This window comes from Lactuca sativa, chromosome 4 (assembly GCF_002870075.4).
Source record: "Lactuca sativa cultivar Salinas chromosome 4, Lsat_Salinas_v11, whole genome shotgun sequence".
Classification (NCBI taxonomy): domain Eukaryota; kingdom Viridiplantae; phylum Streptophyta; class Magnoliopsida; order Asterales; family Asteraceae; genus Lactuca; species Lactuca sativa.
The window spans coordinates 250,448,614-250,520,702 of NC_056626.2; the positions used below are offsets into that span (position 1 = coordinate 250,448,614).

Sequence of the window (72,089 nt, forward strand, 5' to 3'; positions counted from 1 at the left end):
TCCCTAACCCAACCCTTTTATTATAAATTGTTTTTCAAAAACGTTTTGTGAAAATTCCCGGATCCTAGTTTAATTTTGGATTTACACAAGTGTTCCTCTAATTTGCTCAAACTAGGGCTCTGATACCAACTTGTAACGTCCCATTTTCACAACCAAAATTTTTCCTTTTTATTAATGTAAAATTCCCAATTATAAAACCATTTCAATAAAAAAACCATTTATTCCCAATTACATTTATTGAAAATCAGAGTATTATAACAATCATGGAATTCTCAATGTTGTTGAAAAGTGTGTACAGTCTCGCCTTCGCCTTCCTACAATCACCGATAGTACCTGAAACATAAACAACTAGGTAAACACAAAGCTTAGTGAGTCTTCCCCAAATACCCCATACAATAAAAATACTAGCATGCATAATGGGTCCACAATCATCGGATTGGATTACCGTGGCCTAATCAGTCATCGAACTGAAATGCTAACATGCAGCGGGTCCAATCAGCCATCGAGTTGGAATACCCATGGTTTGTTGGCCTGCCGCCTGAACCCAACTTCTCTTCCTGAGCCTCCGTGCCTACGGCTTACAATCGGTCTGCACTAGGTATATTTGCCTACAGCACACAGTAGGACCAACTCAACCTCAACCAGTACCATATGTCGACATGTAAATAAACAATGATCAAACATGCAATATCAATCATATAGTTCGCTACCGCCTACTAGATCTCTCAAAACACACTGCTCCGTTATCAGCCAACCTCCATGGAATGAATAACCATAAGTAACCAAAGGTGAAATAGCCACCTGAGCAGATGTTCCTACTCTAAAACCTCAACTAAACAAGGAACATGAAAGAAAGCCTAGATCAGGAGTTCTCAGGCTATCCTACATGAATACATATAGTCCCTAGGACACTCCACTAAACGATAACCTAACTACTGGTACTCTGCCAAGAATATAGTCTGTATGAAAGAGTTATGATTTTTATAGGGGCTTTAACAGTATAATCCCTTTAAAAAAATAAAATTAAAAATAAGGTGAGAATTTGCCGACGGAGACTAAACGAAAGTTGTAGTACTCGTCGATAGGTACGTGTGGATATGAAGAACAAAAAAACAGATCTTGTATAAAAAAGATATGTTTTTTTGAAAAATTAGGAAATCGTACATGCGTGCAAGGGGACGGTGTGCCCTTCTACAAGCTGGTGACGCTGACCACCCATTAGGCGACACGTGGTACGCCAAGCTCCACCCAGCCCATCTATGAAAAGGCACGGTGCACTTGTTAGATGGCGATGAGCGCCCTTCCAGAAATTGCATTATAAATACCCCTATTAAGCCTCTTCACTTCTCACACATATCTCTATTTCTCTCTGAAGTCTTATGAAATTATAAGTTGAGTTATTAAGAGCATTTAGCAAGGATCAGAGGAACCTGAGGGTCTGGAGAAATAGAAGTGCTCGGTATCAAAGTGCTCCCAGCGTAAATCCTAGTTTTCGCTAGAAACTCTCTATAAGTTAGGGTACACTTACTACGCTTTAAGTGTAATGTATGTTTATATTCATAGTCATTATTATGAATGTGTAAATAAGTTTTATCAATAACTCTGGTTATAATATTGACTGATCTACTCGGGGCCAAGGACTGGTGGAGATTGACGACTGGGTTGTACACTAATGATCAGAGAGTTGTTGTTACTTGGGAGCAGTTCAGGGATATGTTCCACACTCGTTACATTCCACGGGTCGAGCGGGAATGTTTGGCTCGGGAGTTTTTGAGTTTGAGACAGGATGGGGAGACAGTGACAGAGATCACCTGTATGTTCACTAAGAGGGCGTTCTGCCTAGAGTTTGCTTCTGATCAGGCCCAGATGACACGTTATTTGAGCATGCTCAAGACTGACATTCATCAGATTGTTGCCACACAGCGATGTGATACTTTACTGGATTTATAGGAGGCTTCTAGGTGGCATGAGTTGGAGATTAAGTTGCAGTTGAGGGAGCAGCGACAGGCCCTAGCACAGTCACATCCGGAACCGAAGCAGTCTAAGACCGTTGATTCTAAGACTGGGGGTCAGTAGAGCCACACTTATGGAAAGTGTGGCAAGGGTCATTCTGAGGTTATCCAAGCTGGTAGTGGGTGCCACAGGTGTGGCAAGGAGGGGAATTATGCGAATGATTACCGCCAGCCCGCCTCGGTCCCAAGTATGAGGTTATGTTATCACTATGATCAGGTTAGCCACTTGAAGGCCAACTGTTTGGTGCTTGCCACTAAGCCGGCATAGGTTCCTACGCCAGCTACATTAAGGATTACGGACAAGAGGCCAGGTAGAGCAGAGCCCCCAAAGGCTCAGGGGCGTTCCTTCCAGCTCACCGCAGAGGAGGCCAGGGCAACACCAGATGTGGTTGTTGGTATGTTTTTATCCCTTATCTTACTGGTTTTATATGTTTGATGCTTATCTATCTATACCTGTATTTAGGTATGTTTTTAGTGAACTCCTTGCCTACATTGATTTTATTTGACTCGGGAGTGAGTCAGTGTTTTGAATCCCAGACATTTAGTAGGTAGTTCAGTGTGCCAGTTGGTGACCTAGAGTGTCTATTGCGTTTCTCTATCGCCAACGATCACGGGGTTTCTGCTTCTTCGTTCTACAAAGGATGTGAGTTGGAGATCTTCAGGGTGTCCTTCCGGATAGACTTGATCAGCCGAACCTGAACATGAGATAGCGCAGGTGGCTAGATGTAGTTAAGGACTACGAATGCGAGATCCTTTACCACTCGGTAAAGCGAACATGGTAGCGGAAGCTCTAAGCCGCAAGTCAGTTGGGTCTTCCACCCCATATATGAGGATAGCGGTGGATTCTCCACTCGTGAGTTTGATTAGAGATGCTCGGGTTGAGGGCATGTGACCAGAGAACTAGAAATTGGAGAGGATCAGGGGCGAGAACGATGGGTTTGTGCAGGATAGACAAGGATTATTGACCCGATGCGGTCGGGTATGAGTTCCGATGTCTGGTGGGGTCAGACAGATAGTTATGGAGGAGGCTCACAAGTCTCACTTCTCTATTCACCCAGGGGCCACCAAGATGTACCGGGTGTAACACCCTGTTTATTTATTAGATAAATAAATAAATTAATGAGCGAATGGTAGCTCTAAAATAAATAATTATATATGGAGGGTGTTGGTTTCGAGGAGTTAATTGGCAATTTTAGAAGTTGGGGATTAAAAGTGTAAGTTCTGGACCCCGTTTATAAATATTTAAGAAATTAGGGGCCCCGTGGTAATTATTTAGGATTTAATTTAAAAAAGGAAAAGAGGTGGAGGGGCTGAATATGTCATAATTAAGATATCAGGGGTTGTTTGGTAATTTATGGGTCGAATTTGAAAGGAATTTATGAGATCAAGGGCTAATGGGTAAATATTAGATTTAAAGTGTAGAAGATATTGTGGGGAGGGACTAAAAATGGTAAATGAGTGAAAGTTTCAAGAATACGGGACTTATACCCGGCGACTCTTCCTTCCCTCTCATTTTAATGGAACAAGACCCCTAACCCTAATTGATGCTCAACTGTCACCACAAGAAACTACCCCTAGCCGCCATCTTCGGTGTCGAGTCTGACCGTCGTCTCCTTGACGTTGAAGCTGGAGTCCACTTCACCCAAGATCGTCGGCGAAGCTGCTTCCAGCAACGAAGAGCAGCACAAGGATGCCAGCAGCGGGCTGTCGCTGCCCTCCTCCGGTGAAACGAGCTATGTTCGCCACTGTGCAAGTCGTGTGTGTGGATACGAAGTTCTCGGTAATGATTGTAACCACCCATCTACTCCTTTCTCTTCGTTCTTTCTATGATTTGCAGTAGTTTATGTCGACAGGGGTTGCCGGTGGTTTTAGATCACCGTTTTTGGTGTTTCCGATCGGCACCTGCCACCGTAGTGGTTGGGTTGGGAGTAATTCGGTGTCCAGCTCTTTCTTACGAGTGCGTGTGTATGTTTGCTCGACTGGGGACAAAGAAAAACCACCACCACCACCGTGAGGTGGTGGCTATTGTCGTAACCGCTGCTGCTACTGCCATTTTGGTGTAGCAGCCGCCGCCTTGAGCCACCAGGTGGGTGGCTGGAGTGTTGGATACAATCTGAAGTTTATGTACATGTGTTTTGTCTAGTTGGAATACCAAGAACAGCCACCACCATCACCGTGAGGTGGTGGCTGCCGCCATGTGCCGCCTATGTGTGCTTATTTTGTTTAGTGTATGTGTGTGTGTCATCTTGAGATTTAGCCTTGTAAAATGTAATCGGAAATGGAATAATCAGAAAGAAACCCTAACCACCACCGTAGGGTGGTGCTGCCGCCACCGGCCGTCGTGTCGGGTGGTGGTGTGCTTGCCTTGTTGAGTTTGATTCGTTTAGGGTGCTTGAAACCCTAATGGACCCTAATTGACCCAATAAATCCCTAATGGGCTCAATGATATTCTAGTGGGCCTAATAGGCCCAATAAAGCCCTAATTGACCTAGAAGCCCAACAAATTGATAAATGGGCTAGTATTTGGGTTGGAAACCCTAATTAGGGTTTAGAAAACCCTAATGCCAATAAAACCCTAATTTTGAGAATTAATCTGGACACACACGAGAATTATTGGCAGAAATTAATCTAATCAATATTGGACTTAGTGGATTAAGTCCTTAATGGGTTAAGTGAGAAACACTTAACCCCAATCGTCATTTTATGTGAAACCCTAATTTCACTTGGCTTTATTGTTGGGCCTTTTATTGGGCCTTGATGATTGGATTATTAATGGGCTATCCAAGATCAAGCAAATGGATTAGAATAATTAATGGGCTTTGAGGTAAGGCCCATATGAGGAGTTGGGCCCAATTTGGAAAATTGGGCCATAGATGGGCCATAGTTTGGTCCTTTATGATTATGTGATATTGGGTCATTAGAATGTTGAATGTTGGACTAGACTAAATGGTTGGGCCTTATGGTAAGACCTTGTAAAGGTTTGGGCCCAATTTGGAAAATTGGGCCATATGTTGGGCTTTGATTCATAGTTGACTTTTGGGCCTTGCGCTTCAATAAAGATAATTTAGGGGTAAAATAGTATTTAACCCCAAGTATGTATTTATGGTTATGTGTTGGAAGCCAGTTATTAATTGGGTGATGTTTGGATGTTGAAAGATCGGGAATCTGTCATCCAGCAGCTGGGGGTTATGTCTACAGGACTTTAGCAGTGTGAGGTGAGTTACCTTACAGTAGGTGTGGGTCTAAGGTACCAATGTCGGCCCACCAGTAGGTGATTACGTCTGAGATGATTGTCTTTGTGATAATTATCCGGTTGCCATTATTTGATATGCTTATTGTGCTGGGATGATATAGGATATGTGTTAGTAGTAGCAGGGGTGCAATAGTCCCCAGTTACCGGTTGAAAGATACCGAAGGGGGTGGACAAAACCCATGCATGTCTAGCAATATGTTTATGATATCTTATTATGTGACATGTCTGGTTATGATATGCCATTATGTGAGCAGTATGCTTATGATATGATATTATGTGACCAGTATGGTTATGATATGCCATTATGTGATTCAGTATGTTTATGTTATGTTATAATGGAACCAATATGTTTATGACATGTTATTATGTGATAGTGATAGGGGGTGAAATAGTCCCCAGATATCGGTTGAAAGATATTGAAGGGGAGGTTAGCTCCCGGTTATGCCAGACAGATATCGATTTAAAGATACCGAGGGATAGGCATTATGTGGTATGATGGGGGAACTCACTAAGCTTCGTGCTTACGGTTTTCAGTTTTGGTTTCAGGTACTTCGTTTTCAAAGGATGGGAGCCGGCTCGATCGCAGCACATCACACCATGTTTTCTGCACACGAGATCCTTCGGATTACACTCTGATATGGTTTTATGATACTATGATTTGATTATTGACACTTTGGGTTTGACATGAGATATTATTATGAATGTTTTTATACTAATGGTTTTATGTAATAACTTAATTAAAACGAAATTTTTGGCCTGTATTTTTGGGATGTTACACCGGGACTTGAGTTTGAGTTACTGGTGGGCATGCATGAAGCAAGAAATCGCATGGTACGTCGAGAGGTGCTTGACCTGTAGGATGGTCAAGGCCGAACATCAGAGGTCGTATGGAACGTTGCAGCCCCTGGAGTTTCCCATGTGGAAATGGGAACAGATCACGATGGACTTCATTACCAAGTTGCCAAGGACGACGAAGGGGTTTGATGTTATATGGGTCATCGTGGATCGATTTACCAATAGTGCCCATTTCTTGGCCACATGGGAGAGTTCATCGGCCGAGAAGTTGGCCGACATGTATGTCCGCGAGATCGTCTCTCGCCATGGGGTTCTGGTCTCTATTATATCTGACCGAGATATTATATTTACTTCCATTTTTGGCAGAAGTTCCACGAGGAACTGGGCATGCGGCTACATTTTAGCACAACATATCATCCGCAGACCAACGATTAGAGCGAGCAGACCATTCAGGCCCTCGAGGACATGTTGAGGTCGTGTGTCATTGACTTCGGTGGGAGCTGGGATTCCCACCTACCCCTTGTAGAGTTCGCCTACAACAACAACTATCATTCCAGCATTGGCACCCTGCCTTTCGAGCTATTGTATAGGCGGAGATGTCGCACCCCGGTTTGTTGGGTTGAGGTTGGACATAGGGTGATGGGACGGACGGAGGTAGTCTTGAAGACTACCAAGAAGATTCAGCAGATTAGACAATGACTGCAGACCGCTCAGAGTCGGCAGAAGAGTTACGCTGACAGACGCTGATTTGAGTTAGAGTTCCAGGTCGGTAACATGGTACTCCTAAAGGTCTCGCCCTAGAAGGGAGTGATCCGCTTCATGAAGAGAGAGAAATGGGGTCCCCGATACCTTGGACCGTTCAGGATCGTTGTCAGGGTTGGCAAGGTGCCATACAGCCTAGAGCTACCGGAGGAGCTTAGTCGGATCCACAACACTTTTCACGTTTCGCAATTACAAAAGTGTATTATGGATCTAGAGGCAGTAGTATCGTTGGATGATATCCAGGTCGATGAGCGTTGAATTACATGGAGAGGCTCATGGCCATACTGGAGATGAAGATGAAGGTTCTAAGGAACAAGGAGATACCTTTGGTAAAGGTACAGTGGGAGCATCGGAGGGGATCCAAGTGGACATGGGAGCCCGAGTCCGAGATGCGGGAGCATTACTCGAATCTATTTACCATAGCAGACTTCAAGGACGAAGTCTAGGTCAAGTAGGGGAGAATTATAACATCCTGAGATTTTGCAAGTATTTTCGAACCCTCTCTACTATCATTATTTGATCATTTGTAGTCCTTGGGGTTGGAAGTGTAGAACCAAGATAAGTATAAGGGCCAAGGTTGCAACCTTGGATCAAGAAGGAGTACGCTGAGCGCACATAAGATTACGCTTAGCGTACTTAGGTCCGCCTTAGTACTCCGGGCGTAAACTTGTGTACACCGGGCATACTTATGTCAGGATGAAACCCTAATATTTAAGGTTTGGGGGCTATATAAGCAACCTTATGAGCTCATAACCCTCCCTTACCTCAGCCTCCACTGTTTAGAGCCGTTTTCTCCAAACCCTAGCCATTTCCTTAAGTATGTGAGCTTATAGAGTGTATTTTGAGTTTTTTGAGAAGAAGGTGTTGCATCAAAGAGTTAGAGAAGAAGATCAATCTTGTAGATCTGAAGTTGGTTGGTGCCCTAGAAGCTTCAGAAGGTAAAAAAGCTTCAAACTTTATGCATGCATTTTATAGATCTTGCTTTTTTGGCTTTAAGGGACCATTTCTTGTCCCAAAAGTCCCAAGATGGTGCATGATGTGATTTGGACAAAATAAATGGTCCTTCTAGAATCTTGAAGAGGTTTTGAGTGATAAAACTAAGGTCCCACTGGCTTAAGATGTCCCATGCATGGAGTAGGAAGGTCTTAATGGATTAAGACCAAGTATTAAGAGCTTTTTGGACGTCCAAAGTGATAAATTTCATGACTTTATGGGTCCTAGGCACATTTGGTCACTGGATCTGAAGTTTGGGCTAAAGTGCTTAAGCCATTAAGCACTTATTAGGGTTTTAGCAAATCACCGCGTACACCCAGTGTAAATCTAGTATGGTCAGCGTACTGAGTCAACCACCCCAATGGTGCTCAACGTCAGGAGAAGTACGCCCAACGCACCAGAGGAGTACGCCCCACGTATATCCTCTGTTGGGCTTTTGTTGAATTGGGCTTCAGAATTGGTCTACCTTTGGACTAGTTGGACTTGGGCCTTAATGGGCTTTCTGAATAAGGGAGTTTTGGACCAGTTTTGAATATGGATCTTAGAATAAGGCCCGAATAGGGAGTTGGGCCCAATTTGGTAAATTGGGCCAATAATGGGCTTTACATGAGGAATTTCAATATTATGGATTTGGCATTGGGCCTTGGCCCAATAAAGAGAAAGGATGTGATGAATTGTGTGGACCCTTAGTCAAGACTAATATCTTGTGTATTGACTTGGTATTTATTATGTGATAGTTCGGGATTCCCGGTGAGAAAGCGATCAGAGGTTTTCAGTACTTTCAGCACTAGTTGTGAGGTGAGTTATCCTCACTATACTAAGGGGTCTAAGACACCAAGGTCGTCCCACTGGATATGATATCCTAGAAGTTGGTAGTATGTTAAGTATAAGTTAGTAGTGCATGCTAGTTACTATGCCAGTTAGGTAGATTTGTAGGACTACCTGTATTATTATGTGATTATTTGTATGTGCATTAGTTGTGTTATATGTCAACATATTACATAGGATGGGTTGAGGTGATGCTACTCCGTGCAGTAACCAACAAACCCGGGAGCATTCCAGATATAAGTTGAGGGTCGAGTGGGGCATGCCAGACTCGTACTATGGGCTCGGGAGCATTCCAGATACGAGCTGAGGGTCGGGTGGGTCATACCAGACTCGTACTGTGGGCTTGATGTCAATCCAGATGTGAACTGTGGGCCAGGAAGGCAATCCAGACTCACACTGTGGGCCCAGGGTTAATTCAGTCTGTAATGTTATAGACCCAGTACATGTTGTTATTTGTATATGTGTTATGTGTAGTGTATCGGTATTTTTGCGGAATTCACTAAGCCTTGAGCTTACAGTTTCAGTTTATTGTTTCCGATACATCAGGGGATTGCGGAAAGGCAAAGGCGTGATCGTACAGCTCATCATATTTATGTTTATGTTTCTGGGATACTCTGACATTATAAATTTTGAAAACAAGTTTGTAATGATTAATGGTTTTAAAATGTTTTTAAAAGTTTAAATTTGGCATGATTTTTATGAGTGTTACATAGGCTAGCTTAGTTAGATGCCTATCGTGTGGAACTGTTTTTCTGCTATATAAGTGATAATATATCTATATAGGAGTTGAGGGCAGGCCAATCTCGTGCTGAAGGCCAATATACTTGGGCGGTCCAGTATTACGTTGAAGGCTAAAGAGCATAGTAGCTTTACGCTAAAGGCACAAGGGGTATACCAGCTTTATGTTGAAGGCTATTATGTGTATGCATTGTATATGTATTGTGGTATATGGAATTTTGGGGAACTCACTAAGGCTTGGCTTAAAGTTGTTGATGTAACATCAGAAAAATTTCAGCAAATTTAAACCTTTCAAAACAACCCATTTATTAGCAAAAGTGTTTACAAATACATTGTCTCCAAAACATTATTTAAAATCAGAGTCTCCTAAGATCCAATCCGTTGTAAAACCGAGGATGTGTACGGTCATTCCTTCTCCTTGCCACGAATCATCTGAAGAACCTGAAACCATAAATAAACTGTAAGCATGAAGCTTAGTGAGTTTCCTCAAAATACCACCACACAATCAAATAACACATAAATAGCAACAATGTGTATTGGGTCTATAGCTAAAAGACTCGATTACCCCTGAGCCCACAGTATGAGTCTGGCATACCTATCAGGCCCACAGCTCATATTTGGCTTGTTGTTGAGCCCACAACATAAGTCTGGCTTGCCCCCAGGGCCCACATCTTATGTATGGCTTGCTCCCAACTCAATCATTCATCGGACTATAATACCAATGTTCAGCCCTCAGTACGAGTCTGGCATACCAACCGGTTCATAGCTCGTATCTGGAATGCTACTAGGCCCTCAGTATGAGTCTGGCATGCCATACCCATCCCTTAGCTCATATATTGATTGCTCCAATACTCTTAAGCCCTCAGTACGAGTCTGTCATACCAACCGAATCCTCAACTTGTATCTGGAATGCTACTGAGCCCTCAGTATGAATCTGGCAGGCCCTACTCGGCCCTCATCTCATATCTAGAATGCTCCAGGGTTTGTTGGCTACATCACGAAGAATTACAACCTCATCCCAACACAATATGCTGACAGATAACCAACATATACAGATAATCATGCAGACATAATCATAGGTAGTCCTACAGATCTACCATACTAACACATTGGCAACTAGCATAATCATGCAGATCTATTCCATATCCAACATATCAACAATATCGGGTTATCAAATCAATGGGCCAGCCTTGGTGCCTTTGACCCGAGAATATAGTGCTGAACACTCACCTCGCACTACAGAACATAAAGACGATCCCCGACTGCTGGTTGCCAGATCCCCGAACCGCCAATATCATGACAACACCTCGTCACATTTGGTCCCACGAATAATCTCTGACTGGAGATCTGCTATGATCCATATGCTATCGAATACCACAAAGACAACCCATCAACATCTAGCCCCTGACTCACATTATGAGTCCAAATTAGGGTAAAAGACCATTTTACCCTTCTCAAGATTCTCCCGAAGCTAAGGCCCAAACTAGATGACCAAATGCCCAAAATCCAAGACAAACATCTAAGGCCCAAATATGGCCAAATTTTCCAAATTAGGCCCAATTCCTTTCGTGAGCCTCCACCCAAGAAAGTCCATCAAACGAAAAATCCAAACCAAAAAATCCATGTGGCCCAACATGGCCCCAAGACAATCTGAGTCCAAAAACCGAAGCCCAAATCGAAAAGGCCCAAAATTATCACGTACGCAGGGCGTACTCCGGAGGTACGCTCAGCATACACGAGGCTATGCAGAATCCATCATCGGGGAGCAAATTCGGTACAAAGGGTGTACACCTCCCTACGCGGTGTGTAACCTCGCAAGACTTAATTTCTTCCTAAGTGCTTAATGGCTTAAGCGCTTAAGCACTTAAGCCCAAACTTCAGATCCATGATCCAAATGCACTCCAGAGTCATAAATTCTCCAACTTCATGACTTTAGACGTCCAAAAAGTCCTTAATACATGATCTTAATCCATTAAGACCTTCTACAAGAAGCATGGAGCGAAACTAGCTAAACTGACCTCATTTTTATGGCTTAGAACCCTTCCTAGGGTCTGAAAGGACAGCCCAAATCACCAAAACCATACATGTATAACAATGGGACTTTTGGGAGAAAAAGAACATCATAAAGCTACCAAAATGAGATCCAAGCAAACAAAGCATAAAGGTAGCAAATTTTAACCTTCTGGAGCTTCCCAAGAAGGTGATTGTCTAATATCCAAAAGCTTGCTTCAACTAATAATCTCCTTGATGCAACTCCTTCTTCATTAAGTACACAAAGAACACACTTTTAGCTCAATACACTCTCTTATGGGGTTAGGTTACTAAAAACGACTCAAGGGCTTGGAGGCTGAAATGATGAGGCTAAATGATCTATAAAGGTGCTTAAATATCCCCACAAACCCTAAAACTTAGGGTTTATTTCAGACAAGAGTACCGCCTGTATACATATGTGTACACGCAGCATACTAGAGCACACCCTAGTATGCTTAGCATACTCACATGTACGCTTAGCATACCACACCTTTTCCTAAAATTACGAGTTTTCCATTAGGGCTTCTTGCGACCACTTCCTTCCAAAACAAGGACCAAGATGACACACTTTAAAACCAATAGATGACTTTGAAAATTCCTGAAAACCGGGGGGTTACAAATCTCCCCCACTTAAATTCGATTTCATCCTCGAAATCATTTCTTATCATCCGCAGCAAGCCCGACAAATTGAGGGGCACAACCACAACCTTGATCATATAATTACATTTCCAAGGCAACTGAACCTAGCTAAATACTCCACTCGAAGAAGGCGATTCCACAATCCTTTAAAGAAACCCAATCTACTTATTTGAAGCCTAAAGTCTTTAACTGGTCTGACTCCCTGACAGACTTCCCATACTGAACCAATGGTAAAACCATAACACTCATCCATCGAACTATCTACTCGACTCCTGCTCACCTATGATTCCTAGTAGAAAACATAATCATAGACCAAGTGTTGTTGCCGACAACCCTCCGTTTGACCAGAATGGATTAGATATTCCTTCGAGAGAAGTCTCATCCTGAAGATAACAATTTCCATGGACACAATAGGCTATGAATACTATTTCCTTAACTGATGAACTGACATGTTGCTGCTAAAAAAATATTGAAACCACATCACTTACCTGAGCCCTACATAGGTAGAACCACACATTAACTAAAACCTGAACCCTCCAGCTGAGGTCTTCGACATCCAAATTTCTTGATCCACATCTTTCTAAGTACAGCCTTGCACGAATACACTCATGATTCCCAGCGCGAGCTTTCACCAACCACCCACTTGAATATGGTCACTCATATTCTTCGAGAAGACCCTTCCCTACAACTGATGAGCATCCAATTATGAATATGCCCCCAGTCCCTGGCTGGAGACACTAACAGAAACAAGCATAACTGATCCTCGAAACATACTAACTGCAATCTTCACCCAAAACCAAACCATATAATGTATCAAAATCTTATTAACCCTTGACTCTCTGCTATGCCATCACTTCTCCTCAAGTTATGGAAAATCAAAAGTCTTTCTTGTTAATGAGTCTTTAAAAGTCATGAGTTATGTATTTGAAGAGTTTTTTTTTCATAAATTGTTTTGTGACATCCATAACTTGTCCTCAAGTTATGGGTTTTCAAGAGTCTTGCCATTAAAAGCCATATTAAGCTCATATGTTATAGATTCCAAAATTTTTGAATTGTTCAAAACTTTCCCTCAAGTTTTGGAATTTGTAAAGGTACCCCCCCCCCCATGTATACTTTAATTCGAACCCTTAGAATTTTAAATCGTTTAAAGTTCAACCCTTATACTATTATAATATTATAGGTTTAATATTTATATATATGTATAAGAGTAAAAGTCAATCTTACCGTTAGTAGGCCTCATTCACGAAGCCGGTCTATAAGGGGGGTATAAAGTTACTGCCTATAAAATGGCAGTTTAAGGGGTGTCCACTCTCACCTACTGCTTCCTTGACTGGTGGGGGGTCGTTAGCCGAATGGGTAGGATAGGACTCTAATTCTCCCTTCATTAAAAGTATAATGATAAATATAAAGTAACTAAACCCCTTGTAAATTCCCAATCTTAGTTACTTTAGGAGAATGTAAATATGGTGCTAACCCATGAAATTACACTTTGTACCTTACCAAGTCGTTGGTGGAGAGTGTGTGTTTAACCGGCACACTAACATGGACCAATAAGAGTGGCAAAGGGTAACTTAATGTTTATCATAGATTGGTGGAGCGTGTGTGGTTAACCGGCACATCTATTAGGTGATAAAGTTAAGGGTATCAAGTTAATTTACATGGTTATTCACACCTTGTTTATGATCCTCGACATCCCAATCACAAAATTGAGAGGGCACAACCAAGATTTAAACATGTCATTGAAAAGTTCAATGAATCTCAAAAATCTAGGAGTTTCAATCCAATTAAAACCTAATGCCCTATTAGGTTTTCATGGTGGAAATTGGTGAATCGTCATTCGCCTACCTTCAAATATTTTATAGCTTGGATTACGACATCCCTCTTCCAAGTTATAAAATATTGTGCTGGGTCCTAGCTTTAATATTTCATATTGGGTGTTATATTAAAGACTTAAATCAACTAACTTGAATTTCTCCCATTTTAGATGTCTGGTTCAGACAACTATGGTCTTCCCAAATCCCTTGGAACAAGCTTTCCTAATAAAGATGATGTCCCATGATTGGATCATGGAAATTATACTTCTCTTCCTCCACCTCCTCTAATTATTCTCCTTAACCCACAAGTTCTTGAAAAGTTCAAGGTCACCCAATCCCTATTGGCAAGCAAGTCTATATGTGCTTACATCTTGGAGATGAAGTTACATATTGACAGGCTGGGAGAGTTGGGTGTCAAAGTCTCGAGGTAGCTGGTTGTTGACTTGGTTCTTCAGTCACTCCCTGATGACAGGTCACGACATGACCCTTATTGATCTTACATATTTGCTTGTTGCTGCTGAATCAGCAATGTTTTAGGGCACTGTTAAAGCAAATTTGATTGGAAGATCTACTTCCCAAACTTTCATGGACATTGACAATGGAAACATTGGAAGTCTAGAAAAGTCTTCTCTTCCCAATGGAAAGGGATCGGTCATAGTCAACCCGGTTGACCAAATGGTAAAGAGAAAGGCTAAGTCTAAGATAGTCTCATGTACCATTACCAAAGAGTCTGTATGTTTCTATTGCCAAAAGAAGGGGCATTGATTGCGAAGCTGTCCAATTTACCTGAAAGTCCATAAGGATGGTAAAAGTCAACAAATTTGACTATGCTTCAGGTAAAGTCCATTATCTGACTCTATTAAGTTCTTATTTGGAGATTCTTATTACATAATGTGACTAGGTCACATTTTGATGTTTTGTAGAATTGAAGAAAGGAGGCTTAAAGGAAGAGTAAGCTAATTCTGATCGTAAAGAGATGGATTTCAATCGCATGATTTGAAGATCAGAATTTTGAGCTACTACTTAAGAGTTATGATATATTTCTTAGTAATAGATAACAACATGTTTTTCATATGCATTTGCATTGTAAGGATAAGTTTTTTCTGCAAGTTTTAAATAAAAGAAAAGTTTTGATTTTATTCATTTTCAATTTCCTTACAATGGAATTTGTGAAAGATTCGCATCACCCAAGTTTTAGTTGGATAGAAACTTGGAATCATGCAACTTGTATTGTATGTTGAACGAGAATTTTCATCTTTGGGAAATTAAGACTAATGCCTTGTTCACATGTATATGTGATTCAAGTGAAAGACTAGGAAATCAGATACACTTGGTTGTGCGCTGATCAGGTCCACCACAAAGAACGATAAGGTATTCGTCATGATTTACTAAAGTTTAGTAAATATGGTTGTGCTTACAAGTTTAAGTATAATTCTAAAACATTGGAAAAGTTTCAATGTATGGCAGGACGAATGAGAAGAATCAAATTAGGCAGAAAGATAAAAATTTCTCCACTCTGAAAAGATGGGAGAGTACTTTAGTATCGTGTTTTATGATTATCTTAGTGATTATAAAACCATATCATATTGATCCTCTAAGGACATCTTAGTGCATTCGTATGACTAAGAAGAGGAATCGTGAATTGTTGAAACGGTTAAATCAAAAGAAGAATCATACTTCGTTCGAAAATTGAGTCTTAGAGTAATACTCCAAGATTGTAACTTGAGTGACATAATCTTAAGAAGGTTTACTCTTGTACATTTGAAATTGGTAAGTTGTTGGATAAAACAAAGACCAACTAAGGCCAATTGTGTGAAGTGTTTGTCTTGATAAGAATCCACACTAACTCTTGAATATTTGCTTTGTCAAGGAATGGTTCTTGACAAGAAAATCTTATATATCAAGAGGTCAGTGGGAGTCTTAAAGATCTTGAAAATTTTCAAGAATTAATCAAGAATAAAACTTGTTGTTTCTCACTAGCACACGACTTGAGTTTTGTAACTTATCATGTTGACATATTCTTGTTTCTGTGCCCATTCCAGTTAAAGTTGACTATGCATATGAGTTCTATGAGTTCTCAGTTGTTTGCATAACTACTTTGATGCAATGGTAGGCCCTTGTGCTGCTAGGTGGCAAGAAGTTAAAATTGAACAAGTTCAGTCCATATGAGTTTGGATTTGTCACTAACCTCCTGTTGTGGTTATGACAAATTCACATGGATAGGAACACATACACCATAAAATCTAAGTGTCATAAGGTTTCTCCTCTATTCATGAAAATGATGGTGAGGAAACGCTTTCACTAAATAGATTTTAATCAGATAGCAATTGTGATATTTTCATTCTCTAAGTCATTAGTGGAGCGTGTGTGGTTAACCGGCACACTAACATGGACTTGTGAGAAATGGAAAAGGTCTAAACAATTGAGACTATGATTACGACATCCCTTTTCATAGTTTCAAAATTTTTTAAACACACATGTGAGCTATCTAAGGAAAGGTGTATGATTTTGATAAAGTTTTATCAAAGCATCTCGTATCAGAAATCTGAGCTTTGGTAAGAAAGTCATAGAGGTATTGATTTCTAGAAGTCCAGTTGATTTTAGGATACATGTCAAAGCTAGCATAAGTGTTATACTAATAATTATCATGTTAGTGGGAGCGTGATTATTATGTTAGGTGTTGCAAGTTAGCAATGTTAATTATAGAAAACACAAGTTTCAATTTGCAAACTGTACTTTGCAGGGTTTGAAAAGTTGTTTTGTTATAATTAAAGGAGACGAAATTATAATTCATTCCAATTCTAAAAGCTTAGATTGAGATTTTTAATCAAATTTAGTCAAATATATATATATATATATATATATATATATATATATATATATATATATATATAAGGAAATTCTATATATGGAAATGTTTATTGCATTCTCAAAATTTGATTATGATTACGACATCCCTCTTCATAGTCTGAATTGTGAGAACATGGAAAATAAAAAAATTATAGCAAAAGTCTGGTTAAGTATCATGTCTTTATGTGAGACATTATGAATCGTATCCCATATGCTTCGGGTATAGGATCGATTACATGTGCTATAATATTTCTATGTGTTCTGAATTTTCCAAATGCCTAATGCATTAAGAGGGAAAAAGGACCAGAGATGTATATGACTAAAATGATTAATCAATTATGGAGGAAAATTTGAGGTTTACCAAAGATTGGTTGCTCATAGACAATTGGAAGTATAATGTTAATTTTGGAAGTACCATATTGATATATTCTGAAAGGAGGCAACTCTTGTTTAGAAGTAAGAGTCAAAATGGGAATATGGAAATGGTTCCATAGGAGGAAGTTATTCTTCAAAATCTATGTAAGATTAGAAAAACTTAATGCAAGAAGGATGTTCAAAGGAATGTACTTTGAATTTGAGACTTCGTTTCCATGGAATTGCTCTCCATTGGAATACCTTGTAAATGTTTGTTGCCAAGTCTTTGTGACTTTTATGCATGGTCACTACAAGAGGATCAATGCATGTAAGTTTAGAATCTAACAGATTTCAGTAAATGACAAAGAATCTTGTATTCTTACATTTGCGGTAAGGATTTGGGATTGTGAAATGAGCATCATTGGAATGATGTTCAATTGGTCTACTTCACAAAGTAAGGATCATAGACAAACATAGTGTGCATACTTCGAGTATGACATAACTATTGTTTGGACAAACAAAGTGTGCATGCTTGGAGCATGGCATGACTATTGTTTCAGTTCAAGTATTAAGTTGATTATTTCAAACATCATGCAATGAATAATGTGTAATCAATATGGTGATTAAATAAAAGGTGTTTTATTCATATTCATAAGCTCTGAGACCATATCGGATTCGATTATTCTTGTGTTTCACTTTGCATGTTTTGACTTCCCGAATAACTAGGTTATTCAAACTCTCCACAGTCAATCATACTTTGGAAGTAGATATGAATCAAGACTGTCATGAATTGGGCTTGTACATGTCTAAAGTGTTTAGACATAGCAAAAGTTGCTGCAACATTCATGAGTGCTCCTGGAATGAGATTCGAGTACTGGATTCAACCCACGCTCATTTGAATCACTTCATGGATTTTATCACGAGTGATCATGAGACGATAATATCTTATATTCTTCAAACGGAGGCATGTGAGTTGTAGTTACGAGTTGGTTGCACATTGACATATGTAAACGCAACCAGTAACTTGGTTGTTATAAAAAATATCGTTGTGTGTGATTTGATGAGTAAGTACAAGCGAACATTTGGGTCAAAGTTTATCCATTCCTTTTACCCTTGGAGGGATTAACGCGATAATTGTGGGCCCTTAGATGATTTGGTGATGACAAACGTAAGTGCTCGGCCGGGCTTGGATTGTTTTGATTTTTTCAATTAGTCAGTTGTCATAAATTGGAAATCAGGAAACAAAAAATGGACAGAGAGAATGATTATAATCCATATATCATTCCATATGATATCTAGAATGGAGGAATATATGATCTCTTATCTAATGGATGCATCATTGACTAGGTCAGAGTTCGAAAACGGCTTTTAAGAGCTACGATTGCTAGTCGGGTTTTGGAGTCGTACTTAAAATAATAGTTTTAGACTTATCCAAGTGGGAGACTATTGGATTAGATGTCTAAGCTCATAACTATTATTGGTATGTACATGACCCGAGAGTAGCATGGTCCATTTGGGTTGCATATCATCAGGACAATTTGTTAGGATGGATTCTTGAGAGAAGGTTATATATATGATTTATTAATATATTATAAGTTATAATATATTAATATGAAATCATATGTTTTAATTAGTATTAATCAAGAATTAATTTTGAATTAATTTAGTGATCAAAAGAGACTAATCTATGGGGACTAGTTATGGTAAATAGTTATATTTATATGTGTTGGGCTTATGATCCATGATGGACCAAGTTTATGTATAGATACATAAAGATTTGGGTCACATGAACCATGGATCATAGCACCCATGGGTATGGATTTGGGTTATACCCATGACCCATAGAATCCTACATATAAATATGTCCATTCATAGCCAAAAGTGCCTAGACTTGTACTTAGAGTTCATGGAGGTGTTTTTAGTGTGGAAGGAATTCTCTCTCAAGTTCCACCCATGTTCATGATGTGTTGTCACTTTATTTGAGGCTTCCATACTATTGGGGCTAAGCTCTTAAGGCCAAATACATCAAGACTTCAAGCTACACAAAAGGTATGTTACCCTAACTAGTATCTTGTATTGTATATGAAAATTGCATGCTAGTTGTAGGCTTAATACCTTGGAAACATCATTGCATGTATAATTAGTGAAAACATAGATCCAAGGTTTTTAGGGTTGTATGTGCACCATAGGATGTTGTAGTATACTAAACCCATCATGGGCCTGGTTCATCCATAATATCCCATTTAAGGGATGACCTAATTTCCAAGCAATCACGGAGTGTCATGAAGACGCTTCTGGAACCTTCAAACTCATGAGCATCAACCAAACACATGATGGACCATCATGGGCCATGATGATGCATCATTAGCCACCACGACGCATCATGATGGCGCACCTACCATCAAGATGGTGCATCGATGTGACATCCCCAAAATCACGGCCAGAAAAGACCGGTTTGTTTATGCTTTGTTTAAAAATCAGAGTTACATTTTAAATGAAAGTGTTGCGGAATTTGTCCCAAAACAAAAATATGATAAAGATTTATCAAAAGCATTTCCATAGAAATGTATTTCATTAAAAGACTCGGGATGTCATGTTCGTACAGATCAAAAGCATAAACAGTACAATATAAGCCTTACTACATTATTTCATATCTACAGGCCTATATCCGTAATCCCTCGTCCAAAACATCACACCTATGCTCATGCGCCACTACCTGTAATACATAAAACTGAGTGGGTCAGGCTTGGGAGCCTGGTGAGCACATAGGGTTTTCAACCCACAATAAATAAGTTTATTAATTCAATCAACAATAACCCGATTACCCGTTCCCGTTATCCTCACTTTACGTCCCTAAACACCTATCATAAGGGACCTAGCCTAAGGATCATCATCGGGACGGACACTACTGCTAAGGGGATTCCTTAGCAATAAATGTCCTAAAGGCAACCATGTGGGGGATGGAGTACACCGGTGAACACATCGTTCACAAACACCTACAGGTTGCGAGCCTGCTAGTGTTCCACTGGACTGTCTAGAAGAGTCCGTGGTCGTCATCCATACTCCGCTAGATGACCGAAACAACAACATCAACATCGAGGCCTCTCATCATTTTATCACACATCAGCTATTACATCTACCCATGTTTTACCCCAACATTTTCGTAGATATAAAATACATATACAGTTTAAATCATTGAAAACATGTATAACAATGTTCATCCAGCATAGATAGCAAGTATTCAGATAATATGCACACATAGCACGTAATTTATATAAAATACTTCATATCTATGTGTAAGCTGAAAGTAACTATGCACTCACCTGAGTAGGTGGTGACTCAGCACTCGGACAGCGCTTCGATACTCTCAAAACGATATTCCTTCGATAAAACCTAGTACCGATACCACTAGGGTTTAGTTTAACGATAACCGCGACAAATTAATTAGTCCGAGTATTACTAAGCGTTAATAATACTCGATATAACTCATAATTATAGCCCAAATAATTATTTTAAGGACCTAATGACATTCCTATAATTATTTGAAAGCTATATTAAAAATTGCGTAAGCGTAGCACACTTACAGCGAATTTTATCGAGAACCGGGACTTGATTGGAGCAACGTTTCGAAACAGAAAAACTCCTTTTTCTCGGGACTCCGGGAGCCTCAGGGCTTCCCTAGGGTGCTAAGGGTTCAACTAGGGCTTAGGGGACTCCAAAAGGGTTAGAGAGAGAAAGTAGTTTAGAGAGAGAAGTGAAAATGTGTGAAAAATCCGGAAGAATTCGCATGGTATTTATAGGGACCGAAGCTCGAAATTACGTTGGGCGTACCGAGGGTACGCTGGGCGTACTCCTCGGATAAGATCACCAGCTCGGACCCAGCTGTCTCGCATTCGTCGGATGGATCAGACCGAGGTTACGCGGGGCGTTCCGGATCTCGTACGCGGGGCGTAGGGCGAGGCTTCGTGGCATGATCCGAAGCGAGATCTGAGACTTCATCGGACGGCCCACAACGCGCCACGTCACTAGTTTCGCATCAGATTTTGCAAATTGCATGCTCATCTTTAAAAATTCATAACTTTCGCGTACGACCTCCGTTTTCGACGTTCTTTATATCCACGCGAAGGTGGGAACGTACTCTACAACTTTCGTTTAGACTCCGTCGGCTAATTTTGGATTGATTTTAAATTTTATATTATTAACGGGCCGGGACACGATTGGTCCGTTAAATCCTCATAACTTCTTCATCCGACATCCGTTTTCACCCATCTTTTTCTCATTACGCTACCCTTAACGAGATCTTCGATTCTCGTTCAGTTCGTGTGGGCTAAAAACCGCTCGATCTAATATTCGAATTTCGCGCTGTACACTGCTATTCCGAAACTTCGAAAAATCATAACTTCTTCATACGAAGTCAGATTTGGGCGTTCTTTTTATTGATGTTCTTATTTTAACATATTCTACGTCTTTCGTTTAGATCGCTAAGGCTAAATCTCGCTCTATCGTAAATTCACTATTTACGCTTCCCGGTGCCGTGCCGGTTTTACCGTAAAACTTCGACGGGTCATAACTTCTTCGTTATAACTCGAATTTCGGCATTCTTTATATGTACGGAAACCTTGAGACATATTCTACAACTTTATGTAGAGATATCGGGTTTATCTCACACTTTAATTTTGACGCTTATTTTTATTATTTATTAATTATACACTTATAATTAAATAATATACACATAAACACACATAATTCACATAATACTCAAATATATCATCTTTATTACTTCAAAAAGAGTTACAAGAGTTGACCTAGACTATTACATTGACAGAAATGCTTAGCCCTGAAACCCGGGCGTTATAATTCTCTCCCCCTTAGGATGATTCCGTCCCGGAATCATGCATCAGCAAACAGATGTGGATAGCGACTCATCATGTCATCCTCTGTTTCCCAAGTGAGATTCGGCCCATTCGAATGTTTCCATCGGACTAGCACCAAGTCGACCATCTTGCGTCGTAACTTCTTAGTCTTATGGTCAACAATTGCCTCAGGCTCTTCGATCAGCCTTTTATTCTCATCCATCCTTAACTCTGAGATTGGAATTATGTCGGGAACATCTCCCGTGAATTTCCTCAAATAACACACATGGAAAGTGTTATGAATACCATTGAGTTCTTCGGGCAATTCCAGCTTATAAGCTTGGTTCCCAATCTTCTGAAGAACTTTGAACGGTTCAATAAACCTTGGACTCAACTTTCCTCGTTTCCCAAATCGTATAAGTCCCTTCCATGGTGAGACTTTAAGCAGAACGGAATCCCCAACTTCGAAGGTTATCGGTCGTCTTTTCTTGTCAGCATAGCTCTTCTGACGATCTTGAGCTGCTAACATTCTTTCCCTAATCACCTTCAACTTCTCGGCAGTCTCATGGACTATCTCGGGGCCCATAAACTGCTTCTCTCCGGCTTCAAGCCAACAAGACGGCGTACGACACTTCTGCCCATACAAGGCTTGATAAGGAGCCATCTTGATGCTCGAGTGAAAACTATTGTTGTAGGAAAATTCTACTAGAGGTAAGTGCTCGTCCCAATTCCCTTGGAATTCGAGGGTACATGCTCTCAGCATATCTTCCAGTGTCTGAATCGTTCTTTCGCTCTGACCATCAGTTTGCGGATGGTAAGCAGTACTCAAACATAACTTTGTACCCAACTCCTCTTGTAGACTCCTCCAAAACCTTGACGTGAAACGACTATCACGATCTGATACAATCGTAAGAGGAACACCGTGAAGTCTTACAATTTCCTTCACGTAAGCATTTGCGAGCTTATCCATAGACCACTTCTCGTTGGCTGCTATGAAGTGTGCACTCTTGGTGAAACGATCCACGACTACCCAAATCATGTCGTGACCGTTCTTCGTCCTGGGCAGTTTAGTCACAAAATCAATGGTGATGTCTTCCCATTTACCCATGGGTACAGGTAAAGGTTCTAAACTCCCATACGGTTTCTGATGTTGTGCCTTAACCCTCGCACATGTTACGCACTCGGCCACATACTTCGCAACATCGAGTTTCATCGTCGGCCACCAGTAGTAGGGTTTTAGGTCCCTATACATTTTAGTGCTACCGGGATGAATCGAGTACATGGTCTTGTGTGCTTCTTCCATCAGAAGATCTCTTATTCCTCCCGTCTTAGGTACCCAAATTCGATCTTGGAATACCTTCAGTCCTCGACTGTTTGTACCGAACACTAACGTTCTTCCCAAACGTTCTTCCTTTCGGTCATTTTTCTCTAAAGCTTCTTCTTGAGCTTTCCTGATGCTTTCGACAATCGTCGAGACGACTTCAATTCTTAACGCTCTTGGCCTTTTCCTTTCCAGATTGACTTTCCGACTGAGAGCATCAGCAACAATATTTGCTTTACCTGGGTGGTAAAGTATCTCACAGTCGTAGTCCTTGAGAAGTTCTAGCCAGCGTCGTTGCCTCATGTTCAACTCCTTCTGATTAAAGAGATACTGGAGACTCTTATGATTAGTGAAGAGCTTGCACTTTGTGCCGTAGAGGTAATGCCTCCATATCTTTAAGGCAAATACTACCGCTGCCAACTCCAGATCATGAGTGGGGTAGTTCTTTTCGTGTTCTTTCAATTGTCGAGATGCGTATGCTATCACCTTTTCTCTTTGGGTCAGAACACAACCCAACCCGACTCCAGAAGCGTCACTATAAACCGCGAAATCTTCGACTCCATCGGGTAGAGAAAGTATCGGTGCTTCACATAACTTCTTCTTTAGCTTCTCGAATGCCTCATCGTGTTTCTCACTCCATGTATACGTAGCTCCTTTATGAGTCAAAGCTGTTAATGGAGCAGCTATCGAAGAAAAGCCTTGGATAAATCATCGATAATATCCGGCTAATCCTAGAAAGCTTCGAATCTCCGTGAGACTCTTTGGACGTTCCCACTTCATTACAACCTCGATCTTTGCGGGGTCAACCATTATTCCCTCCTGGTTAACAACATGACCCAAGAATTGGACTTCCCGTATCCAAAAGTCACATTTGGAGAACTTTGCAAAAAGCTTCTCCTTCTTCAACACTTCTAATACTTCCCGTAGATGCTTGCCATGCTCCTCTTGGCTTTTCGAGTAGATGAGAATGTCGTCGATGAACACTATCACGGATTTATCGAGGAATGGTTTACAAACCCTATTCATCAAATCCATGAATGCTGCGGGAGCATTGGTTAGTCCGAATGACATAACCAAGAACTCGTAGTGTCCATATCTCGTTCTGAATGCAGTCTTCTCAATATCCTGCTTTCTCACCTTTAGCTGATGATATCCTGACCTAAGATCGATCTTTGAGAAGTAGCTCGAACCTTGCAGCTGATCGAATAGGTCATCAATCCTTGGCAATGGATACTTGTTCTTCACCGTTGCCTTATTCAGCTCTCGGTAGTCTATACACATTCTCATACTTCCGTCTTTCTTCTTCACGAATAACACCGGAGCTCCCCAGGGTGATGAACTAGGTCGAATAAAACCGTTGTCCAACAGCTCCTGAAGTTGCGTCATGAGCTCCTTCATCTCCGTCGGTGCTAATCGGTAAGGTGCCTTTGCTATTGGTGTTGTTCCTGGTAACAAGTCTATGCGAAACTCCACTTGTCTATCAGGTGGTAATCCGGGAAGGTCTTCGGGAAAGACTTCCGGATAATCACACACAACCGGTATATTCTGCACCTCTTTCTTCTCCTTCTTGGCATCGATTACGAATGCCAAGTATGATGCACATCCCTTTGACAAACATTTCCTGGCTCTCATCAGGGAGATGATTCCAGAATTCACTCTGCGTTTGTCCCCGTACACCATAAATGATTCTTTTCCGGGTGGGTTTACCTTTACTATCTTCTTTCGGCATTGAATCTCAGCATCGTTGGCGCTAAGCCAATCCATACCCAAAACGATGTCGAAACCGTTTAACTCTATGGGTAATAGTTCTTCGTGGAATTCGTTTCCGTTTAGGTCAATGACGATGTTCCTAATACGATTACTAACAGGTACGAATTTGCCACTGGCAACTTCTACAATCAGGGCATTATCTAGTTTTTCTACAGGCAATGCTAATTTCCCACCAAATTTATGCGACACAAAGGAGTAGTTGGCTCCGGAATCAAATAGTATATTTGCAGGCAAACCATTTACAAGAAAGGTACCTGAAGCGACGTCTGCTGCCTCCTTTGCAGCCTCGAGCGTCATCTGGAAGGCTCTCGCCTTCGGCTTCGGTGGTATGTTGGGTCTTCCTGTCTCCTTCTTCTTCGGGCAATCCCTTGAAATGTGCCCCTCCTCGTTGCACTCATAACAGACCTTCTTAGTGAACGTGCATTCATTGGCATAGTGCCCAGGCTTTCCGCATTTGTAACAAGTGACCCCTCCGTCACACTTCCCAGAGTGCTTTTTCTTGCACTTGTCACACCACTTCGCTTCTGATCCTCCTCCTCTCGAACCAAACTTCGAGAATCTACCCTTCTTACCGGACCTTGAGCATCCGTCAAATTTCCTTTTTTCTCCCACTTCCGCTCTCTCCAGACCCTTTTCTCGTATCTGGGTCTCCACATTCTTAGCAGCCCAGATGGCGGCTTTCAGAGTGGTAGATTGCTTGACCATTGGACCGAAGTCCGATGGTAATCCGAGGGCAAATTTGTTAACCTTGGAGAGTTCAGTTGGGACGAGGTGAGGAACAAACTTCATTTTCTCAGTAAAGCTTGCAGCGTATTCCGTAACGCTCATTCTTCCCTTCTTCAGATTCTGGAATTCGTTGTTGATTTCCAGAAGATCCTGCTCAGAGCAGTATTGCATCTTCAACTGTACCAGAAAATCCTCCCACGACATCTTGCTTGCTTCACCTTTGGGCATTGAGTCAGCTAGTAGCTTCCACCAGCTTAGTACTCCAGACTTCAACAAAGGAATCGCGAGAGCGGTCTTCTGCCTGTTGCTACACTCGCAACTCTCAAACATCGTCTCCATTTCAGAGATCCAGTTCATGACTTCCACCGGTGTCGGGCTTCCGGATAGACTCGGTGGCTTGGATGCCATGAAATCCTTGTATTTGCATCCACATCCGTCATTTCCTCCATCCTGGTGGTTTTGCCTAACTATCGGTGGGATGGCTTGACCAATAGTCCCACTATAGTTTCCCTCCTCAGTCTGCCCTTCGTTCAACTCGGGCTGTTCGATCTGAATAGTCTCTTCCTCTCGATTTTGCTGGAGCAAACGTCTGGTTTCCTCCATTTGACGATCCAACATAGCCTGGATCATCGCTTGCACTCCGGCCATCGTGACTGGCTCAGGTGCAACTTCTTCTACAACAGGTATTTGTTGAACCACTGGGGGTTGGTTCCTATCTCCATTCGCGTTTACGTTTCCGCTACGGGTCCTTGCCATTTTGATCTATACACCGAATAAGGTGAATTTAGATCCTTATTTAGGATAGACGTTTAAATCGTCCTTATCACTCCGAAACGTTTACATGCTAGTTCTAATATCGTAGTCGTACGTTTAGAATCCTAAACACATAAGGTTTCCAGATCCGGTCGGCAACAGACCATAGATCCGAACAAATAACAGCATATCATGCACAAAGCATTTAGCACATAAAAGCATTTTAGGCACAATTCCTAAAATAAGCTAGTGCTCACACCTCACAATCATCGCTTAGCATTCTAAGTTTAAGTCTAGAAATCCTACAATTTCCTAGTTCGCTTAAACTAATGCTCTGATACCAACTGTGACATCCCCAAAATCACGGCCAGAAAAGACCGGTTTGTTTATGCTTTGTTTAAAAATCAGAGTTACATTTTAAATGAAAGTGTTGCGGAATTTGTCCCAAAACAAAAATATGATAAAGATTTATCAAAAGCATTTCCATAGAAATGTATTTCATTAAAAGACTCGGGATGTCATGTTCGTACAGATCAAAAGCATAAACAGTACAATATAAGCCTTACTACATTATTTCATATCTACAGGCCTATATCCATAATCCCTCGTCCAAAACATCACACCTATGCTCATGCGCCACTACCTGTAATACATAAAACTGAGTGGGTCAGGCTTGGGAGCCTGGTGAGCACATAGGGTTTTCAACCCACAATAAATAAGTTTATTAATTCAATCAACAATAACCCGATTACCCGTTCCCGTTATCCTCACTTTACGTCCCTAAACACCTATCATAAGGGACCTAGCCTAAGGATCATCATCGGGACGGACACTACTGCTAAGGGGATTCCTTAGCAATAAATGTCCTAAAGGCAACCATGTGGGGGATGGAGTACACCGGTGAACACGTCGTTCACAAACACCTACAGGTTGCGAGCCTGCTAGTGTTCCACTGGACTGTCTAGAAGAGTCCGTGGTCGTCATCCATACTCCGCTAGATGACCGAAACAACAACATCAACATCGAGGCCTCTCATCATTTTATCACACATCAGCTATTACATCTACCCATGTTTTACCCCAACATTTTCGTAGATATAAAATACATATACAGTTTAAATCATTGAAAACATGTATAACAATGTTCATCCAGCATAGATAGCAAGTATTCAGATAATATGCACACATAGCACGTAATTTATATAAAATACTTCATATCTATGTGTAAGCTGAAAGTAACTATGCACTCACCTGAGTAGGTGGTGACTCAGCACTCGGACAGCGCTTCGATACTCTCAAAACGATATTCCTTCGATAAAACCTAGTACCGATACCACTAGGGTTTAGTTTAACGATAACCACGACAAATTAATTAGTCCGAGTATTACTAAGCGTTAATAATACTCGATATAACTCATAATTATAGCCCAAATAATTATTTTAAGGACCTAATGACATTCCTATAATTATTTGAAAGCTATATTAAAAATTGCGTAAGCGTAGCACACTTACAGCGAATTTTATCGAGAACCGGGACTTGATTGGAGCAACGTTTCGAAACAGAAAAACTCCTTTTTCTTGGGACTCCGGGAGCCTCGGGGCTTCCCTAGGGTGCTAAGGGTTCAACTAGGGCTTAGGGGACTCCAAAAGGGTTAGAGAGAGAAAGTAGTTTAGAGAGAGAAGTGAAAATGTGTGAAAAATCCGGAAGAATTCGCATGGTATTTATAGGGACCGAAGCTCGAAATTACGTTGGGCGTACCGAGGGTACGCTGGGCGTACTCCTCGGATAAGATCACCAGCTCGGACCCAGCTGTCTCGCATTCGTCGGATGGATCAGACCGAGGTTACGCGGGGCGTTCCGGATCTCGTACGCGGGGCGTAGGGCGAGGCTTCGTGGCATGATCCGAAGCGAGATCTGAGACTTCATCGGACGGCCCACAACGCGCCACGTCACCAGTTTCGCATCAGATTTCGCAAATTGCATGCTCATCTTTAAAAATTCATAACTTTCGCGTACGACCTCCGTTTTCGACGTTCTTTATATCCACGCGAAGGTGGGAACGTACTCTACAACTTTCGTTTAGACTCCGTCGGCTAATTTTGGCTCGATTTTAAATTTTATATTATTAACGGGCCGGGACACGATTGGTCCGTTAAATCCTCATAACTTCTTCATCCGACATCCGTTTTCACCCATCTTTTTCTCGTTACGCTACCCTTAACGAGATCTTCGATTCTCGTTCAGGTCGTGTCGGCTAAAAACCGCTCGATCTAATATTCGAATTTCGGGCTGTACACTGCTATTCCGAAACTTCGAAAAATCATAACTTCTTCATACGAAGTCAGATTTGGGCGTTCTTTTTATCGATGTTCTTATTTTAACATATTCTACGTCTTTCGTTTAGATCGCTAAGGCTAAATCTCGCTCTATCGTAAATTCACTATTTACGCTTCCCGGTGTCGTGCCGGTTTTACCGTAAAACTTCGACGGGTCATAACTTCTTCGTTATAACTCGGATTTCGGCATTCTTTATATGTACGGAAACCTTGAGACATATTCTACAACTTTATGTAGAGATATCGGGTTTATCTCTCACTTTAATTTTGACGCTTATTTTTATTATTTATTAATTATACACTTATAATTAAATAATATACACATAAACACACATAATTCACATAATACTCAAATATATCATCTTTATTACTTCAAAAAGAGTTACAAGAGTTGACCTAGACTATTACATTGACAGAAATGCTTAGCCCTGAAACCCGGGCGTTACAATCGATCGTATGGAGCATCCTTCTTGAGCATCTTCGTCATCTGAGCAACATTGAACCATCTTGAGCATCCTAGTGAGCCTTGTACCTAAATGGAACACTAAGGAGACATGATGGCTCACCATGTACCTTGGTGGCGCATCATGCTCTATAATGGCACATCTTATCTTGAATGGCACATCCTTGCTTCTTTGTTCATTTGTAACACTTCAACATATAATAAATCACACATTAGTGGCGCATCAAGCACCAAGGTGGCGCACCTTGATCACAGGTGGCACACCTTGATCATAGGTGGCTCATCATGCACTCCAATGGTGTATCATGGTGCATGGTGCATCACCGATGCTCCATTTTACTTCTTGATGCTCCACTCCAACTCCAAGTGCTCCATGTTGATCCTTGATGCTCCATTTCATCTCCAAGTGCTCCGTTACACCTCTAGGTGCTCTATATGTTCTCCAGGTGTTTCACTTGATTCTAAGTGCTCCATCCACGTGCTCCACTTGATTCTAAGTGTTCCATCCGAGTGTTCCATTTGATTCTAAGTACTCCATGTTGGACAAGACTTCATTTCCCAACACATAACTGGAATTCGTTATTAGGTAGGAACAATTTTCTATTTTTGTAAACCCTAGCTCCATTTTTTATAAATTCAATTAAACATGGACCATTTTGTAACTTAGTAGAAATACAACGCCCAATTAGGTAAATTTCCCATTAAAGGGAGATCATTTATGAAATTTCACAAAAAAACAAAATTTACTTTGCAAATATACAATAAAGCAAGCATAATTTATAAAAAAAAATAACACCACTTAAATTTTAAATTTTAGTTATATTTAATAATAAGACAAAAATACATAAATGGTTCTTATAGTTTATTAATGGTAACAAATTTGTTCCTTACTAAAAAAATTTAATGAACATGGTCCTTGCGGTAAAAAATTATGTTGAAACATAAAATATTTATATAAAATTAAGCATAAAAACATTTAAAATAACCTTTGAAATGGAAACAAACTCGAATTTAATCCCCCCCCCCACACACACACACATATATATATATATATATATATATATATATATATATATATATATATATATATATATATATATATATATATATATATATATATATATATATATATATATATATATATATAAAAGCATTTAACTTCTTATTAAATTAATGAACGGAAATTCTAAACTTAGATCGAAACGTTGACTACTTTGAATTTGTTAAATTTATATCAATACATACATAAAATAAACATGCAAAAAATAGTTATTTTAGGTTAATGAACGAAAAAATTATTAAGAAAAATCTTGTTTTATATATATATATATATATATATATATATATATATATATATATATATATATATATATATATATATATATATATATATATAGGATAAATACGAAAATTTAGAAAATAGAAAGGTGAAAGTAATATTTTATAAAGTTCAAAATGAAATTTAAAAAAATAAAAGTATTTGAAAGCCACAAACTCTTAAACATGAAATATACAGAAAATTACATAAATAGTTCATATGGTTTATCCATGCTCATAAATTCGGGCTTTCTAAACCTAAAAATACCAAATTATCATCACACTATTAGAACGAAAAATAATGGTGCAAGCAAAAGCAAAAATAGCTATATTCATATAAGTTTTGAAAACCATATGTATAAAAATAATAATAATAATAATAATAATAATAACTGATTTTCGATAAATTATAAGAACCATTTATATATCGACGTGACCAGCTCAACGTTTCCAATAGGTTGCTTGGAGACTTTTTCTAGGCCCATAAAGGCCATCAGATATATTTTTTGCATTGGATTTATTTTATATGTGTTTTTTCTGGGGTGATTAAAATTTTTAATTTTCAAATCAGTTTTTTTTAGGGGTGTGTATTGGGCGGTTTGGTTCGGTTATTGGTTAAACCGAACCATAACCATTATGATTGGTTAATGCATTTTGGTAGCCATTGGGTATGGTTAATATTGGTTATAGTTAATGGTTTTTATCGGTTAACAGTTTTGGTTAATGGTTAATATTGGTTAACCATAATATTCAAAATAATATAAATGACGAAAATATGTTGGCATAAAAAATGAAAATAGAATACCAAAAAATCCTCGATGCAAATGTTTGTAACTTAGCTTATAGTAATAGAATAAAATATGTATATTTAATACTTAGAGTGAAATAACACATAGTTAAATTCAAAATAAAAAACATTCAATAAAAATATAAAATATTTAAAATAATTGACATTAATAATTTCATATATTGATAATTGATATTAATATTAAAATAAAGTCAAACATTTATACACGTTCAATACGATTAAATCAAAAACTATAAAATAAAAGAGCCAAACATTCACATTATGTGTTATTGGATAAAAAAAAAAAAAAAAAAAGACACTCATATACATTTAATGTGATTAAGTCAAAAACAATAAATAAAAAAAAAAACCAAATAATTTCAAAAAAAAATACATTCTTAATATATCACAGAGTCAAGAAAAACCAAAAACTTAACTTACCTAGAAGTCTTGATTATAAAGTCAAAAAATCATTCGAATAGGACTATAAATTAAAACAATATTTGATTAGGATTAACGGTATGAGAAGCCTTCGATTATGATTATAAGTATGAAGATTAAACTAATTGGGAATAATGTTTACAAATTGTAGAATTAGCTGATTATAAATTACAACATTAATCAATAATCTAATTTAATGTATGATTGGAAGATTGTGTGTGTCTACATGATTAGCCTTTGATGGTTTGATTGCTCGTCCGTCTCCTGATAAGTGATGATTGATGGATTATATTTTCAATATTTTAATGGATCTTAAATAAGTTTGACTATATTATCTTATATATAATCTATAATTTTTATATATTAAAATATAAGTTAGCGGTTCGGTTAACCTATAAAACCATAACCGAACCGTTAGTTATCGGTTAACAAAAATTAGAAACCAAACCAACGGTTTTTAAAATGGTTCGGTTATATCGGTTAATTTGGTTTTGGTTCGGTTTTTCAGTTATTATGTTCACCCCTAGTTTTTTGGTTTGCTATTATTTTCTTATGTTGCTAAACGTTTGGATTAAAAGGGCCTTCGGCTAGATAAGAAATGACGATTCAATTAAACGGTTATGGATTAAGTATGAATAGATCAGTTTCCGGTTTCAAAAAAATAAGGGTGCGTGAGCTTGTGAAAAAATTTCTAGTTTTTAAGGAAATTCTTTCAAGAAAAACGAAAATTTTGAAAACGAGTTTGGTTCATTCAGTTTTCAAAGTTTTATAAGAAAATAAAAAATTTCAGTTTTTCAAATTGTATGTAAACTAGAAAAGTGATTTTTACAGTTTTTCAAAGTTTTCTAAATTTATAAGATGGAAAATGAAAAGTTCACCGGTTCCAACCAAAAGCGTTTTCTAAAATTTCATTGAAATTTTGAAAATGAAAATTCAACTCTATTTTCTGAATATATTTTCTTAAAAAATGAAAATAATTTTTCACAACCAAGCACATCCTAAAGATATGAATTTAAAGGGCCTTCGGCCTAGGTAAGGAATGACGATTCAATTAAAAGGTTATGGATTCAAGTATCAATAGATTAAAGTGCGTTTGGTTGTGGAAATTTTCCAGTTTTCTAGGAAATATTTTCAAGAAAAACGGAAATTTTGAAAACGCGTTTGGTTTGTTTAATTTTCCAAAATTTTCCAAGAAAATGAAAATTTTCAGTTTTTCAGATTATATGTAAATTATAAAAGTGATTTTTACAGTTTTCCAAAGTTTTCCAAATTTATAGGATGGAAAATGAAAACTTCTCTGCTTTCAACCAAACGCGTTTTCTAAAATTTTCATTGAAAATTAAAAATGAAAACTCAACTCCATTTTCTGAAAACATTTTTTTGAAAATGAAAACAATTTTCTACAACCAAACGCACCCTTAGTTTCCAGTTTCAAAAAGATAAGGATGTGTTTGGTTGTGGAAAATTTTTTAGTTTTCCAAAAAAACGGAAATTTTGAAAACGTGTTTAGTTCGTGCAGTTTTCAAAAGTTTTCTAAGAAAATGAAAATTTTCGTTTTTCCAAATTATATGTAAATTAAAAAAGTAATTTTTACAATTTTTCAAAGTTTTCTAAATTTCTAAAATGAAAAATATAAACTCCATCGGTTCCAACCAAACGTGTTTTCCAATTTTCCATGAAAATTTAAAAAATGTGTTTGGTTGATTTAGTTTCCAAAAAAATTCCAAGAAAATGAAAATTTTCTATTTTTCAAATTGGAAAAGTGTTTTTTACAATTTTCCAAAGTTTTCTAAAGTTGTAAAATGGAAAATAAAAAGTCCATCGATTTCAACCAAACCCGATTTCTAAAATTTTTATTGAAAAGCAAATATGAAAACTCAACTCTATTTTCTGCAAACATTTTCTAAAAAAATGAAAATAATTTCCATAACCAAACGCACCCTAAACTATTTCAATTTACCGTATTTTACATTTCGTTATCCACAAAGATTTTAATTTATATGTTTAGTATGTTTATGTTTATAAAAAAGGTGCAATATTGTAATTTTCGAGATCCCACTCAAATAAAATTTAATTTTTTGTTCTTATTATAGAATCTTAACTCAGATTACTAAGTAATACTTGATTGTTGATAGCAATCCTCCTTGCTGTTCATCGGAGTAACAATTATTCTCGTTGGTTTTCAATGTACATTACATACATAGTTCTTTGTTTTCTGTGTGTAAATATCCATCTTTTCACAAAAGGCTAAAAAAAAAAGCTAAACCAATACACAATAATGTCAAATACTTTGTATAAATCAGTAGTAATGAAGACTAGCCACAAACCAGTAAACAGATTATGCACAAATTTAAAATCAAATTAGTAACCACTTGAATAATAAAACATAAAATTGTTGATTGACCATTAACAACTATTTTCAAGATCACGTTTTTAATTCATGTATTAATGCTTAGTAGTTAGTACATATATTGCATCGGGTATATAATGTTGAATAACTTAAATTCAATGTAGTTTGTGTTATAGGCATATTTTGAATGACTCATTCTATTCCATCATAGTAACCATTTAATCGTTATTTTTTTTTTTACATTGTATTATCAAAAAATAAAATTTAAGTATTAAATCCAACGTTCATAATTTTACTAAATCCATCTTATCGAAACATGAATCTGGTATGTTTTTGGTTATAAATGATTATAGTTGGGATGAAGGCGTTTAAAAGATTTTGCAATAAAATTTAATTGAATGATGAGAATATTAATTTTAGGTTGAGAATAGTTGTCTAAAAAAGACGTATATGACTTGCATTGTAAATGAACTTTTTTAGCAATATACTTACAAAGCTTGTGACATGAGTTTTCTAAAATTGCATTTTGCCTTTTTCATATAATTGATTGATTGTTTTAAATATTAAAAACCATAGAAAAAAACGTTTACTTTTTCATATCAAGACTCAAGCTCATTTGCCATTTGTTTGAAATTTCCTATCTACATATAATGTTAAGATCATTTTAACCCAATGTATTCAATTATTAAGAGAACTACAACTAATGTAACAAATTAGATCTTCAATTGCATGTCTTCATTGAAATACCAAAAAATTTCAAGACAAGAATACCATTTAATTTGATTCTTTTCTTAATCTCATGTAGATAATGAGAATGTCAAATAGAAAGCAGACTCCAAACGAGCTGCAGTTGTAGTTAATTCCTAAAATGACAAAAATACCCTTCTTACAGATACACCCATAACCTCCTGCTAAATTTAGAATACAAAGAGTACCTACCAATTGCAGATGATATCTTTTTCCACTAATTGCCTAAAATGCCCTTTCCTTTTAGTAATTATTTTACCTTTAATATACCAAATGCCATTACCTATATATAGTGATACAAGAAAACATAATTAAAAAAAACTTCTGAAAAGCCAACACTCTATTTTAGAATTCAGTTTTTTATTTAACCCTACACTTATAAGAATAAAAATGGGAGAAATTTCAAGTTTAACAAAAAAAATAGGAGAATTTTTCAAGCAGACTTGTTTTTCTATTTGATACCTTGACAAATACGACAAAGTCATTATAACTTTAGAAGAAGAAAAATATGAAAATATGGCAATCGTTTCTAATAGCAAGTTAATTCATTACCTTTTCCTTGCATTAGTGTGTTATAAAAACAGGAAGTTCATGAACACATCAATTACCACACACACACACAAACAAAAGACACATAAAGAAAATACCAATGTACTTTGGAATATATATAGCAACATACTTTAAGCCGATTCTCATTTTAGGCAATGTACTTGTAAGCTAAATAGCAAATAAAATTTTCCAATACATTTTGCCAAAAAAAAATCATTACAACTTCAAATAGTAATATTAGAATACAAAAACATTGCTAACTTGAACTAAAGTACGTTGCTATTGTGCGTAAAAGTGTGCATTTCCATATCCTGAAGAAACACACACACACACGATAAAATAACTCATTTTCGTTGTTCCTATTTTAGTTACTTACAACTTACAAACATTAAATATTATAATATACTATATATTAAGTTTTATAAAAATAAACACAAGTAAATGCAATAATGTATAAAAAGTTGGAACTTTAGATTAAAATAATTAATTAATTAACTATTAGGAATAATAAATAATCATAGTTGTACATCCAACAAAATAAATAACTATTTAACGAAGAGGTGAAAAAGGGTAAAAAGGTAAATTTTGTCGAAGATTACCCTAATATATTCGGTTCTGAGTGTTGCTTTACATTGAGCAAGAATTTCCATCAAAGGTGCAATTGCTTATTTTGTCTCTTTACGGATTGGAGCCGAATTCTTCTTGGACATGATTTGTGTGATAAATTCACAAACTAACATCCAAAGATATTATCGTCAAATGCTTTCATCATATCAATATTATAGGATGACAAGGGCATTCACGTCTTTTTATATAAATGTTGACCTCCAAATTATCAAATTCACGAGAGAGGATATTATCTTCAAATTATTTCATCATATCACATGGCCCAGCTCCAACTCCAACTAATATGATAGATAGTGGAACCTTACTGTAAAAGAAAGTATAAATTATAAATTATAAATTATAAATTATAATTTGTAAATTATAAATAATGATTAATATACTATACCATCTCCAAAACCATAACAGGGAATTTAAATCATCTCCAATATGATGAAGAATTTTTCTGTTGAAAGACTTGAACCTATTTGTAAGGAAATGGTTAGTTAGACTTAGTGTGCTTCTTTTACAATATCACATCACAATGAAGGAAAAAGAACAAAAAGGGTAATAACGTAAATATTACCGTCCATTCATTGCTCTTAGTGAAGTTGATACCAACAATTAGGTTAGATGATTTTCACAAAGATGTTGCCAAAGTAACATTGGGTAAGAAATAGATGATGTATATAGGTGATATGGGTGATCATATCAAGACTTTTATCATTCATCACATTCTGTCGTTTATACCCACAAAAAAAAAAAAAAAAAAAAAAAAAAAAAAAAAAAAAAAAAACCTATAAAAACGTCTGGTTTATCTACAAGATGGAAGAACATGTGGGTTTCTGTTCCCAACATCAAAATTGATGGTGAATTATTGTGAGCTAGGGAAGTTGAGGGTGATGTGAGTGTGGCTTCCTTTGTGGAAATCGTAGAAAAAGTGTTACGTTTACGGGATGCATTAAAGTTGAAAAAGTTTTGGCTATCATGTCATGCTTTCGGTAATGAATCTCAAATATATTCATGAATTTCTTATGCAATCAGGCACAAAGTTAAGAAGCTTTCTGAGATCGTTTTTAACATGCCTTCATCTGTGATTTCTACATCTATGTTTAAGAACTTAGCCTGAAAATAAGAATGAATTGTGATTTTGAAATTACATAAACATGTTTCTTTTCCATGATTGAAAACCTTACGCATGATTCTTGTTCGGTTTCTGGATCATGGTTAGAAAGAAAAAAAAAAACTCTCAGGCTGTCTCGTTCTAAAAGAATTGGATTTGGAAGACTGCAAGTGTCTATATTTGGAGAACATTTTAATTTCCAGATCTACCTTAAAGAGGTTAAACATTTATGATCCAATATTTTTTTGATGCAGTTGATGGTTTTCATGCAGTTAAGATCAAGATTAATACACCAAATCTTAGGTATTATAAATATAATGGACATTTAAAACACAAGAATCTCTTGAGTAATATATTGTCCCCGGTCAAAACATGGATTCGTATGGCAAGTGCAGAAAATGTATTTCGAGTTCATGATCTAATCAATCAACTTCAAAATGTCATAATGTCTTTACATTATGTGGTCTTACCTTGGAGGTAATTAACAACCTAATCTACATATTAAATGAAATATATAGAAATTTGCATCTTTGAACAAGATTGATTGATAGACTAACTTTTGTGTTTTTCTTTCCCATGATAAAACTCTTTTATTTATAGATAATACCTATTTTTCCTATATTCCAAAATTTGACCCATCTTGTGCTGATTTTGGAAAATCCAAATAGATTGTTTCGTAAAGAGCATTACAATCTCTGTTTCTTTGAGAAGGATTACTCTTTTACCAAAACTGAAAAAAGTAAACAGTAACAAGACAGAAGGAAAGCAAATACACCTGAGAAATAAAGAGATTGTAGAATTAGACAGAAGGAAAGCAAATCCAGTAGTGCTCTTACACCCACTTCCCAAGTTCAACTTAACGAAAGGAAAAAAAAAAAAAAAAAAAAAAAAGAAATTGGTGGAAGTGAGAAGAAACTAAAAGAAATTAGTGTTCTTGAGTTTCATTAAAAGAAGTGGAAAAAAATGGAAGGATCACTTTTCCTCCTAACTTTTCTTTCAATTTAGAAGGATTTTGAGAGAAAGAACAAACTGTTCAATTTCCTTCCACTTCTCTCAAACTCAAGAACACAAAAGACGTTTCTTTTTTTTTCTTTCTTCTTTTCTCTCCTTACTTTCTTTTCTCTTCTTTTTTTCTCTTTGCTACAACTCGGGAACTAGGAGTTAAGAAACAATCTATCCGGATTTCCAAATTCAACACAAGATGAATCAAATTTGGAAACTTAAGAGGATGGTTATTATCTGCAAATAAAAGTCTTCTTATGGGAAAAAAAAAGACACAAAACGCAAAAGCCAGCTTATCAATCTTGGTTCAAAAAGACGAATTTCCATATATTCCATTTAAAATATAAATTAGGTTATCAATTACCTCAAAAGTTAAATCACATCCCATCAAAGACATCATGGCATTTTGAAGTTGATTGAGTAGATCATAAACTCAAGATGTATTTTCAAGACTAGCAATATGAATACACGCTTTGACCAGGAATGATGTATTACTCAAAAGATTCTTATGTCCTAGATGTTCATTATATTTATAATACCTAAGATTTGACATCAATCTTTATCTCAACCCCATAAAAACCATCAATTGCATTAAAAAATATTGGATCATGTATGGTTAACCTCTTTAAGGTAAAACTGGAAATCAAAATGTTCTTTAAGTACGGCCACTTGCAGTCTTCCAATTCTTGTAGAACTAGGCAGTCTGAGAAAAATATTTTTTTTCTTTATAACCATCATCCAGAAACTGAACAAGAGTTATGCTCAAGGTTTTCACGTAAGGAAAAGAAACATGAGATAGAATTTCAAAATCACAAATCATTCTTATTTTCAGCTAAACTCTTAAAAGTAGACCTAGAATTAAAAGATGGAGATACGTTAAAAACAGTCAAAAAATCTCATCAACTTTGTGCCTGATTGCATAAGAAATCCATGAATACATTTGAGATTCATTATCGAAAGCATGACATGATAAACCGAACTTTTTCAACTTTAATGCATCCCGTAAATGCAACACTCTTTCTAAAAATTCCACAAAGAATGTCACAACAATCATCATCAATTTTGATGTTGGAAACAGAAACTCATATGTTTTTCCATCTTATAGATAAGATAGACATCTTTATACTTCTTTTATGGGCATAAACATCATAATGTAATAAATGATAAAGTCCTTATAAGATCGTCCATATCACCTATATCCTCAATTTATTGTTGCTTGTCGCCTATTTGTGTGTTCACTCATGGTTTGCCCCTTTGATTTCCAAAACAAAACCTACATGCAAAACATTCAAGCTTATTACCTTCTTGAGAATCAATTAAACTAAACACTTTCAAAAAAATAACAACTTAACTAGATCATAAAGGCATTATAACACAGAAAACAAGATGTATAATAGGCCATATCGATTACTTTAAACCAGGAACTTTTATCATTTAGAAGGTCAAACTAAGCACTTGAAAATCGATATAAATTACCTACAACTTAAACCAAATTCAACCAATGAAGAGTAGTAGTTTTTGAGTTGTGCCCTAGTCAGTGTTAAGCTTCCAGTTCTCATGGATGACCATTAGAAACCTAGATACAAGTCTGAATCTGAGGTTCTTCTGGGAGGCTTGACGGCGTATCCATAGATAAAGTGGAATTGCAGCATCAACGAAAAGCATTGAATGGATTGCAACGGACATGGCCTCCATCCTGTCCGCTCAAATCAATAAGAATAAGTTAACTTCCCAGATCCAAAATGGAGGTAGGCGCCGACACCGGCAGCGGTGGTCTTGATCGGAGGAGGAGGAGGATCGCCGGTGGAGAAAAAAGGAGCTGTGCTGGAGTAGCGAAGGAGAGCGATACAGGGAAGAGACGAGAGTTGGATATAAAAGTAATTTAAGAAGTTATAAGTCGATAAAAACGAAGAATGCGACTTTGAAAATCTTCCTTTTTTACCTCAGCCAAAAAATTTGAAAAAGATTTTGTAGCCAAACAGCTTATTAACTAGTTTTATATTGGTGTAATAAAAAAATATTAGTTTTATTTTGTTCTATATCATTCGTTATGATGTAATTTGTGAAGATACATTTAACAACAATGATAAATCTATCCAAATAAACAACATATGAATAAAGAAAAATAAATAGAATAAAAAGAATAGCAATCCATTAACACACAATGCAATCCATATACAAAACATGTTTCACAACTAAAATAGGATGATTTTACAAAGTATAATACCCTAATGAAAAAAAAAAAAAAAAAAAAAAAAGAAAAGAAGAATGTGATGATTATGTTGAAATTTTGAAGCAGAATACCCTTGAAAAGCAAATATGAAAGTAGAATGTTGTAATAGAAAAAAATGAAAGTGGGAATTTGGATATTATAAAACACAAATAAAAACAAGTATATTATTTATTGCATTAAGTCCAAAACTAAATGAGAACAAATTTATAAAAGGTTAGAACTTAAAAGTCAACAAAAAAATCATAAGCAAAATATTAAATAATGCTCGACCAATTGTCAAATAAATAAATTGTATAAAATTCTAATTTACACCCTCACGAGACAATTACAAGCATACAAAATTACATAAGTTAAACATATGAAACAAAAAAAACCAATCATAAACATAATTTAACAAAACATAGAACAATAAAACTAATGAAAAAAAAACCTTCAGCAGTCAAGTAATAACTTGAGTTAATATTATTTACCATAGAATTAGACTTGTCAGATACATCAACTTCATGATTATTAGAAACAACCTAATATTAGTATAAACAAGATATATAACTAAATATGAGATATAAAGATAATAATTTATAATGTATAATAGAAAACACACATAATAACGTCGTCATACATAAATATATTACATGTTTATATACTAACCTACAAATATATAGTACATACTTATATACTAACATATGTTGTAGTGTTTATATAATTATTTTCATAAATACAAAAAACAATAATGTCATTGTAGAAAAAGTAAATAGCGTATTAACTAAAGGTATCTTTTCTTTAACACTCTATCTTCCATTTCATTATCTAGAATCAAATATGACAAATAAAGAGAAAGAAAAAGACAAAGAGAAAGAGGCTATGCAAGTTAGAGAGAGAGAGAGAGAGAGGAAGAAAGAAAGAAATAAAGAGAGAGAGAGAGAGAGAGAGAGAGAGAGAGGTGTTATGTGTGTGGATAAGGGTTGTTTTCGAGATAGAGATAAGGTAAGCTTTATTGGGATATGGAAATCGATACAAATGGAGATAGAATTTGTTGACATTAAATAACAGCCAAAGCTTCTCCTGTTTGGCTAGGTGTAGGACCTGAGAAGACGACCATAACGACGTTGCATCGCCGGTCGAAGGCAATAGTTGTTGGAGGTATGCAATTTAATTGGTTTCTTACACTCTACATATCTAAAAACTCCTAATTACTCTAATTTGACATGATTGAAGGTAAGAGTCTAAATCTATTTGAAATTTCTGAAATTTCATTAGGATAACTGAGGCATAATGAAATTTCTTGTTCAAACACAACTATTCGTTAATATTTCATCATAATTTCAGTTAGGGTTTGTTCAAAATCGTGGGTAAGAAGGGTAATGATATCTCCAGAATGCTTTTTGATGCATCCATGGCTTTTTAAAGTAGGTTCACAAGTATACCCTTCATTCGTTTCTATTGTTTTCAACTTTATTGATACCTTGCGTTTATTTGTCTTGGGTCCTCCCAAAAATGATACAATTACGTTGTTGATGAATGACAATGATATTTTTTTAAGATAGCTACTCCATTAACAAACCAATTGATTTCAGATGTTTCGTGCATTATGTAACATTTGACATAATCATGATGTAACGTCTTGATGATGTGGTACGTTTAATTTTGGCCTATGGTTTAATTATATTGCAATATGGACCCTGAGTATAAGAAAGAGTGTAGTAAGGGCCCTAGTGGCATTTTCATAATTTAGGGCTTGAGGGAGTACGACATGCGTACGTGTGTACATTGGGCGTACTAAGGCGCGCCCTAGTATGTTGGGCGTACGTGCCAATCATGCAAACCCTAATTTTTAGATTTTGGCTCATATTTAAACCCCATTATAGCCTCATTTCCCCTCACCTCATCAGCGTCCATCCTCTTGGAATGTTCTTGAAACCCTAATCCATTTTATGAAGCATTTCTAAGATTGAGTGTAGGTGTTTTGTGCCTTAGAATAAAAAGGAAAGGAGTGAAGACCATCGTGGAGGAGTAAAGCTCTTTAGATCTAGAATCTCACCACTTTTTGGCATCATTTGGAGGTATAAAGTTCTAATCTTGGTGAAGTTTCATTTAGATCTTGTGTTGGGTTGGTTTTTGATTCCTTTTTTTCCCGAATGTGGTGATTCATGAACATAGCATGTTCTTGACCCATTAAGATGTCCTTTCAGACCTTCGGAGGGATCTTAAGTCATAAAAATGGGATCTAAGTGGTTAGTTTTGCTCCATGCATCATTTAGTGGGTCTCAACGGATTAAGATGTTAAGTTAAGCTCTTAATGGACATATAAAGTCATAAAGTTGGAAAATTTATGACTCTAGAAGGTATTTTAGCCTTGGATCTAAAATTTGGATGTAAGGACTTATGGCATTAACCACTTAATCAAGGATTGAAAGATTTGGGCGTACACCCTACGTAAATTGATTATGCAGCGCGTACATGGTCAAGGCCCTCGATGGCGGTCAACGATGGAGTACGCCCCACGTATGTTTTCCGTGTCAACTCGGCTGAGTTGACTCGGTTTGGTTGACTCACTTGACTTCTAGATTTTTGACCAGTTGACCTTGGACTTGGACTTTTGTTGACTCCATTGACTTTTTAACCAAGTTTGACTTTAGGTCAAACTTGAGGGTTGGATTGGTGACTAATATTTTATGTGGTATTCGATGTTAGTGGATCCGCAGGAGAAAGCAGTGTAGTAGTGAGCGGATCGTGGTATTCTCAGGTGTCTTCATTTTAGGTGAGTTTCGCCTCATTGTACCGTGGGTCGAAGGCACCAATGCCGACCCACTAGTTTTTGGTTATCTGCTAGTAGAGGGATGCCATAAGGACTGTGTATAGTCACGTAGGATAGATTGATGACTCTTGGTCTAAGCTCTCTTACTTGTTCCTTGTTTGGTTGTGATTTTAGGGTAGGATCATCTGTCAGAATGGCTATCTCACCTCTGGTTATATACAGTCAGGCATTTCTTAGATTGTTGTTACTTAGTATGTCGTGGTGCTGTAGTGGTCTGTTAGATCTGTATTATGGTGTCAAGTATGTTGTGTTGTAGATATCTACTAGATCTGTATTCTGGTGTCGAGTATGTTATTTTGTTGTACTGATCTGTTTGATTTGTATTCTGGTATTGAGTATGTTGTTATGATGTAGTGATTAGTTAGATCTGTATTCTAGTATCGAGTATGTTGTTGTGTTGTAGTCATATGTTAAATCTGTATTCTGGTGTCAGGTATGATGTTATGTTGTAGCGATCTGTTAGATCTGTATTCTGGTGTCGAGTATGTTGCTATGTTGTAGTGATCTGTTAGATTTGTATTCTGGTGTCGAGTATGCTGTTATGTTGTAGTGATTTGTTAGATCTGTATTCTAGTGTCGAGTATGATGTTATGCTATAGTGATCCATTAGATTTGTATTATGGTATCGAGTATGCTGTTATGTTTGTAGTGATATGTTAGATCGGTATCCTGGTATGTAGGGTGTTGTTGTGCTATAGTGCACTGTTGGATCGGTATGTTATCTGTAATTACTAGTTATCATCTGGTGGAGTGCCCCAGGGACTGTCTGTTGTTATGTAGGATAACCTAGGAGCTCTTTGTCTAAGCTCTCTTGCATGTTCCTTATTTGGTTGTGGCTCTAGAGTAAGATCATCTGTTCGGGTGGCTATCTCACCTATGGCTACTTATGGTTACACATTTCATGGAGGTTATATGGCAGTGGGACTCTGTGCTATGAGAGGACTAGTAGGTGGGAGTGAGTTGTATGATTTGTTTACATGTCGACATGTGGTGGTGGTGGTGGGTTGAGGCGGTTTTGCTTTATGTTGTAGGCCAACATACTTGTGAGGGTCAGCTGCAAGTCGAAGGCATGAAGGCTTGGGAGGAGCGGTTGCGTTGAGGCGGTAGGCCAACAAACCACGGTAGGCTCGGGAGGAGCGGTTGGGTTGAGGCGGTAGACCAACAAACCCTGGTATTTCGGTTTAGTTAGACCGAAAAGCGGTAGTTTTGCATGCTTGTATGTTTATCGTATGGGGTATTTTGGGGAAAACTCACTAAGCTTTATGCTTACCCAGTTGTTTTTATGGTTTCAAGTATCATCGGTGATTGTGGGAAGGTGGAGGCGAGATTGTACACAGTCATCAACAACATTGAAGATTCTATGTTTTCTATGATACTCTGATTTTTAATAAATGTAATTTGGAACAAATGGTTTTCTTAAATAATATATTAATAAATTGGGACGTTTTATCTTAATAAAAATGAAAAATATTGGTTGTGAAATCGAGATGTTACAAGTTGGTATCAGAGCCCTGGTTTGAGTGAATTGGAGGAACACTCGTGTGAATCCAGTCTCAAACTAGGATCCAAGAATTTTTGGAAAATGTTTTCGAAAGAAATAATTTGAAATAAAAAGTGTTGGACTCAGGACATGGGCTCGGTTTCTTGTCATGTTCTTGTTTGATTGTTGGCATGGAATGGGGAACGTGGGTCTTGGCTTAACTTTGACTTTTCAGAAGGATACTATGTGTACAGTCAGCCAGAGCCCGAACAGGAGAATGGTTCCCAAAATACCCATACTGGTTATATTTGTTGAGTTTTGATTTTGTTGATATATGAATTGTTAGAAAAGCATGCTAGTGGATAAGGTTCTTTTAGAAACTATTGGATAGAATTGCCTGATTTTTGTGATGCCTTGTGATATAGGTAGTTGTTTGTTTGGTATATATTAGTTGATTTGTGATTGTTGCGTGTATGTTGATTAGTTGTATATGGCCAGGTTGGATAGCCCTAGAATGAGTGACTTGGCCTTTCTTCCTGTTCCTTGTTTGGTTGTGGACTTAGGACAGATTCGATTATTCGACAGTCTATATAATCTCATATTGTGTACAACAAGCATGCACAAAAGCAACCGGTGGTGCGAGAGCGAGGGTAATCCTAGGAGGAATGGTATTAGCATATCTAGGGGAGGTCTAGTGCAGTGACTTAGGACCTTAGGAGGAATTCTGAATCGGCTATGGATAGGTGTGGAATGTAGTATGGGCCATTACTATTGGAAGCACAGGATCTGTATGAGATTCAGGAGGAATGCTGAGGCTAGTAATTAACTAATAGGAGGAAGGTCTAGCGCGCACAGCTCTATATTGTGATTTCTGATCTTTACTTGGTATATTTTAGTATGGAAGCTATTGGAGGTTCAGGATCAAGAGTTGGAGCAGATGGCCAAGATGGGTCAGGATTGACCGAGGATTGGTTTAGGGAGATCATTCGTGAGGAGGTTGTTTCTTTTGTCCGGGGACAGATACCGAAGTTGGTTGGGCCTGTCAAGGCCGCTATGATAGAGTACTTCGTGTTGGATTAGGTGTCTAAGCCTATAACTATAATCGGTATATACTTGAATTGGTAGTAGCAATGTCCTTTTGGGTTGTCTTCAAACCTAGAAATTGAATATGATAACTGTTAGAGAGAAAAGAATGTTTTATTAATTTATTACTTGGTTAATAAATTAATTAGAAATCAAAATGATTTATTAATGTATTATGGAAATAATATATTATTTAGAAATCATAATGTTTAATTAATATTTGATCATAAATTAATTTGGAATTAATTTTAGGATTAAAGGAATTAACTGAAATTGCAAGGACTAAAGGTGACAATGTTCAATAGTTGAGCATTGAGCATTCTAGAACCTCCCTATGGCAAGGGGAACGAAATATAGATGCTCCTAGGGTTTCCTTGGGCTCGAAGGGTGCCTTGGATGCCTTAGGGAGGAAGTTAAAGGATTAGGGTTATCTTGGATACACCTGCCTAATCCAATACCTTCCAAACACCTATATAAACCCTATTAGGGTTGAATTTCGTGAATGACTCCTTTTCTAGAGCCTTGGCCTAAATTCTTCTCTGTTCCTTATCTTTGTATAGTAATCCTTGGTTGCTTGAGTTTGTTTGTGAGCCATTAGAGGCGCGACACTTGTGGCGCTTGCTACCAAAGATCAATTAAGATTGTTATTACAATATAACAATCAAAGGTATGAATTATAACCCTTTTTATATGATTTTAATTATTATCTATAGATCTAGGGTTTATGCTTGTGTGTTCAAGTTTGCATGTTTAACTAGAGAAAACTTAGATCCAATCAATTTAGGCTTGCATGCACACACATGAATGTATGTTTTGCTCATAACCCATCACTTCAATGACTGATATGTTACCGTTTCTGAGGTTGTTGTTGTTGTTGTTGTTGTCTCTGTGATTGTTGCTACCATTGGGGTTCGAGGTGGAAGAGCTTTCCAGTACCGAGACATCAACGATATGAAGCCCCCGATGTTTGACGGAGTTCAGGATCTGAACATTGCCATGAGGTGGCTGTCAGATGTGGAGGGATGTTTCTTTATCTGCTCTTGCCCAACTGACCAGAAGGTCAAGTGTGGCCTGCACATTATTCAGTTTGGAGCAAAGGATTGGTGGAGGATGGTTACCAGTTCATACACGCCAGAGTAGCGAGGTGCAGTATCATGGAAGCAATTCTCTAGGATGTTCTGCTCGAGATATGTTCCATTGGTGGAGTGGGAGAGGCTAGCTCAGGGAGTTTTTGGATATGAGACAGGGGTCTGAGTTGGTGGCGGAGATCACCAAGAAGTTCACAGAGAGAGCTATGTTTTGCCTTGAGTTTGCTGCTTTTGAGCATGCTCAGATGACATGGTATTTGGGCATGCTCAAGTAAGATATCCGGTAGTTTGTGTCTACTCAGCGCTATGGTTCACTGGTGGATTTGCAAGAGACCGCTAGGCATCGGGAGATTGAGATGGAGTTCCAGGCGAAGGAGTAAAGGCATGTTTCGTTGCAGTTGCAACCGGCGACAAAGTGGTTCAGGTCTGCCAACCGGAGTCCATGATCGTTTGGAAGGAGGCACAGATCTCTGGTGTGTCGTTGGTGTGGCGGGAAGGGCCATTTGGGCAGATATTTCAGGCAGGATGCACAAGTTTGTTTCCATTGCATCCAGGAGGGCCACTTCAGAGCTAATTGTCCTTTTCTTGCATTCAGTAAGGCGTTGGATCCTACACCCTTAGCTTGGCAGCTACTGTCACACCCCCGAACCAGACGGCGGAAACGTCCGAGGGCTCGTGTGACTTAAATTGAAATATCATCACAATGAATATACATGAAACATAACATAAACATCACCATGCATTAATACATTACAACTGACCTTGTTCACATCAAGTACATTGTCTAAATATTACATATCCATAGCATAAATTGTTTCAGAGTCACAAAACATAACATCCTAACACAATTTGAAATTTTCTTCAACTTATTTGTTACCTGAGAATACAAGTTATTTTGAAAACGGTCAACATGTATAATGTTGGTAAGTTCATAAGCAGGTTTGATATGAAAATGTTTTCTATAGTTTGTATAACCCAGAAAATCCGATATTTTTTGAAACGGCAATTTTTTATACAATATGTGTGATGATCCATAAGTATATGCGTGAATGATTTCAAAACATGAAAAAGTGATATGTTTCTCACAATAAATTCTTGTGTTGAAAGTGCAAGTGAATAATGTTGTTTTCCGATAAAATAGTATGATCATTTTGTATTATTGTATCGTCACAACGAATGAATATGATTCCCATGATTACTTAGATGGTATTGGATCTCTATGTGAGTTGTTATAACCATGCATAATAATGACTAGTTCGTCTGTCTTGGCATTCTTGCAAATGCCGGTATTGAATTAAGATTTTGTCACCCTAGACTGGCCGAGTCTAACTGTAGCGAACAGTTTAGGTGTGGGGGAGTCACCCCCGTATAGATCTATACACAAACTCTCGCTCTCCCTCTAGGAGACTTTGATTATAACTACAGACTACGACCGACACTTATTGGTGTCGCCCGTTATTACTCACTAAATCCAAATGAAATTGAATAGCCTTGGTTAATGACCTGGTTTTTGTTTACTTGAATAGAAGGTAAGCCTAACAGACGAAGATTAGAGGACTACGGGGCCCTACTAATCACGTATGTTATTAAAGGTTGTCGAGTATACGAGTGACACGTTAGCCCATCACACATATGATTTCTTTGGACCTTACTAGCAATGCAAATGGGCCACTACGGCTCAATATCATGTAAAAGTCATTGAGGGTCCATTAGACACGTAATTGGGTCACCTGATGCCCAATAAACATATGCATCTATGTTGGACCCAAAAATCATGATATTGGGCCACAAAGCCCACTAACAAGAGAGGAATGTATTTGTGTCCAACCATTGAATCGCTTATGTTTTATCGAGTTTAAGTTCGTAATGTTGATATTTTGTTGTTTACTAAATGTTTATTCACAATGTTTTAAAAAAAGGATAACTTAACGTTCAAATTATAACGAAGTTTTAGTTATATATATATCTATATATATATATATATATATATATATATATATATATATATATATATATATATATATATATATATATATATAAAATCATGCATTATAAACTTGATATTTTTAACCCAAACATTTATAATTGTTTATTTGGTCCAAAAACATTTAGATTGACCATTGTGGCCCCTTTTTCTATAAAAATGGCACTTTTAGTCCATATTTGTGAAAATTTTCATTTTTAGTCCTTAAACCATTTTTCTTGACATTTTCCACCCAAACTTTATTTGAATAGAAATTTTAGTCCAAAACTATTGCATTTGTCATTTCCAGCCTTCATTTGTAAAAAGTTTACATTTTTTGCCCAAATTCCGTAAGTATTACAGTTTTGACCCCAAAATCAAAACTTTGCATTTTTAGTCCAAATTTGGTAATAAACTCGTATTTAAACCCTGAAAAAGTTTATTTACATTTTAGACCCATAGTTTGTTAAATTTTCCAATTCAGCCCCTCAAAACCTCATTTGTTTCGCAACCTTGGGCCCAAAATCCATTAGGCCCACTTTAAAGCCCATTAAGCTAAAATTTATGTTTTTGACCTGTTGAAAAGTGCTATTTTAAAAAAAAAAATCAGCTTTTATACAAATAAACAACTTATAACCCTCATAAAACCGACAATTTACATTTTATACCCAATCTTTGTTATTTTTGCAAAAATGACACTTGTAAGGTTCTTTTGGTTTTGTTTTTCACTTTTTAAACTTAAGGACTCTTAGATCTATGATGTATGTTGTTTATTATGTTTTTGTTTATGATTCTTTCACCCTTTTTGCTATAGATCACGAAATATAACAAATATTACATATTATCACAACCAAAAACTAAAGAAATCACATATAGCATGCAAACACACATAGATCATCACATAATACTTATATTCTCCCCCCAAAAACAAGTAAAAACCAAAAACAAGGGGGTATGAACTTACCTTGCTTAGTTGTCTCGGTTTTGAAGAAGATGTGAAGAAGATTTTTGGTCCTAGCAAGCCTCCTTGAGTTGATTTTGAACTTAAGAAGCTTCTAAGGTGTTCATGGAATAAAGCTTTGTAAGAAAAAGTTCTAGATGTTGTAATGGAAGAATATGTTTGTGTTTGATGGCACTTACCAAAGATTGACAACACTTGATGAAGATCCTTGAATCCAAGCTAAATTTTCGAGATTCCTTTGAAAGAAGAAGGAAGATGATCTTTGAGAGTAATGGAGAGAGTTTGTATAATGTGTGTGTGTGTGTGTTCCTTCCTTCGACCGTAGATAAGAAGAGAGGGGACATGAGAGAAAGGATTGAAGTGACAATTGTGGATGTATGTTGGACCATGCATGTTTATTTGGTGTATAATAAGAAGGTGGCACATAAAAGTAAACCCTTCTTATTCTTTTTTTTTATTTGAGCCGAGAGGAGGAGGGAAGAGAAAGGATTTGGGCCTTTAGTGCTTGAGTTCCATAATGTGAAGCCCAAATTGATGGTTTTCAGCCCATTGGGCCCTTAAGAGGGTTTATGGCCCAATTTGCATAAAAGAATGAGTTTTATGGCCCATTAGGGATTATTGGGTTTGTTATGGTCCAATAAGGCCCATTAAGGTAAACCAATTCATTTTGGATTCGTTATGGCCCAAAATGTTAATTTTTATGAAAGTGGGTCCAATTAGGGCCCATTTAAGGGTCCTAAGCCCAAAATAGTCAAATTGGAAGCTTATTGGTCTATTAGGCCCAATAAGTAAATGCTAGTCCATAATGGACTTGAACTAGAATTTTTAGGGTTTCCAATCTTTTGTTGACCATTTGAAGTGTTTGTATAAGTGTTTGATGGAATTTTGTTGTCATTGAATAAACATCATGCATACTTTCAAGTTTTCGTCACAAATGTTACTCTTGTTAATGTTTACAAAACCTTAGAATTGTTAGTTGTGACAGCTACCCAGCGGTCTTCATGGGACGGTCGGAATACCAGGGACCGAGAGCTGAGAATGATTGTTTTTTTTTTCTTTTTAGCATTTGAGGTAGTATTGGTATTTATCTGTAATTTCCATTATGTTTCGAAGTTCTTTTGTAATCTCGAATGATCAATTTAATGGAAAAATCTTAGTTGGTATTGGTTAATTAAATAGCTTGTATGAATGAGTTAATTTTCTTGTGATCAGATTGTGTGTGTATTGGGGTTTATGAATGTCGTGCGGGTTCAGATTCTCTGTGTATTTGGATACCGGTGGTTGGGATCAAGTTGTCAGGTTTTAGCATATTTCAAGTGGGATAGAATGGGACCTAGCAATAGGAAGACCATGTGACAAGGTTCGGTTCCCATTGAATTTCTCTGATTTTAAGGCTCCCGTGTAGTTCTCGAGTTTTTTTTGGTTTCACATCAAGAGCATTGTTAGTTGTTGTAATTATGGGAAATCTTGGGGTTTGAAACAACTACATGGTGGTTGATTGGTGGGTCGAAGATGACCAAGATTGTTTATTTCTTCTTCCAGGGGTTTATGTGGGGTTGGTGCATGGTTGGAAGTTGTGACATCCCCAAAATCACGGCCAGAAAAGACCTGTTTCATTTATGCTTTTAAAATAATTTCAGAGTAAATTCATTGATTTAAAAGAGTTGCGGAATTTGTTCCCAAAAACAAAATATGATAAAATAATATTTACCAAAGCATTTCATAAAGGAATGTATTTTCATTAGATATCAAAGCTCAGGATGTCATGTTCCGATACAGACCAAAAAGCATAAATGACAAATTACAAGTCATACAATAGTTATATACAACTGCAGGCTTATTTACAAAATAACTTGATGTTTCATCCATCTTATGCCCTTGTGCCACTTCCTGTAATACAAATAAACTGAGTGGGTCAGGCTTGGGAGCTTGGTGAGTATATAGGGTTTTCAACCCACAATAAATAATTATATTTAATTTCACCAACCAACAATAACCCTATTACCCATTCCCGTTATCCTCACTTTATGTCCCTAAAACAACATCTATCTCAAGGGACCTAATCTAGGATTTTTTATCGGGACAGACATTACTGCAAGGGCTTCCACAACAATAGATGTCCTAAAGGCAACCATGAGGGGGATAGAGTACAACGGTGAACATCAAGGTTTACAACACCTATAGGTTATGAACCTGCCAATGTTCCACAGGACAGCCTAGAAAGAGTCTGTGGTCGTCATCCATACTCCGCTAGATGACTAGATTAACAACATCAACATCGAGGCCTCTCATCAGTTTATCACACGACAACTATCTACCCAAGTTCTACCCAACATTTTGTAGATAACAATATACATATGCAACTTAAAAACTGATAAGATATTCATTTAATACTCATTCCAAACATACAGATTCATTCCAAGTAACAGATAATATATATCTATATATGCATAGCACGTATTCACAAGGAGATACTTTATATCTATGTGTTAGAAGAAAAGGAGTATACACTCACTTGATAAGATGATTATCGGACAGCACTACGACTCTAAAAGCAGTATTCTTCGGTGAAACCGTGAGATCTTCACAAAAACCGGGCTTCTCGCGGGCTGCGTTTTGGCTCGGGAACTCTGTTTCTCGGGATCTTCGGGGCTTTGGGACTCGCTTCAGGTCTCGGGATGATACCGGGGCTTCCGGGGTATAATTTTCACGTAGATCGATGAAATAAGGGTGAGAGAGAAGAGATTTGGCAACCACAAACGACTGCCCTTTGTGATCTATTTGTAGGGTGAAGTCGGCCTCGAATGTAGTGCGTTCCTTCTGGGAACGCAGGGCGTTCCCCAAATGTAGCGCATACGAGCGGGGTTCCGATCCTATCCTTTATCCGATGAGTTAGCATCGATGTGGCCAATCCTGAGCCAAGTAACGAACGCAGGGCGTTCCCCAATTGAACGCGGGGCATTCCCACTTTGGGATGCGTGCCTCGAACTTCAGAAATTCATAACTTTCGCATACGATCTGTGTTTTTGAAGTTCTTTATGTCCACGTGTAGGTGAGATTATGATCTACAACTCTCATTTAGACTCCGTCGGCTAATTTTGACTTTATTTTTATTATATTATTTTTAGTAGGCCGGGACAGGAAAACTCCGTTAGAAAATCATAACTTCTTCATCTGACGTCCGTTTTCGTCTGTCTTTTCACTGTTGGACTACTATTGACGAGATCTTTGATTCTCATTTAGATTGTTTTGGCTAGAAATCCCTCGATCTCAAATCCGAACTTCGGGCTGCATACCGCTAAGTCAAAACTTAGAAAAAATCATAACTTCCTCATACGAAGTCAGATTTAGACGTTCTTTTTATGCACGCTCTCGTTTTAACATATTCTACGACTTTCATTTAGATCACTAAGGCTAGATATCGCTCTATCTTAAATTCATATTTTACGTCATACAGCGTCGTGCCGGTTCTATCGCGAAACTTCGACAGATCATAACTTCTTCGTTATAACTCAGATTTCGACATTCTTTATATTTTCGGAAACCTTGCCTCGACCACTTTGTTTTCATGTATAGATTTCGGTTTTATCTAACATTTTATTTTTACGCTTATTTTTATTCTTAATTCATTTAAGCCACACAATTAAGCATAAAACACATAATACTCAAATAATACATTCTTATTATTTCGGAATGAGTTACAAAGGTCAACCTAGACTATTACATCGTCATTAATGCCTAGCCTAGAAACACGGGCATTGCAGGAGTCGGGAGACTCGTGAACCAGCTGGTGTGGATAAAGTGGGTGGTTAAGGGTTTGTGGGGGTATTAGTCCTGGAAATTTGATTATGTCGTCTGCATCTGATGGTTTTCCGTCCTCGAGAAACATATTGAGGGGAATTGACTTGGTGGTTGTGGCTTCGAGAATCCCCATCTCTACGGTTCTCACGAGAAGTTGGATTCATTATTTACGAAGTTGTGGATTATGCTGGCATGATACGCAATTGTTTCAGTGAATTTCTATCTGAGACTCATATTAGGGAGCTGCCTTGTTCTTGGATGAAGGGTTCGCCAACAGTAATTGGTAAGGAGTCCCAATTCTCAATGGCTATCGGGTGTTTATGTTCAGGAATTACTCGAGTTGTCTCATAGCATGAGGTAGATAGTCAAGGAGCTCGTCGTAGCCAACGATTCTTTTTGTTTGGAATGCCAACAGATAGATGAGGGAGCTTTATCCCGAGTATTCGCTACAATAGACTTCGAGGACAAAGTCTAAGTCAAGTGGGTGAGAGTTGTAACATCCTGATGATATGGTGCTTTTAATTTTGGCCCTATGGTTTAGTTATATTGCAATATGGACCCTGAGTATAAGAAAGAGTGTAATAAGGGCCCTAGTAGCATTTTCGTAATTTAGGTCTTGAGGGAGTATGCCATGTGCACATGTGTATGATGGGCCTACGTGTCAATCATGCAAACGCTAACTTTTAGGGTTTGCTCATATTTAAACCCCATTATTGCCTTATTTCCCCTCACCTCATCCGTCTCCATCCTCTTGGAACGTTCTTGCAACCATAGTCCATCTGATGAAGCATTTCTAAGCTTGAGTGTAGGTGTTTTGTGCCTTAGAAGAAGAAGCAAAGGAGTGAAGACCATCTTGGGGGAGTGAATCTCTTTAGATCCAGAATCTCACCACCTTTTGGCATCATTTGGAGGTATAAAGTTCTCTTCTTGGTGAAGTTTCATTTAGATTTTGTATTAGGTTGTTTTTTATTTATTTTTGTCCCCAAATGTGGTAATTTAAGAAAATACCATGTTCTTGACCCAATAAGCAGTCCTTTCAGACCTTAGGAGGGGTCTTAAGTCATAAAAATGGGATCTAAGTGGTCGGTTTTGCTCCATGCATCATTTACGGAGTATTAATGGATTAAGATGTTAAGTTAAGCTCTTAATGGACATATAAAGTCATAAAGTTGGAAACTGTATGACTCTAGAGGGTATTTTAGCCTTGGATCTGAATGTTGGATGTAAGGACTTATGACATTAAGCCCTTAATGAAAGATTGAAAGATCTGGGCGTATGCCCTCCGTAAATTAAGTACGCAACATGTACGTGGTCAAGGCCTCCGATGGCGGTCAATGATGGAGTACGCCCAACATACATCTGGAGTACACCATGTGTACGTCTTCTGTGTCAACTCGATGAGTTGACTCGGCTGGGTTGACTCGGTTGACTTATAAATTTTTGACCAATTGACCTTGGACTTTGACTTTTGTTGACTTTTAACCAAGTTTGACTTTAGGTCAAACTTGAGGGCTGGATTCGTAACTAAGATTTTATGTGGTATTCGATGTTAGTGGATCCACAGGAGCAAGCAGTGTAGTAGGGAGCGGATCACAATATTCTTGGGTCTCTTCATTTTAGGTGAGTTTCGCCTCATTGTACCATGGGTCTAAGACACCAATGTCGGCCCGCTAGTTTTTGGTTATCTGTTAGTAGAGGGATGCCATAGGGACTGTGTATAGTCACATAGGATAGACTGAGGACTCTTGGTCTAAGCACTCTTACATGTTCCTTGTTTTGTTGTGGTTCTAAGGTAGGATCATTTGTCCGGGTAGCTATCTCACCTCTAGTTATATATAGTCAGGAATTTCTTAGATTGTTGTTACTTACTATGTCGCAGTGTTGTAGTGATCTGTTATATATTTATTTTGGTGTCGAGTATGCCGTAGTGATCTGTTAGATCTGTATTCTGGTGTCGAGTATGTTGTTGTGCTGTAGTGATCTGTTAGATATGTATTCTGGTGTCGAGTATGTTGTTATGCTGCAGCGATCTGTTAGATCTGTATTATGGTGTCGAGTGTGTTGTTGTGATGTAGTAATATGTTAGATATGTATTTCGGTGTCGAGTATGTTGTTCTGCTGTAGCGATCTGTTAGATCTGTATTTTGGTGTCGAGTATGTTGTTGTGTTATAGTGATCTATTACATTTGTATTCTGGTGTCGAGTATGCTGTTATGATGTAGTGATCTGTTAGATCCGTATTTTGGTGTCAAGTATGTTGTTATACTATAGTGATCCATTAGATCTGTATTCTGGTATCGAGTATGTTGTTATGTTGTAGTGATATGTTAGATAGGTATCCTGGTATGTAGGGTGCTATTGTGCTATAATGGACTATTGGATCGGTATGTTATTTGTACTTACTGGTTATCATTAGGTGGAGTGCCCCATTTACTGTCTGCGGTTATGTAGGATAGCCTGGTAATTCTTAGTCTAAGCTTTATTTCATGTTCCTTGTTTGGTTGTGGCTTTAAAGTATGATCATCTGCTCGGGTAGCTATCTCACCTTTGGCTACTTATGGTTACACATTTCATGGAGGTTAGCTGGTAGTGGGACTACGTGACATGAGAGGACTAGTAGGCAAGAGTAAGTTGTATGATTGATGTTTTCTTCTTTTATGTGCATGCTTGATCATTGTTTTTTTACATGTCGACATGTGGTGGTGGTGGTGGGTTGAGACGGTCCTGCTTTGTGTTGTAGGCCAACATACCCTATGCGGGCCGGCTGCAAGCTGAAGGCACGAAAGCTCGGGAGGAGCGGTTGTGTTGAGGGGGTAGGCCAACAAATCCTAGTAGGCTCAGGAGGAGTGGTTGGGTTGAGACGGTAGACCAACAAACCCTGATATTCCGGTTTGGTTAGACCGAAGGCCGAAGTATAACGATCCAAAATCCAAGGGTAAAAATTATAATTTTTAAATAGTAAAAACACTTTTCCGTAAACCATGAAATCTCATTACAATTGTTTTCAAATTAAAATCCATAATAATATTATTTCAAACATTAGAGTGTCCCATAAAACGCATGTGTGAGAGTGCACACCGCGCCATCACGCCTTGCCCTTGCCCTTGGGAGCCGATGTACCTAAAAGAAATCCACAACCTGTAAGCTAATGCTTAGTGAGTTCCCAAAACATACCCCACACACAAACCGCATAACACATATCATATTAGCTATGAAGCTACATATATCATATAAGTCATGCATACATAAACCTGTAAGGATGCCGTGGGCTCCCCCAGGGTCTTACATCTTCGTGCCATGGGCTACCCCACATGGTCTTTACCTGGGAATACCATGGGCTACCCCACATGGTCTTACATCCAACATGCCATGGGCTACCCCACATGGTCTTTACCTAGGAATGCCATGGGCTACCCCACATGGTCTTACATCCAATTTCCATGAACTCCCCCGGGGTCTTCCATGTAATAACACACAATCACATAGCATATCAAATCACAGAAATGAATAACATCCTACATGCATATACATAAACCTATAAGGATGTTGTGGGCTCCCCCAGGGTCTTACACCTTCGTGTCATGGGCTACCCCACATGGTCTTTACTAACACATATACCATAAATACATAATGGGCCAGCCTTGGTGCCTTAGACCCATGGGTATGGTGAGAACACTCACTTCTCGAATGCTGAACTGATAAGCTAAAGTTAGATATATCCCACACACTGATCCTTCTCAACTTCCTATAATCATCAAGTGATTAACTTAACACAATCCCACAAATACCCTCAGGTCAACTCTGGTCAAAGTCAAGGTCCACGGTCAAGGTCAACAGTCCATGCTGACCTCAAATCGTCGAGTATAGTCAACCACTCGTTGAATCCTTACATAACTCGTCAACTCACCGAGTCACTTGAGTAACTTGTCAAGTTACCTAATGTTCACTGCCGCAAACTCTCAACTGCAAACTCCTGAACGAAAACGAGAAAACCCTACTCGACTCGTTGAGTCAGCCATGGGACTCGACGAGTTCCTTCAGTCATCCCAAAGTTCAGCCTTTCTAGAGGGATCTAAGATCCCAAACTTCAGATCTAACTTTCTCCTAATGAAGATACCATGTAAAGTTGCAAACTTTACGTGCATGCATGGTCCTCCAATGCTAAATCTCCAAAACTAGACTTCAAACCAGGTTCTTGTGCATGGAAAGGGGCTGAACTGCATAAAAGGAGCAACTTTGTGCCATTGGGGACCTAACGAGGTCCAAATCTGGGACCATAAGTCCATATTCAAGATTGACTCCATTTTTCCCAAAAATGGTCATTCACTTCCAAGAAAGGAGATCTAAACAACTAGAGGTCAAGGTCACGACTTTTTACCTTAGAATGATGGCCAATATGATGTAGATGCTGGATCTACTACTCCTCTCCCATTTCCTTCTCCTTCAACCTCCACAAATCCTCCAAAAATGCTCACAAAGGCTCTTTCTCTCACCAAAAGAGGCTTTACAGCCGAAAACACTCTTCTTTGAGTAGTAGGTTGCTAAAGGAGGCCACAAATGAGCCATAAGTCCTTTAAATAGGGTACAAACCCTTGCAAGTTAGGGTTTCTCTTTACAGCTCCTACTTCTCGAGTCGGGGCCTTCTGACTCATCGAGTAGGTCCCGATCTCGCGTCCGAACTTGATACTTCTACTCGAAGAGTTGATCCTCCAACTCACCGAGTCCATGACCAAAACCCTAAAATTAAAAAAAATCAAATGATACCTGGAACATGTGTTACACGAAGAGCGACAGTTCTGCATGCTTGTATGTTTATCTTATGGGATATTTTTGGGGAAACTCACTAAGCTTTATGCTTACCCAGTTGTTTTTATGGTTTCAAGTATCATCGGTTATTGCGGGAAGAGGAAGGTGGGACTGTACACACTCATCAGCAACATTGAAGCTTATGTGTTTTCTATGATATTGTAACATCCATAAAATTCATGAAAAAATTAAACTTTTCAAACATTCCAAAACCATCCATTGTTTACAAATTGTTTTTAAAATAATCCAATATAAGAGTTTTCCTAGAAATCACAACATAAAAAATGAGGAGGTGAACGATCAAACCTTCACCTTCCCACGATCATCCGAAGAACCTAAAACAAAATCCACAACTGTAAGCCCGAAGCTTAGTGAGTTCCCCTAAAATACCGATACATAACAAATAGTACACATAATAACATGATGTAATGGGTCCATATATTAACAGACTGGATTACCCCCGAGCCCACAACATGAGTCTGGCTTGCTTATTGGGCCCAGAACTCATGTCTGGATTGCTCCCGAGCCTACAAAATAAGTCTGGCTTGCCGCTTGGGCCCACAGTTTATTTCTGTCTTGCTCCTTTAGTCCTTGGACTGGAATACAAAAGATTAGCCTACAATACGATTCTGGCATGCTCTACCTGACCCTCAGCTCGTATCTAAAATGCTCATGAGTCCTCAATATGATTCTGGCATGCCCTCCCTAGCCCTCAGCTCATATTTGGCAGACTCTAGGGTTTGTCGGCTGTAGCACGGAGTAGTACAACCTCAACCCAACCCACACAACATGTCGACATGTAACATATAAATACACATACAAATAATCATACATTATCACAGGTAGTCCTACAGATCTACCAGACTAGCGTATCAAGCTAGCATGCATATCTAACTCATACTCGACATGTCAATAACTACTAGGCTATCAATCCAATGGACTAGCATTGGTGCCTTCGACCCTTAAGTATAGTGAGGAAAACTCACCTCACAATGTCGAACTGAACCGAAAACCTCTGGCTGCTGACTCACCGAAAATCCAAAACTATCACAATAAACGAGCACTAATCAACAGTTGGAATATCAATCTTGGATAAGGGCCCAAACATAGGGTAATAGTCCATTTACCCTTTCCTTAATTTGGGCCAAGGCCCAACTCCAAATTCTTGATCCAAAAGGTCCAAATATACAAGGCCCATAATTGGCCCAATATTCACATTGGACTCAACTCTTTAATTAGGCCTCATCCTAAAGTTCATTTCCATAATTGGCCCAAGACACTTCTATTCAGAAAGTCCAGCAGTGGCCGAAGCCAAACTGGCCCAAAGATAGCTCAAATTTGAAGCCCAAATCGCAAAAGCCCAACAGAAGGCGTACGTTGGTCGTACCCCAGAGTTACATGGGGCGTACGCGAGCCTTGCATTCACTGGAAAATGGGGCGCTAACTACGTACATGGGCGTACCCTCGTGGTAATCAAAAATCCAATAAGTGCTTGACTTAAGCACCTAAGCCCAAATTCCAGATCCATTGACCAAATGTATCTCAGAACCATAAAGTCTCAAAGTTTAAGACTTTAGACATCCAAAAAGTCCTTAATACATGGTCTTAATCCATTAAGACCTTTCTACCAATTGCATGGGACATTTCTAGCCATTGGGACTTCATTTTTATCACTTAGAACCCTTTATAGGGTCTGAAAGGACAGCTCAAAATGTCCAAAACAAGTCATGCATTACAATGGGACTTTATGGGAAAAAAGAATGCAAATAAACTACCAAAGAGAGATCTAGAATAGATAGACAGAAAGGTAGCAACTTTGTACCTTCTGGAGCACCCAAAACAGATGATGAATCGAGATCTACAAGCCAATCTTCCTTCCTTGACTCCTTGATGCACAAGCTTCTCCTTTAAGGCACACAAAACACACATATAAGCTCAAAATGCTCTCTATGAGGCTAGGGTTCTCTCAAGACGGCTAAGGGAGGTTTGGTGGCTGAAAGAGTGAGCCACAATGTCCCATAATGATGCTAAAATACCTTACAAACCCTAAAAATTAGGGTCTTATCCAGAAAGACGTATGCCCGGCTTACATGAGTGTACGCCCAGCGTACTAGGGCGTGCCCTAATACGCATGACGTTCCCAAATGTATGCCCAAAATACTACCCAACTTCCTAAAAAGTACCAATCTACCCCTAGGGTTAGGTCTAAACCAATATCAGGGGCCAAAATTGACTTTATTAAAATACCAAGGAAGGATTCGAAGAATACCTGAAATCCGGAATGTTACAACTTTCCCCACTTGAACTAGACTTCATCCTTGAAGTCTTCTATAGCAAACAAATCTGGATAATGCACCCGCATCTCGGCCTCCGGTGCTCCCAAGTCCACTCGGATCCCTTCCGATGCTGCCACTGTACCTTTACCAAAGGTATCTCCTTCTTACGCAGAACCTTTATCTTCTTTTCCAAGATAGCCACCAGCTTCTCAACTTAATTCAGGCGTTTGTCGACCTGAATGTCATCCAATAACACTACCGCATCCTCGTCTAATATGGACTTCCACAATTGTGAAACGTGGAAAGTGTTATAATTTGACGGAGCTCCTCTGGAAGGTCCAGTCTATAAGCCACCTAGCCAACCCTGGTAATAATCTAAAATGGTCCAATATATCGGGGACCTAACTTTCCCTCTTCCTGAAGCAGATCACACCCTTCCAGGGTGAGACCTTCAGCAATACCATATCGTCGACCAGAAACTCCAACTTGGATCGGCGCCGGTCAGCATAACTTTCCTGCCGACTCTGAGTAGTCTGCAATCGCTGCCTGATCTACTGAATCTTCTTGGTAGTCTGCAAAACCACCTCGGTCTGTCCCATGACCCGGTGACCAACCTCGCACTAACAGACTGTGGTACAACATTTTCACCCATACAACAGCTCGAAAGGTGGAGCACCAATGTTGGAATGAAATATGTTGTTGTAGGAGAACTCTGCAAGGGGTAGGTAGGAGTCCCAGCTCCCAACAAAATCAATGATGTAGGCCCTCAGCATATCCTCAAGGGTCTGTATGGTCCGTTCGCACTGGTCGTCTGTCTGAGGATGGTAAGCGGTGCTAAAATGCAGTCTCGTGCCCAGTTCCTCTTGGAACTTCTGCCATAAACGATAGGTGAATCGAACATCACGGTCTGAGACAATAGTGACCGTGTCACACCCCCGAATCGGGACATCGGAAACGTCCGGGGGCGGATGACTTCATTTACAGTATCATAGCAATTGAATATGAATGAAACATAGCAACCAAACATCATACATTGGAAATACACACTTACATAGTTTACATATTGAACTTGTTCATCAGTTACACAAAAGTAAGTCAAGTAAAATTTCTTGAAGTCGCACCACTTGATCTCATAGTCGAGCTTATTACCTGCTATTGGATCCTTGAGAATACAAGTCGTTTTGAAAAAGTGTCAACTAAAAAGTTGGTGAGTTCATAAGCATTTTTGTATAAAATGGTTTTGTACTTGTTTAGAGTAGTTCTCATAGTGTTTTCAGAAAATCCGATATTTCTATAAAATAATTTGTAAGTCTCATTCTAAAACTGTGAATATGTGCATGTATGTCCTAGATTATCTTTTGTTTGCAAAAGTGAAGCGAATATTCCCAGAAAATTCGATATTTTCTAAAAAGAAATGGTTTTAAATATTTGTGTCCGATCTTGTATTAATGCATGTGTGTTATTGTTTACTAGAATGTAAAAAGAGAATGAAGACAATGTAAAGAGAATATAAAGAGAATGCCCCAGACAACCCTATGTTGTCTATGAAAGAGAATGCTGGTAAAACAACCCTCAAGGTTGAGTACCGGCGCGAGTAAGTTACCGAGTAATCCAAAGAGAAAAGAAAATGGTTTTCCCGTAAATTTTTATAACGTTAATTCCTCTAAGTGGGTCATCATAACCATACAAGATAATGAAAATTTCTCCTTTCTTGATGTTTATGGACGCTAACGGAATAAGCTAAAGTTTTCGTCACCCTAGAGTGGCCTAGTCTAACTATAGCGGACAACTCAGGTGTGGGGTGTCATCCCCATATAGATCTATACACAAACTGCCGCTCTCCCTCCAAGAGACTCTGGTTATAACTACAGGCTATGATTGTACACTCAATAGGTGTCAACCAACTCGTCTCACTAGATCTTTAATCAAATTTAAGCGAAAAAACAAAGAAAAACATATAAAGTATATTCCAGGCCCAATAAACATGTAAGTGGACAACTAAGGCCCACTACATGTGTGTATTATTTCCAGGCTCAAAAGGAATGAGAATGTATATCTCAGGTCCAATCTACATGTAAAAGGACAACTAAGGCCCACTAAACATGTAAAAGGACACTAAGGCCCACTAAACATGCAAAAGGACACTAAGGCCCACTAAGCATGTAAAAGGACACTAAGGCCCACTAAACATGTAAAAGGACACTAAGGCCCACTAAACATGCAAAAGGACACAAAGGCACACTAAGCATGTAAAAGGACACTAAAGCCCACTAAACATATATATTATTTCTAGACCCAATAAGGACGTAAATATATATATATATATATATATATATATATATAAGTTAACATGTCTAGATGTTTTAAAAGTATATATAACTTATACAAACTTGCAACTAACAGATGTATATGAGCTTTTAGCATGATAAAAATAATTTCTTGTTTTTGACCTTTCTGTCCCTGTTTTTAGAAAAGTTATAGAAAAATCATCGTAAGTTGAAATTTGGATCCGTAAACTCTGAGAGTTTTTAAAATGAGTCTACGTTGTTCATAATTTTTATTAAAAATTTTAATGGCCTCAAACCAGTGTGAAAATGTTCATCTTCACAGATTGGTATGAAATCCTTCCGGAAATGATAGACAGTTTTGTAAAAATCGCCAAACATTGTAGAAAAATCGTATGAACGCGTGAGAGTAGTAATTTTAAAGGTATAAACCTGAAATATTTCCATTTAAAACAGTTTTGAAAAATATGATAATTAAGGTGGTCAAAACAGTCTGTAATTAGACCAAATCGTTTATGTTAAAAGCTGAGTTTTGAGTTTAGGTTATACATGTTTGAACGCAACACTTATTTTTGCTATTTTGAGTGTATAATCCCAGATCTACAAGTTTATATGTAATATATATGACAAAACATACTTTTCTCATGGTTTGTATGAAGATCTAAGTGATAAACTTCATGTTCAAGTAAAGATCTAAAAGTTAAACACATAACACAATGGTACATGCAAATATCTAACAGTTAAAAGAGAGTTGACTTGTATCCTCCCCTCAAAAACATGAAAAATACGAAAGATATGGGGGTATGAAGCTCACCTTGAGTTTTTTGAGATGTAGATGAAGAAGAAGAATCTTTGAACCTAGCTTGAGTTTTTGATGAGATCTTCGAAAATATGGGTGTTCTAAGGAGTTTGACACACAACAAGTGTGTAAATTGAATGTTCTAAGCATAAATATGAAACAAACACTTTGAGTTTCATAAGAACTTACCAAGTTTATTAGCTCTTGAAGAAGATCCCTTTGAATATGGCACACATACAAAAATTTTGAGAGAGAATGAGGATGAAAGAAGCTTAAGAGTGAAGTGAGTTTGAGAGGAAAAATGAAATGGTGAAGTGTGTGTGTGTGTGTGTATGTGTGTGTTCTTGGCACTGAATAAAAAAGGGGAGGAGGAGAGAGATGGTTTGACTTTTGATGGATGATGTGATACACTCCTAGATACATGGTAGTCCAAAGCATGGATGTATGTTGGGTAAAAATGAGGTGGCACTCATTTTCCCTATTTCTTTTTTTTTACACAAGTCCTAGCCAAACTCTATAGGGTTTTCGGCCCAAAGGAAGGCCCAAAAGAAGTGTTATCGGCCCAATAAGGCTCAAGAAGGCTTTCGGCCCTATACGGCTAAGTGAAGAGGTTATCGACCCAAAAAGGCCCAATAAAGAATTTTTGGCTCAATTAAGGGATTTGGGTCGAAATCTCATGGGCTAGGGCCCAAAAATGCTTGGATTTGGCTTATTGGATCGAGTTTTTGGATCTTCACGTGGTTACTTCGACTCGAATGATGATACATGCAAGTATGAACTTAATATCATTGACATTTGAATTTCTCTAAATGAAATGTTATAAGGTTACACACGGAGAATTTTCTTGTACAAGGCCAACTTCCTAACCCAAATTTGCTAGTTGTGACAGACCGGCACCCCATGGCGAAGAACGATCTCGTGGATATACACATCGACCAACTTCTCAGTCGACACAGTAACACCGTAAATTTTCAAATAATTTTATCATTTAAAATTGCATAATCCTCATAACACATTTCACAAAAATCTCCTTTATTTAAATTACAAATCACAACTCCATAATTCTTTGATTTTAAATCCAGGAACTTCAAAACATAACTCTTTCACTGGTGTGTATAATCAAGTAGGTGCCTTCCCTCGATCCTGAGAAAACATGAAACACATAACATGGTAAGCACGAAGCTTCATGAGTTCCCCAAAATACCACATATAGCATATTAGCCACTCGAGGCTATAACTCTATAAGACCCTTCGGTCTATGTGTCACAGTTGGACCCTCCAGTCCCACGACTTTTTAGACTTTCTAGTCCGGTCTCAGTGAGGACCCTCCGGTCTCACAGCTCGTTGGACCCTCCGGTCTGGTCTTGGTGACACATAACATAGCATATATACCACACAGACAAAATGCATAACTCAAGTAACATAAATACCACTCATGGTAACGTAGAGTGAGAAGACTCACCTCGCAAGCTAGCAAGTAACAGTCTCATACTCGGAAATATCGAACTAGCCTCTGCCTAACACATAGGATAACATCTCTAATTAATACTCTATTCATAATCAAATACACCAAAGGCTATTCTTTTTCTCTGTCTAACTCTTGAAGTGGATAAAAGACCATTTTACCCCTCCATGGTCTCCATTACTCATGATTGACCCAACCCTAAAGTCAACATAAGTCAAACTCGAGTCCACAATCCATGTTTGACTTGACTTGCTGAGTGCACCTATGTGACTCATCGAGTCCACTTATTTCCTCAAAAGTCTCATGAAGGTCCAACTCAACTCGTCGAGTTGACCCCCAACTGGCCGAGTTATCACACGATCAAGCTCATCGGGACACCCTCACCGACTCGTCGAGTCAGGCCATGGACTCGGCGAGCCCTTCGATCAGATCCCTCATTCAGATGATCTAAAGCAGATCCATCACTCCAAACATTAGATCTACCATCCTAAGGGTCGATTGTCATGTAAAGCTGTAAGCTTTACGTTTAAACATGGCATATAAGACTCATAAAGCCAAAACATGCTCCCACAAGGGCTAGATGCACAAAAGCTAGAATGTTGCTCAATAAAGCTCGAGTCTTTAGACTCACAAGACCACTTATAGTCCAGATATGAGGTTCCAACCTCAAGCCATACACCAATCACTCTATGACACAAGATAGATGGAAGAAAACCCTAAAGATTCTCTAAACAAAATCTCATAAGGAAATGATCAATCTAGCATGTTTTTACCTCCAACTGAAGCAAAACTCTGAAGAACCTTTGGATCCAAAAGCCTCCTCTTGTTCAAGCCTTGATGCTCTCCACTTCTTCCTCCAAAAGGTCACAACATGCCCAAAATTATGTCTCTTCTCTCTTTTAGCTGCCTCTAAGCAATTAGGGTTTCTATCTAGAGGTAAGGAGGCTGATGAGGCAGCTTAAGGTCCTTTAAATAGGACACAACCCCGAGAAATTAGGGTTTCTCTACCCATCACCTACTCGGCAAGTCGACTCTCTGACTCGTCGAGTCCATTCATTAATGTCACGCGGACAACTCGACTCTACTCGATGAGTTGGACTCACAACTCGCCGAGTCACTCCATGAATCTCAAAGTTAAACACCTTAATGCACCTGAAATTCTGGATGTTACAATTCTTCCCCACTTGAATTAGATTTCATCCTCGAAATTGCTCCTCAATAACCCGAAAAGCACCACTGAAAGGATCTCATACCACATCGATATCTCTCTCGATGTTCACCTAAATCCAAATATGAACTTCCAAAACCGGAATAAGACAGACCCTTCTGCCGCTACGATACCCCTTCTGACTCTCTAGAATCTGGAAACTCTAGTGCCTTGTCCCACTGCCAGACCGCCCTCTCAAGATATCACCATGTTATTCACTCTTCGAATAACTGACCCTGATAACTCACTGCCCCTCTGATTCTCTCTTTGCGACTTGATAGAAAAAGTCAAAGCCCAAAATTGGCTACCGATCACTCATACCAGACATACAAAACGATCCATATCATACTCCAAGGAACGAAAGGGTCAAATTACACCAGAGATCCATCCACTGTACTGCAATCGAAAACCATTTGAACAAAGAACTCTTAACACCCTGTCCTCAGACACAAGAAAAATGATCATGCTTGCTCAGAAGTATCGTCTGACATCTGACAATCATAATCCTCAGCTCCCTCTCAAATGTCCTTCTCAATACTGAGCACCAGGTCAACCCCTGACCCCATAGGTGGACCTCCAAAGGTTGCCCTTTGCATGCCCCAATACATCTCATTGACTTCCTTCCCACAACAACTATCTCGGCCCATTATGACACACAAGTCACGAAATTCGCTTTGCCCCAAGCGAATAGTACAATCCCAACTGAAATCGTCTCACCCACGACCTCTGTCGTCTACTACTCATCAGCTCCATGCATCTCGCGGTCCTTCCCATACAAACGAACTGACCCACTCAGGGCTAAGACATCAGATGACACACAATACCCCTCAAAATGAAACCCATCTCTAAATCTGGGATCTCATTTGCTTATTCAATACACCACCAAAGCCAAACTCAAACTCGAGAGTCTGGTCCGGCACCGAATTGGAACCACTCGTCCTAATGAAGCACTCAACTCATGACCCATGACCCGCAACCCATGCGTACATCACTTCTCCAATTCCTTTCAATTGCGATAACCACAACTTAACTCAGAATATAACGATTCCCGACAATATATAGAGACCTCAGTCTCGCCCCTAGTCTAACCACCAGGTCCCCAAAACTCAAAGAATAAGGCTACCCAAGCCTAAAACTCTTCTGTGTCATGCTCTGACTAGCGAATAATACAGCACCCCGTAGAATCATAACATTCCCTCTCACTAACCCGCAAAGGCTACGGCTCCCTGCAGGCCTACGACATTCTCTTACTTACTCATGAATACTACGGCTCCCCGCAGTATCACAACACTTTCTCGCTGAATGGTGAACACTACGGCTCCCCTCAGTATCACAACACTTTCTCGCTGACTGGTGAACAGTACGACTCCCCGCAGTATCACAACACCCTCTCGCTGACTAGTGAGTACTACGGCTCCCCGCAGTATCACAACACCCTCTCGCTGACTAGTGAGTACTACGACTCCCCACAGTATCACAACATCCTCTCGCTTACTAGTGAGTACTACGGCTCCCGTCAGTATCACAACACCCTCTCACTGACTAGCGAGTACTACAGCTCCCCGCAATATCACAACACTTTCTCTTATTACCCCATAATCTCATCCTCAGGTCATTACTTCACTGCGTTCACTAACTCACGCTTCGCGGCCTACACATAGATAGGTACACACACCCACCCAGGTTAAACATCACTACTCCTGACGACCACCGTCAGGACAAAACACTTTTTCTCACTGCAATTCACATTCTCAGATAACCCCTCTTGATGTTAATTAGCTGAAAGGGATCCCACTGGAATCATAGACACCTGATATGCCACTAGCCATCTCATAACTAAAGTCCCAAAATAATCCGAAATTTAGAACATCATACTCGGATACCTCGGTACACCATCACAGAACCTCACGATGTCCTGCCTCATCCACTAATCTCCTACTTGCGGCATCATACACAGATACATCAATGCATTCCTTCAAAATCTCATAACTAATCTTCATTTCACACAACACATAAATCCGGAATATGCCAACTCTCAAATGAATAACAGAAGAATCGTCAACGACTTAGAACACGTTGACAAACATTCAAAACTCCCTCCTCTATTGCTTAAAATCCCATGCAAGAATACCCATATCGAACCGGAATTTGGTTTCCCAATCAACTCCTACCCTTCCCAAACTGCATATAACAACCCATACATTGAACCAGAAATTCTCAATCGTCAAAACTATCCTTACAAGCCACCACACGGTCTTCGACCGATGGCCACCTGCCGTGGAGACAGTCATCCTTTCCTTAACACATACAACATGCATTATCTCACTCTGCCCTCGCCTCGATCCCAATAACCATGGCCTCATGTGTCCGCACCGTAGATCTCCATAACCATTTCTCTAACCGCACTTGAACAGATCGCGGATCCCCTCAATAGAATACCCAATTCCCCCCCACTTAGGGTTTGAACCATCACCGATTGGCATGCCAACAATCTATTTCATAGATTGTTGCACCAGGTATGTAACACTTGACTCTTGAAACGTACTATGCAATCACTCAAGGACATTCCCAATGGAACCAAGCAATCTACAAATATCTTGTCTCTAACCAAAAATCTCGAAATCCTCCCAACGTGAATCCCTCTAGCCATCTTGAAGCCTCAGACTGACACACTGCCAGGATCCTCACTGTTCTGAGTTAGTCTTGCTTTTTGGTCTGGATATAATGCACTCTTACGCACTTCGTCACTGACTCCTCGATCAACCTCCCAACGTGGGAATAATCATAAAAGTAAGAGACCTCACTCTCATAGCTGATACACAACTTAGGCAACGAAAGCCACCGCCCCAAAAATGCTCCTCTTGATTACCTGGCACTGCTGCTAACACATGCCCTAATATACTCAAATAGGGTATATCCTTGTCCTTGATCATCTCAGCCACTACTGATGATCCTCTCTTACTATAATACTACCTTGCGGTAGACATACTGCCCAAATACACTGGTGAAAGATCGCAACCAATGCTACCCCATAGGGTTTACCCCAAAGCTCAGAAACCGAAAGTCTCAATATCTCTTTTGCTTCTCACAGGAAACAAAAATAGCACAACTCTGGTCACAGAAAGTGACATCTCCTCTATTGGCCGATTGCTCAATTCAGACCGTAATCCTCCATAAATCACCATCTTCTACTCATCCCTGAGTCTTGCGACTCCAACTGGCATCTCACCAAAAATCCCATGGAAATTAACTCGATTTCTCTCTCAAGGTATGCTCCATTGAAACTCATTCAACATGGCCCTCTGGCCCCATACTCTTTCACATCCGATCTCAGTCTATCCAATCACAATGGAATAATTGGTAAAACCAGAAGCACTAACCGCCACGAGTCATGGTACTCGAACCATGTGGCCACCTCTCGATTTGCTATGAATCATGGTACCCGAACCATGTCATCTCCTCTTAATATGCTACGAATCATGGTACTCGAACCATGTTTTCTCTTCTAATTCCTCTACTTAGAACTTCTGGAATTCTCCCTATTTCAAGTATGGGTCCTCTGCTTTTAGTAGTACGAGCCCATACTACCTGCAACATCTACCCATACTTTCCACACGGATTGTCCCAGATTTCCTAAGTAACTGCTCGACCTTCTCGATCACCAATCCCGTTAAACCTGGTCGCTCCTCAGCGAATACTGTCCTCTATTAGCGCACTCAGCTGACTATGGTCACTCCCTAGGCTCTTCCTAGGTTCTCTCACTCTCTTCCATCAACTGCTAAAGAACTCCTTATGATGCCAGCCATCTAACCCCCGAATATCGTCATATTCACTTAGTAGTTTATTCCCATCATCAAGAGTCCCACAAAGCATGAAGCAAGCAACATTCGGGCATCGGATAATCTCTACCAACATGTAAAACCACTCTAGGTTATTACTCCACTTGCTCTATTCACACTCAAAAGGTATCATAGAACTCAAGCAACTCTACCCCATGCGGGTATCTGACTACTCTCTCACTAGGCTACTCTAATGCTCATCTAGGTATCTCTCCTAGATTACTCCTCTACTTAAGCACCCTCTCTAGGTGATCTCTGCTAACTACTCATACTCAGCTCATACTCAAAGCAAATCACAAATAGCAGCAACTTTTAGGCTAAGGCATCACAAATCAGGCCACTCTAGTCCTAAAATATGAAATACCTAACCTACTCTCTAGCATGCATCACTAATATCTCAATAATAACTCATAACAAAACATAAATAAGGGTATTTTGGGAAATCACCGTTCGGGCTCTGCCTGATTGTACATACTACTCCAACTCGTTTTCTCTTAAACTCTTTCTCATTTTTTTGAAAAATTATCTCTTTTGAAAATTTTTCTCAAATCCCCAGTTTGAGTCCAAACACACCTGGAGATGCATTTGAATCCCTCAAACCAAGGCTCTGATACCAACTTGTAACACCGTAAATTTTCAAATAAAAATTTCCTTTAAAATTGCATAATCCTCATAACATGTTTCACACAAATCTCCTTTATTTAAATTACAAATCACAACTCCATAATTGTCTGATTTTAAATCCAGGATCTTCAAAACATAACTCTTTCACTGGTGTGTACAATCAAGTCGGTGCCTTCTCGCGATCCTGAGAAAACCTGAAACACATAACACATAACGCGGTAAAGACGAAGCTTAGTGAGTTCCCCAAAATACCACATATAGCACATTAGCCACTCGAGCCTATAACTCTGTAAGATCCTCTGGTCTATGTGTCTTAGTGGGACCCTCCAGTCCCACCACTCATTGGACCCTCTGGTCCGGTCTCAGTGACGACCCTTCGGTCTTACAGCTCGTTAGACCCTCCGGTCCGGTCTTGGTAACACATAACATAGCATATATATCACACAATCAAAATGCATAACTCAAGTAAGCACATAAGACCCTCTGGTCACACATAAATACCACTCAAGGTAACGTATAGTGAGAAGACTCACCTCGCAAGCTAGCAAGTAACAGTCTCGTACTCGGAAATCTCGAATTAGCCTCCGCCTAACACATAGGATAACATCTCTAATTAATACTCTATTCATACTAAAATACACCAAAAGGCTATTCTTTTTCTCTGTCTAACTCTTGAAGTGGATAAAAGACCATTTTACCCCTCCATGGTCTCCATTACTCATGATTGACCCAACCCTAAAGTCAACAGAAGTCAAAATCGAGTCAACAGTCCATGTTTGACCCGACTCACCGAGTGCACCTGTGTGACTCGTCGAGTCCACTTGTTTCCTCAGAAGTCTCATGAAGGTCCATCTCAACTCGTCGAGTTGACCCCCAACTTGTCGAGTTGACCCCTAACTCGCCGAGTTATCGCTCGATCAAGCTCATCGGGACACCCTCACCGACTCGTCGAGTCAGGCCATGGACTTGGCGAGCCCTTCGATCAGATCCCTCATTCAGACGATTTAAAGAAGATCCATCACTCCAAACATTAGATTTACCATCCTAAGGGCCGATTGTCACGTAAAGCTGCAAGCTTTACGTTTAAACATGGCATATAAGACTCATAAAGCCAAAACATGCTCCCACAAGGGCTAAATGCACAAAATCTAGAC

At 38.6% G+C, this 72,089-nt stretch overlaps 1 long non-coding RNA gene across 3 annotated transcripts; it reads right to left on the minus strand.

Annotated features, from left to right (window-relative positions):
* Window positions 1-34,940: 34,940 nt before the first annotated feature.
* LOC111912639 (uncharacterized) lies at window positions 34,941-40,397 on the minus strand. 3 transcript variants are annotated; one of them, XR_002857232.3, is made up of 5 exons: window positions 39,687-40,392; window positions 36,672-39,483; window positions 36,495-36,569; window positions 36,082-36,413; window positions 34,941-35,216 (listed from the first exon to the last, which is right to left on the minus strand). It is a non-coding gene; the product is annotated as an uncharacterized LOC111912639 (long non-coding RNA). The 3 variants fall into 3 exon arrangements; XR_002857231.3 differs by lacking the exon at window positions 34,941-35,216 and adding an exon at window positions 35,596-35,793 and having other exon boundaries at window positions 39,687-40,391; XR_002857230.3 differs by lacking the exon at window positions 34,941-35,216 and having other exon boundaries at window positions 35,935-36,413; window positions 39,687-40,397.
* Between the last annotated feature and the right edge of the window lie 31,692 nt (window positions 40,398-72,089).